General features: G+C 41.5%; 3 protein-coding genes and 1 pseudogene across 4 annotated transcripts; 2 read left to right on the top strand and 2 right to left on the bottom strand.

Annotated features, from left to right (window-relative positions):
• Positions 1 to 15,726: 15,726 nt before the first annotated feature.
• Positions 15,727 to 17,511, top strand: LOC111950551 (large ribosomal subunit protein eL42). Its single transcript, XM_023968189.2, has 5 exons — positions 15,727 to 15,832; positions 16,161 to 16,266; positions 16,853 to 16,920; positions 17,115 to 17,237; positions 17,442 to 17,511. The coding sequence occupies exons 1-5, from the start codon at positions 15,830 to 15,832 to the stop codon at positions 17,460 to 17,462; spliced, it is 321 nt and encodes a 106-aa protein (XP_023823957.1). The 5' UTR covers positions 15,727 to 15,829; the 3' UTR covers positions 17,463 to 17,511.
• A 1,044-nt stretch (positions 17,512 to 18,555) lies between these two features.
• LOC111950552 (glycine receptor subunit alpha-2) lies at positions 18,556 to 44,434 on the bottom strand. The gene is made up of 10 exons (XM_070434524.1): positions 44,393 to 44,434; positions 43,378 to 43,549; positions 42,407 to 42,474; positions 42,090 to 42,313; positions 41,800 to 41,882; positions 41,463 to 41,600; positions 40,745 to 40,959; positions 39,867 to 40,025; positions 20,934 to 21,044; positions 18,556 to 19,454 (listed from the first exon to the last, which is right to left on the bottom strand). The coding sequence occupies exons 1-10, from the start codon at positions 44,432 to 44,434 to the stop codon at positions 19,185 to 19,187; spliced, it is 1,482 nt and encodes a 493-aa protein (XP_070290625.1). The 3' UTR covers positions 18,556 to 19,184.
• An 8,921-nt stretch (positions 44,435 to 53,355) lies between these two features.
• Positions 53,356 to 57,574, bottom strand: LOC111950850 (non-POU domain-containing octamer-binding protein). 2 transcript variants are annotated; one of them, XM_023968760.2, is made up of 10 exons: positions 57,472 to 57,574; positions 56,654 to 56,780; positions 56,368 to 56,561; positions 55,761 to 56,062; positions 55,557 to 55,652; positions 55,197 to 55,393; positions 54,774 to 54,961; positions 54,505 to 54,535; positions 53,944 to 54,044; positions 53,356 to 53,745 (listed from the first exon to the last, which is right to left on the bottom strand). In XM_023968760.2, exons 2-10 carry the CDS (start codon positions 56,778 to 56,780, stop codon positions 53,638 to 53,640), a joined length of 1,344 nt encoding a protein of 447 aa, XP_023824528.1. In that variant the 5' UTR covers positions 57,472 to 57,574; the 3' UTR covers positions 53,356 to 53,637. The 2 variants fall into 2 exon arrangements, with proteins under 2 accessions (XP_023824528.1, XP_023824529.1); XM_023968761.2 differs by having other exon boundaries at positions 53,554 to 53,742.
• A 689-nt stretch (positions 57,575 to 58,263) lies between these two features.
• On the top strand, positions 58,264 to 62,903 carry LOC111950188 (melatonin receptor type 1C-like; annotated as a pseudogene).
• The last annotated feature ends 9,186 nt before the right edge of the window (positions 62,904 to 72,089 follow it).

The raw sequence follows: 72,089 nt of genomic DNA, 5'->3' as shown, positions 1-72,089 counted from the left end.
TTGACGTTCTTATCCAGAGCGACTTACAGTAGCAATTAGGGTTAAGTGCCTTGCTCAAGCACACATCAACAGATTTTTCACCTAGTCGCCTCAGGGATTCAAACCAGCAACCTTTCAGTTACTGTCCCAACGCTCTTAACCGCTAGGCTACCTGGCTCCCCTACTTCTGAGTATTTTATATATTGCATTACACTGGGCTGACTCTGTACTGGCACCCCCCTGTATATATTGTTATTTTTTACTGCTCCTCTTTAATTACTTGTTACCTTTATCTCTTATTCTTATCTGTGTTTTTTTGAAACTGCACTGTCGGTTAGGGGCTCGTAAGTAAGCATTTCACTGTAAGGTGAACCTGTTGTATTCGGCGCATGTGACTAATAAAATGTGATCTGATTTGAACTACACTCCATTGTATTTTGTAACAAGATACTTTCGAAAGCTGTACTTTAGTATTTTCAAAATACAAAATAATTTTCAAAACCATTTCATTATAACGGTTCACAATTTTGTGGCTGTCACGACTTCCGCCGAAGTTGGTTCCTCCCCTTGTTCGGGCGGCGGTTGGCGTCACCGGTCTTCTAGCCATCGCCGATCCACCTGTAATTTTCCATTTGTTTTGTCTTGTTTTCCCCCCACACCTGGTTTACATTCCCTCATTACTTGTTGTGTATTTAACCCTCTGTTCCCCCCATGTCTGTGTGTGAAATTGTTTGTTGTAAAGTGCTTGTGCACTCTGACTGGTTCGCAACGTGTTATTTTTGTACCCATATTTTGTTGTTCTGGGTGCCGTTGGTTTTGCATATTAAACTGCTCCGGTTATTACCCAGTTCTGCTCTCCTGCGCCTGACTTCCCTGCAGCCAGTCACGCACCCCTTACAGTGGCCTCCTTTCACCCTGCATTGGTATTAAAAGTCTGATGGCACTATGGTGTGATAAGAGCATCTACTAAATGGGTATGTAAAAATTAACAATTGCAAAGCATGCTGAGTATTTCTCTGATGAGCTCTGCCCCAAAACAAGGTCAATGACAATACCCAGTGTGCTTTGCAGTTGTTAATTTTCACATACACATTTACATTTTGGTCATTTAGCAGATGCTCTTATCCAGAGTGACAGTGCATTCAATTAATGTAGATAAACAACAACATACAGTGGGGCAAAAAAGTATTTAGTCAGCACCAATTGTGCAAGTTCTCCAACTTAAAAAGATGAGAGAGGCCTGTAATTTTCATCATAGGTCCACTTCAACTATGACAGACAAAATGAGAAAAGAAAATCCAGAAAATCACATTGTAGGATTTTTAATGAATTTATTTGCAAATTATGGTGGAAAATAAGTATTTGGTCACCTACAAACAAGCAAGATTTCTGGCTCTCGTAGACCCGTAACTTCTCTTTAAGAGGCTCCTCTGTCCTCCACTCGTTACCTGTATTAATGGCACTGTTTGAACTTGTTATCAGTATAAAAAGACACCTGTCCACAACCTCAAACAGTCACACTCCAAACTCCACTATGGCCAAGACCAAAGAGCTGTCAAAGGACACCAGAAACAAAATTGTAGACCTGCACCAGGCTGGGAAGACTGAATCTGCAATAGGTAAGCAGCTTGGTTTGAAGAAATCAACGTGGGAGCAATTATTAGGAAATGGAAGAACATACAAGACCACTGATAATCTCCCTCGATCTGGGGCTCCACGCAAGATCTCACCCCGTGGGGTCAAAATGATCACAAGACCTAGTGAATGACCTGCAGAGAGCTGGGACCAAAGTAACAAAGCCTACCATCAGTAACACACTACGCCGCCAGGGACTCAAATCCTGCAGTGCCAGACGTGTCCCCTGCTAAGCCAGTCATGTCCAGGCCCGTCTGAAGTTTGCTAGAGAGCATTTGGATGATCCAGAAGAAGATTGGGAGAATGTCATATTGGTCAGATGAAACCAAAATAGAACTTTTTGGTAAAAACTCAACTTGTCGTGTTTGGAGACAAAGAATGCTGAGTTGCATCCAAAGAACACCATACCTACTGTGAAGCATGGGGGTGGAACATCATGCTTGGGGCTGTTTTTCTGCAAAGGGACGAGGACGACTGATCCGTGTAAAGGAAATGGGCCATGTATCGTGAGATTTTGAGTGAAAACCTCCTTCCATCAGCAAGGGCATGAAGATGAAACGTGGCTGGGTCTTTCAGATGACAATGATCCCAACACCACTGCCCGGGCAACGAAGGAGTGGCTTCGTAAGAAGCATTTCAAGGTCCTGGAGTGGCCTAGCCAGTCTCCAGACTCAACCCCATAGAAAATCTTTGGAGGGAGTTGAAAGTCCGTGTTGCCCAGCAACAGCCCCAAAACATCACTGCTCTAGAGGAGATCTGCATGGAGGAATGGGCCAAAATACCAGCAACAGGTGTGAAAACCTTGTGAAGACTTACAGAAAACGTTTGACCTCTGTCATTGCCAACAAAGGTATATATACAAAAGTATTGAGATAAACTTTTGTTATTGACCAAATACTTATTTTCCACCATAATTTGCAAATAAATTCATAAAAAATCCTACAATGTGATTTTCTGGATTTTTTTCTCATTTTGTCTGTCATAGTTGAAGTGGACCTATGATGAAAATTACAGGCCTCTCTCATCTTTTTAAGTGGGAGAACTTGCACAATTGGTGGCTGACTAAATACTTTTTTGCCCCACTGTATCACAGTCAAAGCAAGTAAGAAGTTTTTGAGAATGTTGTTGATGTTCAGCCGGCTACTTGCAAATGTATTTTCGTATTTTAAAATACATGTATTTTAATTAAATACAATACTTTGGTCTTTAGGGTATTTTGTAGTTGTATTTTGCCATTTATGCTCGTCCTTGTCTGTGTTCTATTTCATGTCTAAGGAGAGGATGTTCTGTTCTGGCAGGTGTCTGGTCCTGGTGGATGTGCTGACCAGCAACACCTCAGTGCCCTGCTTCAGGAGCTCATCCAGGTCCCACGGCAGCTAGGAGAGGTGGCCGCCTTCGGAGGGAGAAACGTGGAGCCCAGCGTGGCCAGCTGCTTTCGCATGGTGAGCTAGAATTTACGTTGGTCAAAATAAGCATTAGCTATTACTGTTAAGTATAGCCCAAGGTTTTCCCCATGTTAGTCGCTGTTATAGTACAATATTACAAGAGGAAGTGTAGAAATAAAATCCAATCTGTGTTAAAAACTCTCATTGGATTATCTCCAATCTTTATGTAATGTTATTGATTTTCAAAATGGATTTGAACATTCTTTATGCACTTGTAAGGTGTACTTTAATCCATTATGTGAGCAGCAGACTAATGTCAAGAGAGGATTTGAGGCTATTTATACATCTTTGAGAGTAGCTCTGAGACCATGATGGAGAGATGCAGATGCCTAAACACTGAGTTCTATTAAACTGAGCATCTAATTTATGATGACAGTTATGCTAACTCAAACCCTATAATGTCAAACATTCATGATGAATACGGTGAGACATCAATGCCTTGTTTCTGATAGACTCTTATAGATTAGTCAGTCATATGTCTGCTGCCTCAGTCTCATCTTGACGTGTCTGAGATTAGTGTACACTAAATTGTTTGAAGGGGTCATGGCATTTTAATGGGCTGTGTTATCCGAAAGGGCTAATCACCACAGGCTCTCTCTCTGACCTTGTGCTGTCTGTCAGTTTGCTTGTGTGGGCTTTACAGGGGCACGTATGTGTACATTAGGCGTATTGTGTACGTTGTGTATTTGTACATGCACACACGTTTTGCATGTCTGTTTGTGTAGTAAATATGTGATTTGTTCTCTGAAAGATACCCAGCAGTCTCTTACTCCAGGAGCATTGGGATGCTACTATAGTAGACAGGCTTTATCAGGCTCCACAGCTGGATTAGAACACACCACTGGAACCCAAATGGGAATAGCAACTTAATTATGTCATTTCTCTCATGTAGACCCTTAAGAAATTAAACATGGAGTGCCTTTCAAACCCCTTTAATGAGAATTGTGTCCAGTAATGAACATTAGTGACTCATGAGAATTTTCTTTAACATTTCTCATCATCAATTTCATGACTTATTTCTGGAAATAAATGACTGAGACTAGAGTAATTTACTACAGCTCTACTAAGTCAGTCTCTGAAGGGAATGCCAGAGAGCATATGCCCTGCCTCTGGATCTCTGGTGGTCTCATGGTCCTCCTCTCCTCTCTTCCCCACCATGTGGCTATAGGCTCCTGGGAAAACCTCCATCCAGCTGTCCCACTTCCTGGAGTGGATGAGCCTGGAGCTCCAGTCCGTGTTGTGGCTGTCTGTGCTGCAGCGAGTGGTCCAGGCAGAGAACGCCTAACACCAGGCCAAGTGCTCCATCTGGAAACAGTTTCCCATCAAGAGCTTTAGATGAGCCACATGGCCTCCACAGGTGAACGCTATTTCAACCATATAGGGAATGTCAAAGCTGCTTCCTGTCCTGGCGTACTACCAAGGGCAAGGCTTTAATTTACCCCATCATTGAGTACTACAGTACACCCCAGTAAAAAGCGTAAATCATAGTCCACAGACGCTGAGATACGATAGTCTCGTGTCCCATCTGAGACCACCAAAGTGGGGGATGTACATCCACACAATTCCTAGCCAACGCGTCTATGGTACGTGTCCTCTTCATTTGAATGTGTTGACAGTTGGTGAAATTGCTTGAGCTGTGCTGAGAATTCGAAAAGTATGAAAGACAACGGTCCAATGTTGTAGAACACTGCTGTGCGTACGCATACACATTTTGGACTCTGATAAACCCATAAGACTAATTTCATTATGCCATTAGTATTTTTTATGTCACTCTCAGCTAGAGGTCGACCGATTAATCGGAATGGCCGATTAATTAGGGCCGATTTCAAGTTTTCATAACAATCAGAAATCGGTATTTTTGGGTGCGGATTTGCCGTTTGTTTGTTTAAAAAAAAGAAKGTTTTTTGTTAGTTTTTTTCTCCAATTTTTTTAAATTTTTAAACATTTTTTTATACCTTTATTTAATTAGGCAACTCAGTTAAGAACATATTCTTATTTTCAAGGACGGCCTAGGAACGGTGGGTTAACTGCCTCGTTCAGGGGCAGAACGACAGATTTTCACCTTGTCAGCTCGGGGGATCCATTCTTGCAACCTTACAGTTAACTAGTCCAACGCAATAACGACCTGCCTCTCTCTCGTTGCACTCCACAAGGAGACTGCCTGTTACGCAAATGCAGTAAGCCAAGGTAAGTTGCTAGCTAGCATTAAACTTATCTTATAAAAAACAATCAATCATAATCACTAGTTAACTACACATGGTTGATGATATTACTAGATATTATCTAGCGTGTCCTGCGTTGCATATAATCTGACTGAGCATACAAGTATCTAAGTATCTGACTGAGCGGTGGTAGGCAGAAACAGGCGTGTAAACATTCATTCAAACAGCACTTTCGTGCGTTTTGCCAGGAGCTCTTTGTTGTGCTTCAAGCATTGCGCTGTTTATGACTTCAAGCCTATCAACTCCCGAGATGAGGCTGGTGTAACCGAAGTGAAATGGCTAGATAGTTAGCACGCGCTAATAGCGTTTCAAACGTCACTCGCTCTGAGCCTTCTAGTAGTTGTTCCCCTTGCTCTGCATGGGTAACGCTGCTTCGATGGTGGCTGTAGTCGTTGTGTTGCTGGTTCGAGCCCAGGGAGGAGCGAGTTGAGGGACAGAAGCTATACTGTTACACTGGAAATACTAAAGTGCCTATAAGAACATCTAATAGTCAAAGGTTAATGAAATACAAATGGTATAGAGGGAAATAGTCCTATAATTCCTATAACTACAACCTAAAACTTCTTACCTGGGAATATTGAAGACTCATGTTAAAAGGAACCACCAGCTTTCATATGTTCTCATGTTCTGAGCAAGGAACTGAAACGTTAGCTTTCTTACATAGCACATATTGCACTTTTACTTTCCTCTCCAACACTTTGTTTTTGCATTATTTAAACCAAATTGAACATGTTTCAGTATTTACTTGAGGCTAAATTGATTTTATTGATGTATTATATTAAGTTAAAATAAGTGTTCATTCAGTATTGTTGTAATTGTCATTATTACAAATACATTTTAAAAATCGGCCGATTAATCGGTATCGACTTTTTTGGTCCTCCAATAATCGGTATCGGCGTTGAAAAATCATAATCGGTCGACCTCTACTCTCAGCCCATCCCAGCCACTCTCAGCCCATCCCACCTATCACCATAGACCACCCTCGTTTGATTTCCATGTGTCATATATTTTTCAATTGTGTTGTTTTACATACATTGAACCTTTCTAATCGTATATTTCTTATTTTTATTTAACATTTATTTAACTAGGCAAGTCAGTTAAGAACAAATTTTTATTTACAATGACGGCCTACCAAAAGGCAAAAGGCCTCCTACGGGGGATGAGATTAAAAATAAAATCTATATAGGACAAAACACACATCACGACAAGAGAGAGCATAGCATGGCAGCAACACATGACAACACAACATGGCAGCAGCACAACATGGTAGCCCCACAAAACATGGTATAAACATTATTGGGCACAGACAACAGCATAAAGGACAAGAAGGTAGAAACAACAATACATCACGCAAAGCAGCCACAACTGTCAGTAAGAGTGTCCATGATTGATTCTTTGAATGAGGAGATTAAGATAAAACTGTCCCGTTTGAGTGTTTGTTGCAGCTCGTTCCAGTCGCTAGCTGCAGCAAACTGAAAAGACGATCGACTCAGGGATGTGTGTGCTTTAGTATCCACAGATTGTAAGCTAAAGATGAAAACCTTTTTTTTGCAATAAAATGCAAATTAATTATTTAAAAATCATACAATGTGATTTTCTGGATTTTTGTTTTAGATTCCGTCTCTCACAGTTGAAGTGTACCTATGATAAAAAATTACAGAGCTCTACATGCTTTGTAAGTAGGAAAACCTGCAAAATCGGCAGTGTATCAAATACTTGTTCTCCCCACTGTATGTGACATAACTCCACCGTTTCTATTCATAATATCATTAATAAATATAATAGTTTTAAAATAAAAAATCCATAAAGAATGTTGTTTTATTAAGCAGTATATTTGAGTTTAACCATAACATTTGCTGTAATATTTGTTCTATCTTTTCTGGAGGATAAAACAGAAATTGTAACCAGCTTTGTATGGCTTGTTTAAGATGATACTTTAAACAAAATGTAATTTTCAATTAGTCGGAAATTAGAAGTTGTAATCTGTATAAAGACAAAAAGGCAATTTTTGAACAAATCTACTGGAGAACCATTTTAGGTTTAAGTATAATGTATGTATGTATGAGTGAAGCTTTTAGTGAGAGGTTTAAAGCTTTAATATTTAATCATTTTAGCCCCCCAAACTCTTATTCATTATATAAATAGGCACGTTTAATTTGTCTGGCTTAGCATTCCAAATAAAAAGAAATATTTTTTGCTCATATGATTAAAAAAAATTGTCATCTGGTGTAGGCAGTGCCATTAGTAAGTAAGTAAACTGTGATAGGACCAAAGAGTTAATCATTGTGATTTTTCCATAAATAGACAAGTATTTACCTCTCCACGGTTGCAGAATCTTATCAATTTTTGCAAACTTTCTATTGAAATTGATTGTGATAAGTTGATTTATATTTTTTGAGATGTGAATACCAAGTATGTCTACTGCACCATCCGCCCATTTTATTGGTAGACTACAAGGTAGTGTAAACACGGTCTTTTAATGATCCAATACGTAATATGGTACACTTGTCATAATTAGGTTTTAGTCCAGAAGCTAGAAAAGTAATCAAGATCTTCAATGAGACTGTGCAGGGATCCAGATTGTGGACTTAAGAAAAAACTATAGTCATCAGCATACATTGACACTTTTGTTTTTATTCCCTGGATTTCTAACCCCTTGATGTTCTTGTTGGATCTAATTTTAATAGCTAGCGTTTCAATGGCCATAATAAATAGATTTGGAGACAACGGACAGCCTTGTTTTACTCCTCTTAAAAGCTCAACACTTTCTGAGAAGTAACCATTATTTACTATTTTACATCTGGGGTTGCTGTACATAACTTTAACCCATTGTAATTGAGATTCACTTAAATTAAAGTAATTCAGGCATTTATATATAAATTATAGTCGTACTTTATGAAACACCTTTTCAAAATCTGCTTTGAAGACCYGGCCTGGTATATTTGATGTTTCATAATGTTCAATTGTTTCAAGTAATTGTTGTATATTATCTCCAATATTTCGTCCATGTAAAAAAAACTGTCTGATCAAGATGAACAATATCTGGTAAAACCTTTTTTATTCTATGTGCTATGCATTTCGCCAGGAAGTTCGCATCACAACATTGAAGTGTAAGAGGCATCCAGTTTTTTAAATGGACTGGCTTTTTATACTTACCACCTGGGTTCTGTTTTAGTAGTAATGAAATCAGACCTGGTAGGGTACTTGAAAGTCTACAAGTTCAAATGTACAGCCTGTCTTGGGGGCAGGGAGTGAGGATAATTAGTCCTAAAGCCTGGGAGGTCTTATGTGATGGAACATCCAGAGACTGTCAGCACAGATTGACACTCCTTATTTTGATAGACATCTCTGTGCTTCTGTCAGGTCCAGCTCGTCCCCAAGGATTCCCCTCTCAGACACACACTCCAGAATTGAGCACTATACCTGTAGGTATGAGTCAAGAAATAATTTTATAGCATCACCCGCCTGCTGCTGCCCACTAGTTGAGTAGGCTTGTGACACAGTTGTAACACAGCTGTGAATAAGGCTCAGAGAAGTGAGCCAGCCCTACCAGACAGCACAGGAGAGCACGCTGAAAATCAGCAGGGTCCGCAGAACTTCATAACCCAGTTTTTATCAGGCAATGACTCCTGCAGACTATGCTTTGAACCAACTGGGTTAACATCAGCAGACTGTGCATAGTGAACACTACTTGCATGCAAAGGGTAGCCCCGGCACCGTTATGTTTACTTCAACAGAGCAAGTCTTAGATCAGCCACGCATCTGTCAGTTTCTTTACTTAAATGTCAGGGGGGAAAGTTATCTGTAGTAGGCTAACACCTTCATTTTAATTTGTACATTATACATGCATGCAGTCTTTGTCATTATATTCTTCCCTCAGCAGCACTGCCCACAATGTGCCTTTTCTATGAAATAATCTTCTCCACACAGATGAACATGATGCCACTAATGAGTATGGTGGAGTGGCGTGACTCCTTTGTTTGGGTTTAATCATATTAAAACATTTGGTCGGGCGTGTCCTCGTTCTCTGCCAGATCATGTTTATAAAATGTAAGCAATGAGTGAAGAAAGCACAAATGTAACTCTGACAAAGAAAGTGTTTATAGAAAAGCACATAAACCTGACTTAGCAGCAACAGCTAGGGTTTCCCTTTTGTAATGTTAAGACTGCTGGATTTGCACTTCTTGGAATTCCCTCCCATGACACATTCATTTTACAGTGAACTATGTTTTTACTCTCTGCTTCTGTTCAAGACTCGTTGAGATTACTCGTTGAGATTGAGAACCAGAACTGCTCCTTCTTCACTGAGAGCCTGTGAGTTTATCATATAAAGCTCTTACGATACGACAAGATGAGACTGTGTTAGAAAACATTACATTAGCTTCACTCAGGTTTCCTCACGTCCGCATTGTTCATTCTGTCCTTCCCTCTGTTCTGGTTGAGGATCAGTATCTTGACCGCCTGGATCAGGACTCCCTGGCATCCTATGACCATTACCTGGGTTATACAGGCTGTGAGACCGAGGATGAGCTGCAGAAAACACTGGCCATGCTGTAGAATGAGAACAGGTGAGAGGTCACGAACCCTCATGTCCTTTTCATCTTATGAGTACCAGAGTCAGTCCAATCACACCCAAATAAAAATATTTCTGGCATCAGGGCCCAGTTTTTCAATGGTTATCTATCTGGATTTTGCCTATCGGATAGGATTAAATGCATAGAAACAGAATGATTAGAACAGACAAATCATTGACTTTAATGGGGACTCCCGTTCTAATCATTCTATTTTTATGCATTTAATCCTATCCAATAGGCGGAATTCAGATAGATAACTTTTGATAAACCGGGCCCAGAGAATCTAATCATAATGGGTTTACCTCGGATCTAAGAAAGAAAACAAGTAGGCGGCCAGTACGATGCAGAAAACTTTAGTGAACTATTTACAAATAATATATACATAAAGTAGGAGCCAATCAGCCTATAGTTTACATCAGGACGCACAACTGCAACGTGTTTCGAGTACTACAAGAGTCTTCTTCAGGCAGTGTTTTACCTTAGATCTGCCATATCAGAGCACAGTTGTAGACATAAAACACAAAGTTCCTCGGGAAAAAAGTGTAATTCCCCCCCAAGGTACTGCAGGGGGAGTACTGACATCTAGAGTGGCAGCATGCTGAGGCCAGGCCTGACCACATCTGAGGGTGGGCTCCGTGGAGCAGTAGGACTACCAGAACCAGGCCTTGCTGGCTGGGGCCAGGGACCTGAGGTACCATCAGGGCAGGCTGGAAACCTGCATGCAGATCCTGGAGTACCCCAACAAGGAGCTAGAGTCCCAGCTCTACCGGCTCAGGGAGATTCTACAACAGGGAGTCCCAGTCAGAGGATAGCAGACAGGGGGATGCCTTGAATGCAGTCCTATCCACATGAAGGTGCATCCTTTTATTTCCTCATGATATTAGTATATGTTTAGAGAGAGAGGATTCCAAGGGCAATGCATCAACTGGAACCCCATCATCGGTGTTACAAAGAGACCAGCTGGGGAGCCAGCTAAGCACAGGAGCCAGCAACACAGAACCCCCAGGTAACATAGTATGCTAGTTTGATATGAGGATTAACTGTCAAAAGGCATTAGGGGCCTGTCTAAAAGGGAGCCCTCATGCCTTTGTTTTCCCTCTGTGTAAGCATGACCGGCCTCACCCTGCTCCATCACCTTCAACAGGCCATAGAGCAACTGAAGAACGTCTTTCCCTTACACGGAACCCAAACCGGCTGCGCGCGTGCGCCATCGTGCATACATTTATTTTGTCCCCCCACACCAAACACACACCAAACACGACCATGACACGCAGGTTAAAATATCAAAACAAACTCTGAACCAATTATATTAATTTGGGGACAGGTCGAAAAGTATTAAACATTTATGGCAATTTAGCTAGTTAGCTTGCACTTGCTAGCTAATTTGTCCTATTTAGCTAGCTTGCTGTTGCTAGCTAATTTGTCCTGGGATATAAACATTGAGTTGTTATTTTACCTGAAATGCACAAGGTCCTCTACTCTGCCAATTAATCCACACATAAAATGGTCAACTGAATTGTTTCTAGTCATCTCTCTTCCTTCTAGGCTTTTTCTTCTCTTGACTTTATATTGCGATTGGCAATTTTCATAAATTAGGTGCATTACCGCCACTGACCTCGTTCGTCTTTCAGTCACCTACGTGGGTATAACCAATGAGGAGATGGCACGTGGGTACCTGCTTCTATAAACTAATGAGGAGATGGGAGGCAGGACTTGCAGCGCGATCTGCGTCAGAAATAGAACTGATTTCTATTTTAGCCCTTGGCAACGCAGGCGCTCGTTGGCGCGCACAAGCAGTGTGGGTGCAATAATTGAATAACATAGATTTCTACATTTATTTTGCATCACACGCGACGCAAGTGGTGCGGTCAGCCTGTTAGAGACCAGAGAGAACTGAGTTCCCTTTCAGTCAACTTCCGTACAACATACTATGGGGAGTCGCTCTCTCGTGACTTCGGTTGAAGCATCTACAATCTCGCCAGACAAGGCCAATGAAATCCGCACCTCGCTGGAAGCCCCGCCTTCCATAGGTTATAAGCGTGAGGCTTGGATTCATTCCTTCAATTATTCTACATTTCACCTCTCATGGGCTGTAACCAGGGTTTGAGTTTTAGTGAGGTCCAGAAGGGGGCTCCCAGGAAATTTTCTGAAAGTTGAAGCTCACTTTATGCATTTCTATAAAATAAAAAAACTTTAAAATGCTATTTGGAGAACAGCAAAAACAAGCAAAAATGACCCCAGCCATTATCACCTTGGCTGCTGTAGGTTAATTCACCTCAGTCGCTCTACAAGCACATAGCCTATTAGCTATACAATTCTAATGTTATATCCCTGAAAGGGGGGAAATATGATTATTCACACTGACAAGTAGAAGTCAAGTCTGGGCGGCAGGTGGCCTGTGGTTAGAGTGTTGGACTAGTAACTGGAAGGTTGCAAGATTGAATCCCTGAGCTGACAAGGTAAAAATCGGTCGTTCTGCCCCTGAACACTGTTCCTAGGATGTCATTGAAAATAAGAATTTGTTCTTAACTGACTTGCCTAGTAAAATAAATTTTAAAAAGTGACTAAACGAAAACATATTACATTTTTAGAACAGTATTGCTTGCATTTTAATGTAGGCCTACATGGGAGATGTTCATATTGAAAGATCTTATTTTAGTAAATTCCTAACTTGTTTGATAAGATTATTACAGATTTTCTCAGGGTACCCCAAATTTGTGAACGACATTAATAACCTCTCTGCTTACTTTCTCTCACTCTGTCTCCTCTTCTTCCTCCTGCATGCATTGCAGCCTGCCTCAGCCTCACCACTGAGCGCCACATCACTGTTTGTCTCAGTAGCGTACACTGTAAAGCAAAGTTATTATGAGAATTTAGAAGCATATTTTTTGCTCCTGCTGAGGTAGGCTCGGTTTAACGTTAACTTCTTACTTAATCCTTCTAGCTGGCGAAGTAATACTAGCCAGAGCCCTTCAACGTTACTGCAATACGTCTCTACCGGCAGCTAGCCACCTGACTGACTGACATGACATATCTATAAGCTACTATTTACCAGTTCTGCACTCATTCTCTGAGTCTGGTTTTTGTTTGTTTGGTGGTTGTATGTAGACACGTCAGGAGTCGCGGGACGGTTTGAAGATGGCATTTTTCCAGTATCTCGCAAACACACTGTCTGCAGCATCTCTAGTTACCAACTTGAGCGGACTCCAAGATGGGGTAGTTCGTTTCACATCTCAGGCTTTCGGTTTGTCCCACGAGAGGGTGGAGTTAGCTGTTTGAGCGAGTGGTGAATGTGGTGCTATAAAGGCAAATCCAAGTGTCAAATCTGGGCGACGCAGGAGAAAATAACGAAAAAAACACTTTATGATTCCCACTCGTTTGCAGAGGCAGGCGCTAATATAATTCAGTCAGATCAAGAATATAAGGGTTCGGAGCTTTGATCAACGCTAGGAGCAATGTTTAGATGTTGACCCGTAATTGATTTTCTTTAGTGTGTACAAACGATATATATATTATTATTTTTTAAATGCAAAAGTGTGAAAAGATTACCGAGGTCCGGTAAGTGTCCTATGTAATTACGGCCATGTCACCTCGGTTTGAACATGAACCATTCACGCTACTAAAACAAACAATTGGAACACGAGACTGTCTTACGTTGTGCCAACTAAACTGTTACTTAGTGGTAGTAGAGTGGGCTCACCTCCTGGACGTTGTGTTCTGAAGTGTACTATAGAATACTACAGTACTAACTGTAGAATTATTGAAATTACATGACCCTCCCCTGGACTAGATTTAGTAAATACTAAACCCTCCCCTTGAAATCTCATTAGGAATCACATCAGCTCTCATCATTGCATTTCTATCTGTAACATTCTTAATTTATTGCTGAAACATGGCCCAGGTGGTAGTGTTGCTTCTGATACACAACAGAGTTCCAAAAACAGAACAGTCACTCAGGACCAGTGTTGGGTGTAATATATTACTTACATGAGTAACGGAGTAATATAAGTTCCTGTCTTTAAATATTGTAATATTAGTTACTTTTTCAAGTAACCCGTTTATTACTTTGAAGCATATCTCTACCGCCATGTTATATACAGTATACATGTTTAATGCCTTGTCTCATGGTAACGGAATTCATGCTGTAGGCTAACTTGTTTCCAATAGGCTATAGTAAAGCCAAAAATCAAACCAAGATGGCAGCTGTGTTACCCTGCTAAATCTTTTCCTTGTGGAAATGCTCCCATTTATTTTTTGTTAATCGAGGAGATCAGTCAAATACAAACTCTGGAAAGGCAGCATTGATCTCTTCGTCCGGAAACACCACATCAAACTTGAAAAAACATCTGGAGGTTGTGCACTAAGCTGGTAGCCAAAGTTCTAGAAATTAGTGAAATAAGAGAAATCTACACTGAGTGTACAAAACATTAGAAACACCTTCCTAATATTGACTTGCACCCCTTTTTGCCCTCAGAACAGCCTCAATTTGTCGGGGCATGGACTCTTCAAGGTGTCGAAAGCATTCAACAGGGATGCTGGCCACTGTTGACTCCAATGCTTCCCACTGTTCTGTCAAGTTGTCTGGATGTCCTTTGGGTGGTGGACCATTCTTGATACACACAGATAACTACTAAGCGTGAAAAACCCAATTCTTGACACACTCAAACCGGTGCGCCTTCCACCTACTACCATACCCCATTCAAAAGCACCCTCTGAATGGCACACATACACAATCCATGTCTCAATGCCTGTCACCTCCCCCTTCATCTCCACTGATTGAAGTGTATTTAACAGGTGTCATCAATAAGGGAACATAGCTTTCACCTGGATTCACATGGTCAGTCTATGTCATGGAAAGAGCAGGTGTTCCTAATGTTTTGTACACTCAGTGTATTGGTCCGGACAATCTATATACCACAAATTATTAAGATCTGATTATTTGAACGTGTATTCACTTCACTTGATTTGTGAAATGTGTATTTAAAAAAAAATGTACCTTGTGTCCAGAGACTAAATATAGTAAAATATAGAAACAGCTGTAGGTCAAACAACAATGAGTTGAATCATATTTGGCACAGGTCAAATAACAATACTATATGCTTTTAAACAAATACATTCTGAAAAGTATTTTAAAATACATATGCTGAAGTCATTTTAATGATTTTTAAAAAATGGTCTCAAAGTCCCAACTTTGATTGTCATTATCTATCATACTTCCACTGTCAATCTTAAAATTTCAATGTGGCCTGTGTAGACACTTGTACTATGTTGACACCAAATTTCATGCAATAACACCAGACATAATTTGTTCAGTGGTGCATTTTGATATTGTATTAAATACCGTACCCTGGCATGAATGGGTTAATACACATTGAAATGAATAAACAGGCTAATGATGAGAATCATGACCCTGTTTTACAAAATCAGTCTAACGTTACTGGATGGAAATCTGATGTGTTGTTTTATGGTATCAGGCCAGTCTGTCTATGTTCTATGTTGACGTAATATTTCATGATGTTGATATTTTTTGCATTTTCAATAATTAATAAATTCATAATTCAATGTTTCTAACATAATTATTTTCCACAATAGTAAATTTCCACATGCAGTTATTCATGTCAATATGACATATTCTAGTCTCTCAGTACTGGTTTCAGTAAATGAAAGTCAGATTTCATTGTCACAATGTAGGCTTACAAGTAATTTCTTCATTCTTACATCTGTGGACTGAGAACAGCCATACAAATCACTTACCTGTAACAAAGATGGTTTAGTATGGTTTTAGAAACTCTGTGCCAGTACTTTCCATGAAATGATTTTCTCTTCTGCTAGGCGGACTTAATCCACAGGACGGCACTATTGTATTGCACAGATCTCTTCTGTGCAGCTCACACACGCATTTCCGGTTTCATCTACATGCGGTCTCCTGACTTATTTTTCTTCCTTTGACCTCCTGCATCAAGAGTGTGCAGTCATGGTACGTTTTCGCTACCAATTGCTAATTTGTAACCCACAACTATTTAAAATATGTATTTAAGCTAGTTTATATTGTATGTAGGAGATAATGTGTTTGCAACTATTGTTCTCCCTCCCGTTTCATACGAGCCAGTTGGTTGTGGCCCTAGAGCGTATTAACAGGAATTAGCTAGCGAACGTTAGCTAAGCAAACACTTCCAATGCAATGTGGTTAAACTAACGTTACTGAAATTGCTAGAACGCAACGGGGCAAATGTTACATCGAAGAGAAGCCTTAACTATGGTATCTTTGGTACAGTCATTTACTTATTTTTGTATCACTTATCTAGGTAAACGTACCGAAGACCCGCAGGACTTACTGCAAGAAATGTAAGAAACATCAAACTCACAAAGTTACCCAGTACAAGAAGGGGAAGGATTCTCTGTATGCACAGGGTAAGTTTGCTATAGAGTCTAACCACAAATAGAGCAACGAGACAGATATTTCACCGGATGTATAAATGTGAATCATCCGAATTTTGTTTCCACTCACTAACAAATATGGTACTGAGAGGAAGCCCAGTGGGAGGAGATGGATTTTGGCTGACATTCTGAAATTCTCATCCATGAAACATTTGACTTCAATAGTTATCTGTTCCCACAACTATAATCTGTTATAAACAGAGTCGACTACATTTTGTGGACTTTACCTTTTGCCAAAGTAAAAAAAAAAAAAATGTTATTTAGAAGTGCAAAGGTAAATTGAGTTATTGCACATGCACCTCAGGGCAGGCAGTCCCTAACGGATATATGCAGATACATGCTAGAAACGGCCAGTAGGATCTCGCTAGCACGTGCTTGGCTCTGCCCTCCTTGCATGATATGACTAATTTGTTCCCATTGGAAACGACAGGCTGTGGTCTATCTTGGTTTAGTTATAAAAAATCTTTGGTCTAAAGTTACTTCTCTTTCTTGTCTGCTTGAACATGTATTATGTGTGGTATCTACCTTGGCATGCATTTATCAGGTAACTGTCTTTCAGGCAAAAGGAGATATGACAGAAAGCAATCTGGTTATGGTGGCCAGACCAAGCCTATTTTCAGGAAGAAGGTATGGAAGAATCATAATGGGAAAAGATTTATAAATTCACATTGTCTTCCCCTCCTACCGATGGGACATGTTTGTTTGCAAATTGCCACTGTCTTCGGTTTTAGTTTCCATGTCAATACTCAGTCTACTAGTCAAAACACATCATTTCCATCTTTTTATGTTACTTGCTCAAACCCTTGTGATTTCTCCTGCAGGCTAAAACTACAAAGAAGATCGTTTTGAGGCTGGAGTGTGTGGAGCCCAACTGTCGGCAAAAGAGAATGGTGCCCATCAAGAGATGCAAACACTTTGAACTGGGAGGAGACAAGAAGAGAAAGGTAAGCATACTGGTTCTCCTCGGTTTTGAGAGCCAGCAACCTTGGCTTCTACTCGAAGCTTAATGGCAAACCAGAGCATTGTTTGGAAATAAGGCAGTAGGCAGACGGTGGTGTTAATGAAATTGAGTTAATGGGTGGTGATTTGAATCTCTTTGCAGCAATCTGAAATACCAATTTCTTATGTCTTTTTTCTCAATCTTTCAGGGCCAGGTCATCCAGTTTTGAGCTCTCTTTTCTTGGGTCACTTATCAATAAAATATGTACTCTAACTGTACTTGAACTTGTACTGTATTTACTGTCAGTTAATAAACCTTTATGCGTTGAAACATTGGAACCAATCAGATAAGGGATCTCGAGTTGTCTGGCACATGTAGTTACACATTAAAGGTGCAATATGCAGAAATTACGCTACCATTTCCTAGTTGCTAAAATTCGAATAGTTTGCCTAATTTCATTTTGACAAATCAAGCAGTAATTGTGTAGAGAATCATTGTACCATAACTGAAATATGTTTTCCATAACCTAAAATAATGTATTTTCAGCTGTTTGAAGCTGGTATAGAAAACTGAAAATAAGACGCAAAATGAAACTTAAGATCGGGAGGCATAGAAATAGCACACATAAAACTGATCTACTGCTTCTTAGACCTGCTTTCAATGAGAATGAGTGACTGATCTATAACTCACATTTCTGTGAAATTTGGTCAGGCTGCCCAAAAAGATACATTGTAGCAATATATGTGTCTAGTGAAGCTTGGTGATGATACCTTCGCCCGAATTGACTTTCAATGGTGTGAAGCTTGGTGATGATACCTTCGCCCGAATTGACTTTCAATGGTGTGAAGCAAATTGCTACATAGTTATCTTGCTAGGGGGCAGAATGTTTCTAGTTGTTAAATACTTGTGAAGGAAAACAAACTAGATAATGCCTATCTATTATTCAGTGTTTCTAATGGAATAGTTGTGGATTTTACACTGACTCGGGAAGATGTACGCTTCATCCTGAACTTTCATTCCCCTCTTATGTATGTTTTCATTCACTGACTTGTAAAAAAAATCCTCAATGGAAGCAAGCTTAGAAACATTGAGACATCTGCATGAATTTGTAGTGGTGACAACAGCCATGGTTTTATATTTAAACAAATTATTCATTTTTACGCTAGCCATTGACATTTAAAAAAACATTCAAGACAAGGTGCATAAAGAAAAGGCTGACAATTAACGAAGGACATCGCCTAACGAGACAATTCAAAATGTCCAGCATTCACTTCTGTTGATTCATGTACCAATAGTACTGTCCCATTACATAGTATTCCATATTAGGTTGAAATCATTTGTATTTATTAACAATTTGCCAGAAACGAGTACAAAATACAATTCCGGGGAGGAGGGGATTCCAACATTTCCATGCAGTCCTGCCTCAATATCTGGGCTTGTGCTTGCTCCATGAGGGTGACATTAAGTGTCCATAGTACAAGGACTACAATATTTGTGCTAATTAGTGCATTCCACTGGAATTGTAAAAAATTGAAAGTTAAAGGGGCAATATGCGTTTGGACTTAATTTATATCTACACATTTGATTCTTAAAGCACTAGCCTAAAAACATTCTTAAGTTTCATGGAGGGTCATTAATTGCATCCAGAGCGGTCTGCACATTTGAGTGGTTATATTTCTCCAGCCCAATCCCATGGTTGTTTACCAAATCAGTGGTGGGGTGAAACTTTGTTATTTTATAAACTGCAGATTGCCCCCTTAAGGATGACACTTGGACTGCATCAGGTTTGCTAACTTTAGTGAAAAAATGAATGGAACTGGACATGCAGTCAATTATTTTTCCATTGGCACAGCGAATGGATTTGACATTGTCTGTAAAAGTGTTCTGTGGAAGACTAGGTTCAACTCCGTATTGGTTTTTAGTGCTGTAATTCAGTCCTCATGTTGGTTTGTCACAGAGTAGCTCGGATGGCTTCATTCCGCAGCACTTTGTAGGTGAGCCAATAGAAAACATTGAAGCAGAGGAAACTCAGAGGGAACACAGCCCTAGATATGGTGTCGATCCTTTTTGCCCGATCTACAAACTGCCTGCGGATGTCATACAGTGGGAACCCATGAGGTAAGGCCTGAAAGATTGGGGCATCCATCTCTGGTGGTGCATCGCCTGCTACTCCATAACTATGGAGAAAATAGGCCTGGCTCTGCTCCACCAGCTCCTGCTCCTAAGAAAGAACAAAAGGAAAAGGGCCAAATGTCTGTCACCCTCAGTCATAACCTGCAATATTTTCTCCACATTACTTGCTGCATACTGGATTATGATTCAAGTCTTGCAAAGTCAACAAGGCCTTTGTAAGAATTGGATTTTGTGATAAATACATTACGAGGTTAAATAGACAACCTTAACACTAAATGAGATCTACAGTGCCTTCAGAAAGTATTCACAACCCTTGACTTTTTCCACATTTAAAGTGTGATAGAAAAAAATATTTAATTGCAATTTGTCAACAATCTACACAATACTCAAATTTTATTTTTTTATTAATGGAAAATAAAATGTCTTAGATAAATATTCAACCTCACCGAGTCAATACATGTTAGAATAACTTGTGGCAGCGAATACAGCTGTGACCTTTTCTAGGTAAGTCTAAGGGCTTTGCTCACTGGGATTGTACAATTTTTCAATACTTCAAGCTCTGTCAAGTTAGTTGTTGATCATTGCTAGACAGCCACTTAATTCTTGCCATAGATTTTCAAACCTAAACTTTATAAACTAGGCTAGTCAGAACCAGTCAACATTCAAGGATTTTTCCTGTGCTTCTCTATTCCATTTATTTGTATAAAAATAACTCCCTAGTCCTTGCTAAAGAAAAGTATAACCATAACATAATGCAGCCACCACGTTTGAAAATATGAAGAGTGGTACTCAGTGTTGTTGGTGTTGCCCCAAACACAATTCTTGCTATTCAGAACAAAAAGTACATTTTCAGTTTTACTTTAGTGCCTACTGTACAGGCTTTCTTTTCACTCTATGTTAGTATTGTGGAGTAACTACAATGTTGTTGACCCAACCATTAAACTGTCTTAAAATCACCATTGGCCTTATGATGAAATCCCCGAAGGAAGGGCGCATGTATCTCTGTAGTGACTGGGTGTATTGATACACAGCATCCAAAGTGTAATTAATGCTCAAAGGGATATTCAATGTCTGCTTTTTTCTTTACCCATCTACCAAAAAGTGCCCTTTTTGCAAACCATTGAAAAACCTCCCTGGTCTTTGTGGTTGACTCTGTGCTTGAAATGCATTGCTTGACTGCAGGACCTTACAGATAAGTGTTTTTGTGGGGTACAGAGATGGGGTAGTCATTGAGCCCATGCAACTTGTGACTTAAGCACATTTGTACTCCTGAATGTATTTAGGCTAGCCACAAGGGTTGAATACTTATTGACTCAAGACATTAATCTTTTCATTTATTAATTTGTAAACATATCTAAAAACAATTCCACTTTGATATTATGGGGTATTGTGTGTAGATCAGTGACACAATCTCAATTTAAACTCAGGCTGTAACACAATGTGGAAAAAGTCAACAGGTGTCAATACTTTCTGAAGGCACTATCATTTTGTTTTTCTAAGTGAACAAACAGTGGAATACCCCATTAAACTAAACTCCAGCCAGCATGAGAAATGTAGGGTTTTTTACCCTGGCACAGACGCTGCACTGCTGAGGGCCAGGCAGGGTCCCCTGGGAGGAGTTGTTGCCTGGCAAGTTGTTACCTTTCACTTGGCTGCTCTCCCCACTTCCACTTCTCTGCTAATAAACCCAGAGCAACATGGAGGTCTAGCAGGCATACATGAATACTGTGATTCAATCTAAACAACATGCAGTGACACATTACTGATTTACATTCATTTTTCAAATGTTGTACATTTAATAAAGTCCGACATACCAACTGAGTGTGTAAAGATCTCAAAATAACAGGAGAACTATGAGAAACAGTAGGCTACCTGGTCCCTGGAACTGATATAGATGCAAGTGTCAGGGAAAGATAGAGAATTTTAGTAATGCTTCATTTTAAGGCGTCCTTATTACAGTGTAATTACACTAAGTATTGTAGTTAATTGTAATAACATGTAACTGGTGGTAATTGCGGTCTGTAATTACAGAGGTGTAACAACAAATGCTTGTTACAAATGGGCAAGTTTCTACTAAATTCACCTATTTAGTGTTTCGTTTCTTCCCTGCTGCATCGCATTTAGTGATAACTGTCACAAGGACTATAATCTTTTGTGCACTGGGTGTCCGCTGAGGTGATCCTAACTGACCTAAGACAGGGAATTTTACTAGGATTTAATGTCAGGAATTGTGAAAAACTGAGTTTAAATGTATTTGGCTAATGTTAATGTAAACTTCCGACTTCAACTGTATATATAAATACAACTTGTGTACATTACCCATTATGACAACCTGAACCTCCTTGCCATCCAAGTGAGAGGATAAATCCATAAGTACAATGTAATGTGATACAATGTGATACAGGATTTAGCTGTTTACAATAAAGTGTATTTTGAGGTGAACTTACATAGTACATTACCCATTCTGACAACCTGGTCCTCATTTTAAGGCTTCCGGAAGCGCCATCCAAGTGGGAGGATAAGCACACTAGTACACCAGAATGCATGTAATATCTGTAAGACCAATGCAAATACTAGGTGCTACACAGGAATTAGGTAGTTAAAATTTAGAGTATGTTGGGTACTTGTAATTAATGTGTACTTATATTGTATGTTACCCATCCTGACCCTCATTTTTAAGCTTCTGGAAACCCCATCCAAGTGAGAAAATAAACACAAGTACACCACAGAGTACATGTAATATCTGCAAAAGTACAATGTAATAACTTGGTGTTACACAGGATTTAGCTAGTTAAAATTAAGGGTATCTTGATGAGTACTTGTAATAATTGTGTACCTACAAAGTACGTTACTCATTCTGACAATCTAGTCGTGAGAAAATAAACACACTAATAGACCACAGACTACATATCTGGAATGATTACATGGTTGTTGATAGTTCTTACACGGGATGTAGCTATTTAAAGTGATGTGTAACTATACCTATGAGCAATTTCTATATAATTACTTATTACCAAGTGAAAATACCTACAAAAGAGCTTCTACTTCTACAGCTTTATTGCAAAATACCCTTACAATTTTTTTTTAACCTTTTGTGAAGGAATTTTGCAGGAATCCTGTAGGATTGACAAAATCCTGCAGTAGTATGACTTGTCCTGCAGAAATGTTGAAAATTCTGCACAAACATGACAATTCCTGCAAGAATCCTGCAGGACCGAAACCTGCAGGATATGGCAATTCCCACAGGACCAAGTAAATCCCAGCACGAATCCTGCCGAACCGCCCTTACAAAAAAAAGATTGCAGTCAGAGTGCAGTATAACTGCAATATGTTGCAAATACTGCGTAAAGTTTTTTTTACTGCAGTAATTTTACAGTGTAACTGCAGTTACAGTGCAGTATAACTTCAGTTACGGTGCAGTATAACTGCAGTTATTCTGCAATTACTGCGTCCAAAATACCATAGTTGACTGCAGGTACTGCAGCTTCAAAACTGCTATCTTTTTTTGTAAGGGTGAATCCTGCAGGATTTTGATATTCCTGCAGTGTTCATGGCGGCGCACAATTGGCCTAGGGTCATCCTGGTTCGGGGAGGGTGGCGCACAATTGGCCCAGCGTCGTCCGGGTTAGGGGAGGATTTGGCTGGGGTAGGCTGTCATTGTAAGATAAGAATTTGTTCTTAACTGACTTGCCTAGTTAAATATTCGGTAAGGCCARATCAGATAGTCAAACTACTGGAGGAGATAAAGTGTGTGTGTGGTGGTGAGCGCACATCATTTTGTATATAGCTAGCTAGTTTTTGATTACCCAAAAATGTGTTTTAAACTTTCCTTTGCAATCAACAAGAAGAAGATGCACGGTCATGTGACATCTTGGTCACCATAGCAACAGTTGAGGAAATGGCTGCCAGGCAGTTTAGCTAGCTAGTTCAAGTACTGCTAATATAACTTTACTTTTTTAACAGGTAAAGAGTTAGAGAAACATACTAAAACTAGAGGTCGACCGATTAATCGGAATGGCCGATTAATTAGGGCCGATTTCAAGTTTTCATAACAATCGGAAATTGATATTTTTGGACACCGATTTGGCCGATTTTTTTTATTTTTATTTATTCAACTAGGCAAGTCAGTTAAGAACACGTTCTTATTTTCAATGACGGCCTAGGAACGGTTAGTTAACTGCCTTGTTCAGGGATCAGAACGACAGATTTTTACCATGTCAGCTCGGGGATTCGTTTTTGCAACCTTCCGGTTACTAGTCCAACGCTCTAACCACCTGCCTTACATTGCACTCCACGAGGAGCCTGCATGGCAGGCTGACTACCTGTTACAAGAGGGCAGCAAGAAGCCAAGGTAAGTTGCTAGCTAGCATTAAACTTATCTCACAAAAAAACAATCAACCTTAACATAATCACTAGTTAACTACACATAGTTGATGATAATACTAGTTTATCTAGTGTGTCCTGCGTTGCATATAATCGATGCGGTGCCTGTTCATTTCTTATCGAATCACAGCCTACTTCGCCAAACGGGTGATGATTTAGCACTGTCGTTGCACAAAACCTAACCATAAACATCAATGCCTTTCTTTAAAATCAATACACAAGTATATATTTTTAAACCGGCATATTTAGTTAATATTGCCTGCTAACATTAATTTCTTATAATTAGGGAAATTGTGTCACTTCTCTTGCGTTCCGTGCAAGCAGTCAGGGTATATGCAGCAGTTTGGGCCGCCTGGCTCATTGCGAATTGTGTTTAGTCCATTTATTCCTAACAAAGACCGTAATTAATTTGCCAGAATTGTACATAATTATGACATAACATTGAAGGTTGTACAATGTAACAGCAATATTTAGACATAGGGATGCCACCCGTTAGATAAAATACGTAACGGTTCCGTATTTCACTGAAAGAATAAACGTTTTGTTTTCGAAATGATAGTTTCCGGATTCGGCCATATCAATGACCAAAGGCTCGTATTTCTGTGTGTTATTAAGTTATAATTAAGTCTATGATTTGATATTTGATAGAGCAGTCTGACTGAGCGATGGTAGAGAGCAGTAGGCTCGTAAGCATTCATTCAAACAGCACTTTCGTGTGTTTGACAGCAGCTCTTCGCTGTGCTTCAAGCATTGAGCTGTTTATGACTTCAAGCCTATCAACTCCCGAGATTAGGCTGGTGTAACCGATGTGAAATGGCTAGCTAGTTTACCGAGGTGCGCGCTAATAGCGTTTCAATCGGTGACGTCACTTGCTCTGAGACTTGGAGTAGTTGTTCCCCTTGCTCTGCAAGGCCTGCGGCCTTTGTGGAGCGATGGCTAACAATACTTCGAGGGTGGCTGTTGTCGATGTGTTCCTAGTTCGAGCCCAGGTAGGGGCGAGGAGAGGGACGGAAGCTATACTGTTACACTGGCAATACTAAAGTGCCTATAAGAACATCCAATAGTCAAAGGTATATGAAATACAAATGGTATAATAGAGAGAAATAGTCCTATAATTCCTATAACTACAACCTAAAACTTCTTACCTGGGAATATTGAAGACTCATGTTAAAAGGAACCACCTACTTTCATATGTTCTCATGTTCTGAGCAAGGAACTTAAACGTTAGCTTTTTTACATGGCACGTATTGAACTTTTACTTTCTTCTCCAACACTTTGTTTTTGCATTATTTAAACCAAATTGAACATGTTTCATTATTTATTTGAGGCTAAATTGATTTTATTGATGTATTATATTAAGGTAAAAGAAAAGTGTTCATTCAGTATTGTTGTAATTGTCATTATTACAAATAAATAATCGGTATCGGCGTTGAAAAATCATAAATCGGTCGACCTCTAACTAAAACTGCAACAAATGTCTATATAAACATGTTAGGGGGTCGCATAGTTATTTTTTTATGTTGTTTGCAGAATATTTTATGAGTAAATTAGCTATCTTAGCTAGCATGTGCTCTACATGGCACTGACAAAACAAAACATTTAACTTTTGCTATCATGGAAAGTGACAAATGAGGTTTGATATCACCCCCCCTGCTCTGTCTCTTTAGTACTGTTGTCACAAGTTAGGCTATAATGTTTATTTGCTTATTGGCTTGTACTTGACGACGGTAACAAAGTCACAAGACTGAACATGACGTAAATAAGGAAGTGATTGAATTGGGGGTTAAAAACATTGTTTATAACAATGTTCCAAATTGCATACTTGCGTTTTCCCGTTCTTTCAAGGGTGATCTTCCAAGAACACCTGAGAGAGTATACCGTCTAGTATAGGAGAACACAGAGCGCTTAAAATCTGTTACATTTGAAACGTACTTCGACATGACCTCTAACCTAAATAGGAAACTGCATCATCATGCAGCCGACACCAACAAAGCTAGCTTTTATGCTAGCTAGCTACATCTGTTTACATTGTAGCAACTAGTGCTAGCAATTCAGTGAACAACTATCCCAGAATGGAAATATTTAACATGAATAACAAGTAACAGAATCGATTTTCTCTGTACCTGTTAGTGAATTAAGCTGACACCAAACAGAATCATTTTAGGTTGGGTCCTCCTCTCACAAATTGCTTGGTCTGCTGCTACATAAAAAAAAAAAAATGTTTTGTGCTGCTACATCATTGTGGACGTATGACAGATAATCTTTCAAATCAAATCAAACTTTATTAGTCACATGCGCCGAATAGACCTTACCGTGAAATGCTTACTTACAAGCCATTAACCAAAAGTGCAGTTCAAGAAAGAGTTAAGAAAATATTTACCAAATAAACTAAAGTAAAAAATAATAAAAAAGTAACAACAAAATAATAACGAGGCTAAATACAGGGGGTACCGGTACCGAGTCAATGTGCGGGGGTACAGGTTAGTCAAGGTAATTTGTACATGTAGGTAGCGGTGAAGTGAAACATCAAGTAGCAGCAATGTACAAAACAAATGGAGGGGGGTGGGGGGTCAATGTAAATAATCTGGTGGTCATTTGATTAATTGTTCAGCAGTCTAATGCCTTGGGGGTAGAAACTGTTAAGGAGCCTTTTGGTCCTAGACTTGGCTCTCCGGTACCGCTTGTCGTGCGGTAGCAGAGAACACAGTCTGTGACTTCGGTGACTGGAGATTGACAATTTTTTGGGCCTTCCTCTGACTCCGCCTAGTATATAGGTCCTGGATGGCAGGAAGCTTGGCCTTAGTGATGTACTGGGCCGGACGCACTACCCTCTGTAGCACCTTACGGTCAGATGTCGAGCAGTTGTCATACCAGGCAGTGATGCAACCGGCCAGGATGCTCTCGATGGTGCAGCTGTATAACTTTTTGAGGATCTGGGGACCCATGCCAAACCTTTTCAGTCTCCTGAGGGGGAAAAGGTTTTGTCGTACCCTCTTCACAACTGTCTTGGTGTGTTTGGACCCTGATACCCTAACTCTCAACCTGCTCCACTACAGCCCCTTCAATGTTAATTGGGGCCTGTTCGGCCGTACTTTTGTTGTAGTCCACGATCAGCTCCTTTGTCTTGCTCACATTGAGGGAGAGGTTGTTGTCCTGGCACCACACTGCCAGGTCTCTGACCTCCTCCCTATAGGCTGTCTCTTCGTTGTCGGTGATCAGTCCTACCACTGTTGTGTCGTCAGCAAACTTAATGATGGTGTTGGAGTCATGCATGGTCACGTGGGTGAACAGGGAGTACAGGAGGGGACTAAGCACACACCCCTGTGGGGCCACAGTGTTGAGGATCAGCGTAGCAGACGTGTTGTTGCCTACGCATTACTACCACACTGACGAGTCTAATCATGTAGGTATTAGACTCGGTCAGGGAGAGGTTGAAAATGTCAGTGAAGACACTTGCCAGTTGGTCTGCGCATGCTTTGAGTACACGTCCTGGTAATCGATCTGGCTCCATGGCTTTGTGAATTTCTTATAAGCGTCCGGATTAGCGTCCCACTCCTTGAAAGCGGCAGCTCTAGCCTTTAGCTCGATGCAGATGTTGCCTGGAATCCATGGCTTCTGGTTGGGATATGTATGTACGGTCACTGTGGGGACAACGTCGTCAATGCACTTATTTATGAAGCCGATGACTGAGGTGGTATACTACTCAATGCCATTTGATGAATCATGGAACACATTCCAGTCTGTGCTAGAAAAACAGTCCTGTAGCGTAGCATCCGTGTCATCTGACCACTTCCGTATTGAGCGAGTCACTGGTACTTCCTGCTTTAGTTTTTGCTTGTAGGCAGGAATCAGAAGAATATAATTATGGTCAGATTTGCCAAATGGAGGGCGGGGGAGAGCGTTGTATGCATCTCTGTGTTAGGTATGCGTAACTGGCTGTAAGGGAGTCAGGTGCAGGAGAGCAGAATTTGGGGAGCAAACGAAGCCTTTTATTTAGGCGAACAAAACACACGGCACAAAGAACACTAAACACAATATGGGTTGACATAAGCCAGCGCAACCAGTCTAACGTGCGCAAACACAAAACAATAAACAATTCCACACACAGACATGGGGGGAACAGAGGGTTAAATACATGACAAGTAATGAGGGAAATGTAAACCAGGTATGTGGGAAAACAAGACAAAACAAATGGAAAATGAAAGGTGGATCGGCGATGGCTAGAAGACCGGTGACGTCGACCGCCGAAACACCGCCCGAACAAGGAGAGGAACCGACTTCGGCGGAAGTCGTGACACTCTGTATGTGGAGTAGAGGTGGTCTAGAGTTTTTTTCCCCTCTGGTTGCATATGTGACATGCTGTTAGAGATGAGGTAAAACGGATTTAAGTTTGCCTGCATTAAAGTCCCCAGGCCACTAGGAGCACCGCTTCTGGATGAGCATTTTCTTGTTTGCTTATGGCCTTATACAGCTGGTTGAGTGCAGCCTTAGTGCCAGCATCGGTTTGTGGTCATAAATAGACTGCTACGAATAATATAGATGAGATCTCTTTTGGTCGATAATGTGGTCTACATTGTACATTCATACATTGTACAGAGGCAGAAGCAAAAAATAAATTATTGTAAAATAAATTATTTTGCTTACGTTTAAGAATGATAAATAGCCAGGATAGTGGTGTTTCGCTGTGAAGCTAAAATTACATTGCATTAGGACCACTGGTGTTTTATTTCCAATGAGCAGGTTTGCATTGTGATAAATTCATACAACTATAACACCCATGCATATTATTAAATGATGCTGATGTTCACGATTAGCTTGGTTTTATATTCACCTTATGCATTGATAACTAAATGATAGGCGACATGATGCAATACAACTAGATTAGAAGGCCTAGACCAGGGGTACTAAAGTACTATTTGAGGTCCAGTCAAACACATTTCCTTGGTGGAAAAGGTCCGGATGGATAATGTAATTTATCGGCGTTGTAACAAACCCCCACCTCGCAACCCATGCGACCCCAAAATGTTCACACCCCTCTTGTTGGCAGTGAGAAAAGGTTGCAGTTTTAAAGTGAATTTCCAGCAATTCTACACATTTAGCACGGGGCAGATTTTGATGGCTGTTTTAAAGTTCATTTCCTGCAATTATATGCATTTTCCATGTCTTGTGTGTGTTTATAGTATACCAGGGGTCGAAGCCCGACCGAGTAAAATAAATAATAAAATAAAAAACTATTTTGGGGGTGTATCAATCTGCGGTACGTATTGACCCCGTTCTGTGTCCGGATCCGTTCCGCCAGATGAGTATGGAGGGCCTAGACTATTTCATCCTAATGTAAGCTAAATGTATTGGATACAAAACAAACACTGGCAATGTCCACTTTAATTATATGCATGCATATCAAACAGGAATAATATTAAATTAACACACCATTGTAATATTATTACTCTCTCCCTACAGGGGATTAGACAGATGAACTGCAGCCCAAATTCCCAAGCCTCAAACCAGAACAGTAGGGAGACATCAATACTTGTCACTTTCTGACCCTAGTTCTTGTGTTATTTCTTTGTTTTAGTGTGGTCAGGGCGTGAGTTGGGTGGGTTATCTATGTTTTGTGTTTCTATGTTGGGTTTCTCGTTTGGCCTGATATGGTTCTCAATCAGAGGCAGGTGTTAGTCATTGTCTCTGATTGGGAACCATATTTAAGTAGCTTGTTTTCTGTTGTGTTTTGTGGGTGGTTGTCTTCCGTGTCTGTGTGTTCCACACGGAACTGTTTCGGTTTTCGTTCGTTCAGTTTATTGTTTTGTAATTCAGTGTTCAATTTGTTCTATTAAAGTTTCATCATGAACACTTACCACGCTGCGCTTTGATCCTCCTCTCTTTCTCCCAAAGAAGATCGTTACAGAACCACCCACCACAACCGGACCAAGCAGCGTGGTAACGGGCAGCAACAGCAGCGGCCGAAATCTGGAGAGGAATGGACATGGGAGGATATTCTAGACGGCAAGGGATGTTACACATGGGAGGAGATTCTGGCTAGTAGGGATCGCCTGCCATGGGAACAGGTGGAGGCAGCCAGGAGAGCGGAGGTAGTAGCAAAAGGGAACCGGCGTTACGAGGGAACACGGCTGGCAAGGAAGCCCGAGAGGCAGCCCCAAAAATGTATTGGGGGGGGAACACGGGGAGTGTGGCTAAGCAAGGTAGGAGACCTGAGCCAACTCCCCATGCTTACCGTGGAGAGCGAGCGTACGGGCAGACACCGTGTTATGCGGAAGAGCGCACGGTGTCTCCAGTACGTGTGCATAGCCCGGTGCGGTACATAGCAGCGCCTCGTATCGGCCGGGCTAGAGTGGGCATCGAGCCAGGTGCCATGAAGCCGGCTCTACGCATCTGGTCTCCAGTGCGTCCCCTCAGGCCGGTGTACATGGCACCAGCCCTACGCATGGTGTCCCCGGCTACAGGGAGCATTCAACCAGGTAGGGTTGGGCAGGCTCGGTGCTCGAGACCTGTTGTGCGCCTCCACGGTCCGGTCTATCCGGTGCCTTCTCCAAGAACCAGCCCTCCTGTGGCAGCCCCACGCACCAGCCCTCCTGTGGCAGCCCCACGCACCAGCCCTCCGGTGGCGGCACCACGTACCAGGCCTCCAGTTCCAGCACCCCGCACTCGCCCTGAGGTGCGTGTCCCCAGCCCGGTACCACCAGTTCCGTTTTCTGTTGTGTTTTGTGGGTGGTTGTCTTCCGTGTCTGTGTGTTCCACACGGAACTGTTTTCGTTCGTTCAGTTTATTGTTTTGTAATTCAGTGTTCAGTTTGTTCTATTAAAGTTTCATCATGAACACTTAGCACGCTGTGCTTTGGTCCTCCTCTCTTTCTCCCAAAGAAGATCGTTACAATACTTGTAACGTGAGGGAAGGACAGCGACGACACCAGGGTTCGCGGCCACGACGCAAGCCCAAAAGACAGCCCAAATTTTTTTTTTGGGGGGGGGGGGAAGGCACACGGGGTGGTCGGCGACGCTGAGGGGTGAGTCAGAGACCGAGGAGGAATATTGGGACAGATTGAGCGAGGAGTGGTTGGCGAAAGTTGAGGAGAGTGATGAGAGAGAGCTGTTGGTTTGGCCGGAGAGGCAAGACAGTCGCCCTGAGGAGCGTATTAGCTGTCCGATGCCACCTGTGCCAGCTCTCCGCACTCGCTTTGAGGAGAGTGTCATCGTTCCGGTACAATGTGTGCCGGTTCTACGCACCGTGTCTCCAGTGCGCCTCCACAGCCCGGTACGTCCTGTGCTAGCTCCCCGCACTTGCCGTGCGAAGGTTGTCATCTGTCCAGGACATGTTGTGCCAGCTTTACGCTCCAGATCTCCAGTGCGCCTCCACGGCCCAGTAAGTCCTGTGCCGGTTCTACGCACCGTGTCTCCCGTGCGCCTTCACAGCCCAGTACGTCCTGTGCCAGCCCCTCGCACTTGCCGGGCGAGGTGTGTCATCGAACCGGTACCATTGATGCCGGCTATATGCACCAGGTCTCCAGTACGTCTCCACAGCCCGATACGTCCTGTGCCTGCTCCTCGCACTTTCCCTGAAGTGCGTGTCCCCAGTCCAGTACGTCCTGTGCCTCCTCCCTGCACTCGCCCTGAAGTGCGTGTCACTAGTCCGGTGCCACCTGTACCGGCCCCACGCATCAGGCCTCCAGTGCGCCTCCCCAGTCCAGTACGTCCTGTGCCTGCTCCTCGCACTCGCCCTGAGGTGCGTGTCACCAGCGCCGGCCCCACGCACCAGGCTTCCTGCAACGATCCCCAGTCCGGAGCTTCCGGCGACAGTTCCCAGTCTAGAGCTTCTGGCGACAGTTCCCTGTCCAGAGCTTCCGGCGACGTTTCACAGTCCAGAACCTCCAACGACGGTCCTCGGTCTGGAACCTCCTGAGACGGTCCACGGTCCGGAACCTCCTGAGACGGTCCACGGTCCGGAACCCCCTGAGACGGTCAACGGTCCGGAACCCCCTGAGACGGTCAACGGTCCGGAACCTCCTGAGACGGTCAATGGTCCGGAACCTCCTGAGACGGTCAATGGTCCGGAACCTCCTGAGACGGTCAATGGTTCGGAACCTCTTCTGCACAGTTTGTCAGACCTGGGCGCTGACAGTTAATCTCCAAAATAGGTCCAGTTGCCAGGACCACAAATACAAATTCCATCTAGACACCATTGCCCTAGAGCACACAACAAACTATAACTAAACATCACCACCACAGGTAACTTCCACAAAGCTGTGAATGATTTGAGAGAAAAGGCAAGAAGGGCCTTCTACGCAATCAAAAGGAACATAAAATTTGACATCACAATTATGATATCTCAATCAGTTATAGAACCCATTGCCCTTTATGGTTGTGAGGTCTGGGGTCCGCTCACCAACCAAGAATTCACAAAATGGTACAAACACCAAATAATGCATGCAGAGCAGAATTAGGACGATACTCCGCAAAATCCAGAAAATAGAAGCCGTTAGAGTCTACAACCACRTAAAAGGAAACGATTCCCAAACCTTCCATAACAAAGCCATCACTTACAGAGAGATTAACCTAAAGAAGAGTCCCCTAAGCAAGCTAGTCCTGGGGCTCTGTTCACAATCACAAACAGACCCCACAGAGCTCCAGGACAGCAACACAATTAGACCTAACCAAATCATGAGAAACAAAGATTATTACTTGACACATTGGAAAGAATTAACAAAAAAAGAGCGCAAACTAGAATGCTATTTGGCCCTGAACAAAGAGTACACAGTGGCAGAATACCTGACCACTGTGACTAACCCAATATTAAGGAAAGCTTTGACTATGTACAGACTCAGTGAGCATGTCTTTGCTATTGAGAGAGGCCGGCAGTAGGCAGACCTGGCTCTGAAGAGAAGACAGGCTATGTGCACTCTGTCCACAAAATGAGGTGGAAACTGAGCTGCACTAACCTCCTGCCAAATGCATGACCATATTAGAGACACATATTTCCCCTCAGATTACACAGACCCACAAAGAATTCAAAAATAAATCACATTTTGACAAACTCCCATATCTATTAGGTGAAATACCAGTGTGCCATCAGAGCAGCAAGATTTGTGTCCTGTTGCCACAAGAAAGGGCAACCAGTGAAGAACAAACACCAATGTAAATACAACCCATATTTATGTTTATTTATTTTCCCTTTTGCACATTGTTACAACACTGTACATAGCCATAATAAGACATTTCAAATATCTCTATTCCTTTGAAACTTGTGAGTGTTATGTTTACTGTTAATTTTTTGTTTATTTCACTTTTGTTTATTATCTATTTTACTTGCTTTGGCAATGTAAACACATGTTTCCCATGCCAATAAAGCCCTTTGAATTGAATTAAATTGAGTAAGTGAGTGGTGGGGAGGGCGTTGAGAATGAGCACTGCAAGCAGGCAGCTGAGCCACATGAGTGAGAGGAGACAGAGCAGCATATGTGCATGTCGTTTTACCAGTTGTAGGTAGGCTATTTAGATTGTCATTATGGAGACACCTATTTCCAACCCTTTTTCCACAAAACTAAATGTACATACCACCTCAACCAGCCTGACTAACCGGTGTCTATGTAGCCTCGCTACTTTTGTAGCCTCGCTACTGTATATAGCCTATAGTCTTTTTACTTTTGTTAGATTTCTTTACTTACCTATTGTTCACCTAATACCTTTTTTTGCACTATTGGTTAGAGCATGTAAGTAAGCATTTCACTGTAAGGTCTACACCTGTTGTATTCGGCGCACGTGACAAATAAACTTTGACTTGATTTGGCCGTTGGTTGAGGCCAATCCACCACTGCTTTCACCTTTCCAGGATCCATCTGAATATTGCCCTCAGCAATGGCATATCCCAGAAAGGTGATTGCAGAGCGGTGGAACTCACACTTCTCGGCTTTCACGAACAGTTGATTGTACAGGAGGCGCTGAAGGACCTGTCTGACATGAAGAACATGTTCTTGTGCAGATCGGGGGGAAAAAAACAGGATGTCGTCAAGGTACACGAACACAAACCGGTTTAGCATGTCCCGAAGCACATCATTGACCAAAGCCTAGAAAACATGACCTGGTACTCATAATGTCCACTGGCTGTGTTGAAGGCTGTCTTCTACTCATCCCCCTCGCGTATCCAAACCAGGTGGTAGGCATTTCGAAGGTCCAACTTGGAAAATATGGTGGCCCCCTGGAGAGGTTCAAACGCCGAGGAGAGGAGAGGTAAGGGGGGTAACGATTCTTGACAGTAATGTCATTAAGTCCCCGGAAGTCAATGCACGGATGCAGGGTCTTGTCCTTCTCCACAAAGAAAAACCCTGCGCCGACAGGAGATGCAGACAGACGGCCCCAGTGGCCAGAGACGCCTCTATGTACTCTTCCATAGCTTTGGTCTCTGGTCTGGACAGAGAATACAATTGATTCCGAGGTGGTTAGTGCCTGGGAGAAGAGCAATGGCACAATCATAAGGACGAGGTCATGGTATTCTGTGGGGATAGCAGAGACATCCACAGTCTTGCTAACATCCAGAGGAAGACGACTTGAGGAAGGCTGTGCTGCTTGAAGGCAGTGGGAATGGCAAAATGGGCTCCAACCCAGGATGGAGCTTGTGGTCCAGTCAATCATCGGATTGTGCTTTTAAAGCCAGGAAAATCCCAAAACATGGGGAGATGCAATGAGGAGGAACTGTATTGTCTCACTGTGTTTACCAGAAACCCGTAATTGAACAGGCACAGTACAGACAACAGTTATTATTCATCCTTCGTGAACATTCCCCAATTGATTACCTAGCTCTTCCCAACTGCATAGGCTCAGGAGTATCCAACTCACCCGTCGTAGATTCCCGAGAGTGCTCGGTTGGCTTCGAATCCTCTCTGAAGAGCTACCTTCGGAAACTTCCGGATTCCCTTGGAGGTGAACGTGCCAAAGCGGGTGCACGAGTGTGCCCGAGACCAGACCTCCTCTCACTCTTGCATTCCCTTAGGCATCCATCAATTTGAATGGTAAGGGCGATGAGGGAGTCCAGATCCATCGGCAATTCCCGAGCAGCTAGCTCATCCTTCACCTCAGATAATCCGTGCAAAAAAGTATCAAAAAGAGACTGCGGATTCCAGGCACTCTCGGCAGCCAACCTGTGAAAATCAGTCCGCATAGTCTGCCACACTACGTGAGTTGACGTAAATCAAGCAGTTTACTGGCCGCCTTTCTCCCAGAAACCGGAGACTCAAATACCTTTCTCACGTCTGCCAGGAATTCCTCCAGATGACCACAAATGGCAGATTGTTGCTCCCAAACTGCCGTAGCCCAAGAGAGCACCCATCCCGGCATTAGCGTAATAATATACGCTATCTTCGATCTGTCTGAAGGAAACGAAGATGGCTGTAGCTCAAAAATAAGCGTGCACTGAGAAAGAAAACCCCGGCAGGATTCCCTGAATATTGCTCCGGGGGAGGTAAGCGGGTTTCTCGGGGAGCCGGGATAGGCTGTACAAACTCACCAGAGATAGGGGGATTTTCTTTCTCCAGAGGTGGCAGGTAGCCTCTGAGCTAACTCCCTGTTTTGCTCCATAATAGCCTTTAACCCATGGTCATGGCGTTTCGTCAAGGACCTGAGCCCTTCCAAAAGGCCCTGTACCAGCTCCTCATGTCTCCTAATGGTGGCTTCCTGCAGGGAGACAGCGTGGCGGAGCTGGTCCAAGTCTGCTGGGTCTGTCATGGCCAGTTCGTACTATCAAGGCACAAGGCGAGACCCAGATGCAGACACAGGAGGCAGATGGTTAGAGTCTTACAATGTTTAATAATTCAAAGGGGTAGGCAAGAGAATGGTCATGGACAGGCAAAAAGGTCAAAACCAGATCACAGTCCAGGAGGTACAGAGTGGCAGAGAGGTTTGTGGTCAAGGCAAGCAGAATGGTCAGGCAGGCGGGTACGGAGTCCATAAATAGGCAAGGGTCAAAACCAGGAGGACTAGAAAAAGGAGAATAGCAAAAAGGAGTACAGGGAAAACACGCTGGTTGACTTGACTAAACATACAAGACAAACTGGCACAGAGCGACAGGAAACACAGGGATAAATACATTGGGGAAAATAAGCGACACCTGGAGGGGGTGGAGACAATCACAGGAACAAGTGAAACAGATCAGGGCGTGACACCTGGAGCTGTCAAACGGATTTAATCAGTGGTGGAAAAAGTACCCGTGAAATTCACCCAGTGAAATACTACCTGAGTAAAAATCTAAAAGTATTTGGTTTTAAATATACTTAATTTTTAAAAGTAAATGTAATTGCTAAAATATACTTAAGTATCAAAAGTAAAAGTATAAATCATTTCAAATTCTTTATATTAAGAAAACCAGACGGCACCATTTTCTTGTTTTTATTTATTTATGGATAGTCACGGGCTATTGCCATCACTCAGACATAATTTACAAATGAAGCATGCGTGTTTAGTGAGTCCGCCAGATCAGAGGCTGTAGGGATGACCAAGGATGTTCTATTGATAAGTGCAGGATTTTGACAAATTTCCTGTCCTGCTGAGCATTTAAAATGTAACGAGTACTTTTGGGTGTCAGTGAAAATGGATGGAGTAAAAAGTACATACTTCACTACATTCCTAGTAAAAGTTGTCAAAAATATAAATAGTAAAGTACAGATACTCTGCAAAAAACGACTTAAGTAGTACTATTACTTAAGTACTTTACACCACTTGATTTAATAAATAGGCTATTTTATAACTTCAGTTTATTGTTGTTGTAGGCTTGTGTTATTATGCAATTATTAATGCCAATGTTTAGTAAATTAAATTGAAAGTTATTAATTGTGATCATGGTTACAGTTCTATCACAATTTTTTATATAATTTTTAATAGAATGCATTAGATTGAAGTCAGTCAGATTAGGCTACAGGTAAAGAAAACACTGGCTGTTGTTGACAAGCATAGGCCTAGTCAGTTCATATCCATATAATTAAAATTTGATTCAGTGATTGAAATGATGACCCCATTCCAAAAGGCTATTGGGCAATGGAAGCACTTCTTACGTCAATCTCCTCACTATTCATGTTGAATAAATTAGTCTGTCAATTTGAACTAAGCAAGCTGCTAAATCATTCATCTTACCTACATCTTGCCTAGGCTACTGTAGGCTATCTGACATAAGATGTAGGCCTATCAGGCGTTATAGGCTACCTGCATCTAGCTAGCCAAACCATAGAAAAGTTGAATTACAATCATAAACCCAGATTTTAGTCAGTAGGCCTAGCCTATGCCTATGGAAATGACAAGTCAATCTAGCAAATAGGCCATTTATAACGGTTTGTAGTCATAACATCTGGCACATAATAAGGGCACAATTGCTAGAAAATAGCCTAACATTTTGTAATGACTTTCCTCTTCTTCTGACGAGGAGTAAGAGATATCGGACCAATGTGCAGCGTGGTAAGTGTCCATTTTAATATATAAAACTGAACTCTACAAAAATACAAAATAACAAAGTGAATGAACAAACGAAAAATCGAAACAGTCCCGTATGGTACAGACACGGGAAACAACCACCCACCAAACACAATAGAAAACTGGCTACCTAAATATGGCTCCCAATCAGAGACAACGACTGACACCTGCCTCTGATTGAGAACCATACTAGGCTAAACACATAGAAATATAACTAGTGTCTCCCGGGTGGCGCAGTGGTCTAGGGCACTGCATCGCAGTGCTAGCTGTGCCACCAGAGTCTCTGGGTTCGCGCCCAGGCTGGGCTGGGTTCGCGCCCAGGCTCTGTCGCAGCCGGCCGCAACCGGGAGATCCGTGGGGCGACGCACAATTGGCATAGCGTCGTCCGGGTTAGGGAGGGTTTGGCCGGTAGGGAGGGTTTGGCCGGTAGGGATATCCTTGTCTCAGTATGTAAAACAAATGTAATAAAATGTATGCACTCTACTGTAAGTTGCTCTGGATAAGAGCGTCTGCTCTTGGCCAGTAGGGATATCCTTGTCTCAGTATGTAAAAATGTAATAAAATGTATGCACTCTACTGTAAGTCGCTCTGGATAAGAGCGTCTGCTAAATGACTAAAATGTAAATGTAATAACAACAGAACAAAACATAGAAAAACAACATAGAATGCCCACCCCAACTCATGCCCTGACCAACTAAAATAAAGACATAAAAAAGGAACTAAGGTCAGAACGTGACACATTAGTTTTTTGAAGTTTAATAAGGGCAAATTATATTTTCTCTTGCAACATATTCAAATTCCTTTATTAGCCACATTATAGCTTACTAGACTGATTATTTTGATGGAAAACCTTCTTTGGTCGTTAGAAGTTAAGTCGATATCCCTTCTTATTTCACTCGATAACGTTATTGAAAAAGGGTTTATTGGCTAAATGTGTCAACTTCTCTCTTGCTGTGAAAAAACCCCATCTTGGCTAGCTTTCAGGGCGTTTTGAGTAGTCATTGGGCTAGAAATGTTAACTAGACCGGGTAACTATGGGGCAGAACATACGAGGTTGGCTTAGATTATTGACATGTAAACTATATTTAATTTCCAATGTTTATTAAAAACATAAAAACATTTGCACAATGAGCACTTGTTGTCTCTCAAATACTTTGTTACAGTTGTTTGTTAGCTAGCTAGCAAATGTTTTGCCATATTAGCATTGACATGAAATCAGTCAAAACACCTCAAAACAAGACATGTTATAAAGAACAAGATGAAACCAGCCTCTTACGATTCACCACATGGCCATTTCTTGCCATTATTGCTAGCAATCTGGCCACCCAGAATCACAATAGCTGACTTCTGCCCAATGGAAGCTCGCACATCGTTTTCATGACGTTGTCAGCTAACCCGTCTATTGGCTTACAATTTGTCAAGCACAAATGACTATCTCACAATTTTAACTATAGTTTGTTTATGAGTCTAAAAATATTTAATTGATGGTTAAAGTAATTGATCCATTGTCAAATGCACCGTTAAAGGATTTAACAATTTAAAGTATTTTATTGAGGTGAACCGTTTGTGAACCTGTTTTTGCCATTGGGCCTGGGCATCAGACTCCAGATCTTTATTGCAGAGTTATGTCAATGAGGTGGTCGGTTTTCAATTGGCTTACACTTATCATGTGGTTTGTGCAGGCTGAAATATGGTGCGTTTGGATGCTATCGGAAACTTTAAGATTTGTAACGAGCATTCGTTGTTACACCCCTGTAATTACAGACTGCAATTACCACCAGTTACAGTTGTTATTACAGTGTAACTATGAATTATTACAATTAATGACAATACTTGTTACAATGTAACTATTACACTATAATAAGGACTACTTAAAATGAAGTGTTACCAGAATTGTCATAATATTGTGGGCAGGCTAGCTCTGGAGCGACACACAAACTACTACCACAATTCAGTTAAATAATTCCTGACAATATTTTTTTTTGATCATTCTCTTTTGCGTTACTTGTTTATTTTCATATTTGTCTCATTATTTTGAGATGCAAAGGGAAACGGCAAGCTAAGCTGTTGTGCAGAGCACTTATAGCCAGAAGAAGAAAGAAAAGGACTTGAATTTAGCACAGGCCAGTGGATCTGTGGATCTCCCAGCATGAGATACGACAGCCAGCTGAACTGTGTAGCTGCTGCATAACTGGGCTTAGATGGAATAGCAGGCGACAGCAGCCTGAGGGGGTGGGCTGCACAGGGGCTTGTACCAATGATTTATACACTAGATGACTGATAGGGGGGCACTGAGTTGAAGCCACCATGCCGCCATCTTGGCACTCCCCCACCATTGTAAAAAAAACATTTTGGAAGCTATAGAAACAAATGTCTACATTTGTTTTTGCCAAATGTATTCTATTACAGACACCTTAATGCATACTGTTTTGTAATAATAATCTTACTGACACTACAACATTTAAATACTTAAATACATACATTACATCCTTGAAACATTTAATTGAAATACTGCACAATTCCATTCATTCCTATGGAGGATTGCTTTTACTGGGGAGTGCAAATATGGCTACCCAGTGGCGTCAAAGCCTCTCAATGGCCAATATATAGCATCAGCAATGCAATGTTTATATACATCATTGTACTGTACTCACAGTTCTCTGCCGCTGTTGTTCTTTGATCCTTTTCCTCAGTCTGAAGAACTCTTTGTGTTGCCGTGAAACAAAGTTTACTGCTGCATACTCCAGCAGTGCAGCGAACACAAAAAGAAGACACACAGCCATCCAGATATCAATGGCCTTCACATAAGACACCTACACAACCCACAAAATAAATTAATAATGGTTAGAATCACAACTTTTACATGCAGGTAAACAACACGGTGATGGTGCTCTTAGCACAGGAACGTTCCCACCACTGAAATAATGTGGGGGCCTCCCGATAGGCTCAGTGGTCTAAGGCATTGCATCGCAGTGCTAGCTGTGCCACTAGAGATCCTGGGTTCGAGTCCAGGCTCTGTCACTGCCGGCCGCGACCGGGAGACCCATGGGGCAGCGCACAATTGGCCCAGTATTATCCGGGTTAGGGGAGGGTTTGGCCGGCAGGGATGTCCTTGTTCCATCGTGCACTAGCGACTCCTGTAGCGGGCTGGGCGCAGTGCACGCTGACATGGTCGCCAGGTGTACGGTGTTTCCTCCGACACATTGGTGCGGCTGGCTTCCGGGTTAAGTGGGCATTGTGTCAAGAAGCAGTGCGGCTTGGCTGGGTTGTGTTTCGGAGGACGCACGGCTCTCGACCTTCGCCTCTCCCGAGTCTGTACGGGAGTTGCAGCGATGAGACAAGACTGTAACTACCAATTGGATACCACGAAAAAGGGGTAAAAAATAAAATAAATAATGTGTGATAATTGGGTAATAAGTATAGAACTGGTAGTTTCTGAGTTAAAACATATTTTTAAATAAATGTTTATTGACTATATGTTGGTTGTCCAAACAGAACACCTGAGCAGAATACAATATAATTTCTCTCTGACCTTAGGCAGGGATGCCCTGGACCCAGAGCTTTGGGTTGTCATGGTGAGCACTGTGGTGATACCAAGGCCCACTCTAGCCGGGGCGGCGTCCATGTTGATCCAGAAGGAGACCCAGGAGAGGATAACGGTTAGCAGGCTGGGGATGTACATCTGGATCAGGTAGTAGCCCATCTGTCTCTCCAGGTGGAACTTTACCTCGATGCAGGCAAATTTACCTGCCAGCATGCCAGATGGTTGGAGATGACATTTTTTATTTTATTTTTATTTCACCTTTATTTAACCAGGTAGGCCAGTTGAGAACAAGTTCTCATTTACAACTGCGACCTGCGACACTGTCATAAATCCTCTTAATGATTGGACCCTTTAAAAAAATGTTTTTGCCTAAAATGACATACCCATATCTAACTGCCTGTAGCTCAGGACCTGAAGCAAGGATATGCATATTCTTGATACCATTTGAAAGCAAACACTTTGAAGTTTGTGGAAATGTGAAATATATGTAGGAGAATATAACACATTAGACCCCCCCCCATCTTTGAAATGCAAGTGAAAGGCCAAAATGTATGTCTATGTCCTGGGAAATGTTCTTGTTACTTACAACCTCATGCTAATCACATTAGCCTACGTTAGCTCAAACGTCCCGCGCGGGGACACCGATCCTGTAGAGGTTTTAAGCAAAGTGTGGCAATAGCATACCATTTGGGAGTCCAGAATCTACCTGTGTTGTAGTGCTTGGTGCAGTAGCCCAAGTCTTTCTCCTCTTTCAACACAAACTGAGGAAGCATCAGGTCATCAGCCACCTGGACAGGACCAATGTCCAGCCACTGGAAACACAGGTCATTCATGGTGTAGCCAACTAGAGCACAGAGGAGAAGAAGGGAGAACATGGGTTTCTTTTATTCATGGTATAGCCAGCGACAGAGGGAGTTTATTTATAAAGTTGTCAACAGCAAAAGCCTGTCTAGTCAAGTGTAGAGAATGGGGAAAAAGAGGCATCAGGGAGTGAAACTAGCCAAGTGCAAAGAATAGATAAAAAGAGGGAAAAGAAAACTCACAGCTTTCCAGCTGCATAGAGCACGTCTGAATGTCCATGGGGAAATTCATCAGATCCATGGGGCAGGACAGGATCAGAGTTAATCTGGCTCACAGAACCAGGAGCACATAGTGAGAAGATGAATCGAAGACAGGTATGGGGAGCTTTGTACAATCTAACATTACCTGTGGCTTCAAATTGAGTGTAGAAAGTCAAAGATGTGAACTTTTGCTAATTATTGTTACTGATCACGTTATAACATTTTATTATCTATCATTATGAGGAGACTACTGTTTTAGAGACACTGGTCACCTGATACTGTAGAGGACATTCCCATCTTGAAATATCCGCAGCAGTTTGTTGTCTGTGGTGACTTCGTGAAAGTTTGCCCCCTTTTCATTGGCAAAGAAAAGGTCAGGTTTCCAGATGGAGTCCAACATGGAAGGATCCAGGTCCAGAGAGTCATCAGGGTACTCCTTATAGGCCAGTCGCGGGTCGTTCCATTGTTGACGTAGAAACACATTGAGACGATAATCCTATGGTAGTTATTGTATAAAAGAGACTATTAAATGGAGCGAACGGCCACTGTTTGGATGAAAGGTGGATGACGATAGTGAAAAGACCCTCACCATTGTGGTTTCTGTGATGGATCCAAAGCTGTTGATGAAGAGGTTAATGGTGACGTTCACAGGAGGACCTGAAAAATCGTCCATAAGAAACTCAGCCATTCATATGTGATATATCTGTAATATAAATATAAATGCCATGTTTCACTTTATGCTGCTTTCTGAAACAGGCAGTGTTCTTAGCTTCAGGTGTACAGTAAAATGCATTACTTATACATGTTCATTCATACATGTTTATTATCTCACTGAAAAGATGCAGCATCTGTGGCAAACACAAACTGATCAGAAAACATTTTCAGGTCTACCGTATCTAAATTGCAATGACATGAGGATTGTATTGTCTACCATTGCATAATGGAATAACAGCTCTCTTACATGCATATTGGGGCAAGTTGTCTTGTATTAGATTGAGTTATCACAAACAGACAGAATAAAATGGTGTTGTCATTTCCAATACACTCCCATTAGTATATTGCATCTCTCAACTACTGACATCCTACATTTTTCATAATATAATTTCCTAAGAGGGTATAATTTATTAATTCTACTTGAGTTACATTAGTGTATTTATAGACATCAGCAGGGAGTTACCCTGCAAGGCATGTACTGGCATATTTCAGTGATGTGGAGCAAGCATGAAATATATATGACGAGATGTGACCCCTGAGAAATGAAGAGGAAGTATGTCAGAGGGAATCTGCTGGCTTCGCTGGCTGTGAAGAAACAAAATGAACTAGGCCTGTGGGTGAACATGCATTCAAAATGACACTTCTAACCAAAAACAAACACTCTGAGTTATTCTGGGTTCAAGTACCACAATAAATAGAAAGTGGAAATCTTTCTGATTTATGTCACATTGTGTCTTAGATTTATTCTGTAAAACTACTGTACTATACCCACATGTTTAGGGTGTACTATACTGTAATGTTTATTACTGTACTGCGTAATCTACTGTACTATGTATTGCAATATACCTTTGAAGTTGGGTCTAATGCGGGCGTCATACCCAGATGTCCTTCCCATAAGTTTATCCAGGAAGTCAGATGGGGAAGGGGCCTTCCCTACCCTGCTAGGTAGCTTAATCTCCTTACAGGACCCAGGCCTGCCAAAGGGGAGGAGGAAACCGTGAGAGGAAAAGCAGGAGTGCTATTATCTGGAACTGATGGGCAACTACTGCTTCAGATGATGGCCATGATAAAGGGATTTTATTCATACAGGTGAAGGTGAGAAGTTACACTCTGTATCTCAAGTGATTTTCTGCTAAAATATTTCTCAGAAAATATAAGGAAATAAGATATGCTCTTTGTATTTGCCATCTTTTTGTAATGAACCACATGCACTAAAGTAAAGTCGTTTTTGGTAATACAATTGTAATATTCATATAATTACAATTAAAAGGATGGTACTTCAGTGGGAGTGATCAGTTATATATTATATTGAAATTAGAAACACGCAGGTCATGTAGCTTGCCCCTTTATGTAGACTGTTGTATATCTCATCCAATGGACAAAATCCTATCTTCACTGTGTCTTTCCCAACATTCCAAATCGTCTCTTTCCGTCTCGCAGCAGTTTACAAATCCTAGTTATTGCTCATTTCTTTTACAAAATGCAATGTAAAACATGTTTAGCTCATCACCTCAATAAAATATATATATGTTACATGTGTTCCTTAGGCACATTTAAATAACATGAACCTTTCAAATAACTATATTTCTCTGTAGGTAATTAGCCTGATTTTCATATAATTGGCAAAACATTGTAAATTCCCTATGGTTCAACAACTTCTCTCACTTCAAAAGTAGCTGATCTATATTTCTTCATTTGATTACACATTATAAATGTACACTGAAACAACATATTTAGTTTTTTTTTGTCTCCTCCCCAATTTTACTCAAAACAGCCAGAGGCATAGGCTATAATTAAACAATAATAAGTACCTAAAGGCTTAGTAAGCCTAAGGGCAAGACAATAATTAGATGTGTCTTACCTGCCTTGTAGAAAGCAGACAGACGAGACCCATACCATCCATGGGACTAGTGAAAGCATTCTCTGCTTACAGCAATACACATCAAATAAAGGACAATTTTATTAAGTATTCAGAGGCATATAACTCAGTGAAGAGTCTGTGAACCTATGCAGAGAACCATGGTATTGCTCCGCTACCCAGACAAATCCTTATGGAGCTCTCTGAACCTCCCGCTCTCTGCAGGTGTAACATCCAAGACGATGCTTGTCTATAACTCAAGGTCTGGGGAAGTTTTGCTATATGAGAATTTGTGTGGAAGACCACAAGCTTTATCTCTTTCATAGCCACATGCATGCTGCAGGAATTACGTCAGGAATATTTAAAGAGACAGCAGCATTTTAGACTCTCTTTTCAGTGCACTTTTGGGCCCAAAATACCTTGAGATTTTATCTTATGATGGCTTTAGACTTTGAGCACAGTTTGGATCCACGCTCTTGTGATGGCATTTTATGTGGAATAAATCCTTTTTTCCCCCCACAAGTAAAAACACATTCATAACAGAGAACGTGGACATACATTCCCCAAATATATATTTATAGATACTTCCATTATTAAAATAGTAATTCATTTCAATAATTATTTATTATTTAAATATGAATTGGTAAAAAGGATTTTGATTTTGAAGTATAGCATGAGAAGAGGGGCACTCAAGGCAGTCAAATGCAAGAGTCAAATAAAAATGGGCAAAAGGGGAAGATATTTTGCATATTTCTTTCTTATGAGAAATGTTAGTTGTCTCAACTAGTTAATTAAACTCTCCCTCGAAGGGTTACATTTTCTGTTCACAGGTTAATCACTTCAGTATCTTTGAACACCTAGATAAATTACAACACCTATATGTAGTAACCCCCCCCCCCAAAAAAAAATATATATATATATAAAAAATAAAGACACTTCCCTTTTACCACCAGTACAAACATTGCTGATAAATACTTTGAGGGAAAATGTACATGATATGATTGTGTAGTTGTCTCACCTAGCTACAGTGTCTCTGGATAAGAGAGTCTGCTAAATTACTAAAATATAAATGTAACTCAGATTTATAGTAAAAGTCAGACATAAGGCGGCAATACATTTCACACAGTTTTAAAAAATAGTAATTATGCCTACGACTACCTTAGCAACAGGGATGTTAGCTGCACATGTTGTCATAAGACCTTTCCCTCACATCTGTAAGACCTTTCCCACCTTCCCACAGGAAGGTGTTTAAGAGCCAAAGTGTCAGTGGATGGGGAAAAATCATTACAATCATGCAGTAAGTTTTCTGCACGTAAAACAATTTCCAGTTCCATAGTGGTTAAGTAGGCCGGCCTTAATTTTAATGTGGCAGCCTTCTTTAGAGCATAACGTATTCTACAGAGCATACTGCAGACCTACTTTACCAGTGAGTGGTTCTGTATGCTATAACCCGCACAGGTCAGGTACTCTCTGAGCAGGACTGCCTGTTCCCAGCGACTCCAAGGAGAGCCATGGCACTTTTACCAAGCCAGGAACAGTCTGTAGGAGCAGTGCAGGCAGGTTAGTAGTGATGGTTGAAATTTGGGAATGGCTCTTTTGATTAACTAAACTGTGTTTCAACATGGTGAAACCTTGCATAATAGATTCCAAATTTGAGCTTGTGTAATTTAATTACCAACATTTCAACGATGCGAAACCGTGATGTCTTAATAAAGTACATTTCCAAGAAAACTTGTATCAAAGTGCTAGACTATAGTGCTAACATTCCATATCAGAACCAGTTCCCCTAACTGAGAGGTCATATCTTTGGACATAATAATGCAAATCGTAGGATAATTCAAAATATTTTTATTGCAGCCTTTAACATTATGAACTGCTCTGATCACACTGAAAAATAACCTCCACGTACCAGTATATTGTTAGTACTTTGTACACCGTCACCTGTATTCCCGGGATGAACAATTTCACCTTGATCACAAAATGCAACATTTAAACTATAGATTGATTAGACAGGGTGAATATTACTATTCACTATCTTGAATAGAAAAGAAAAAAAACAGATGCATGTGATATAAATTACCAACATTGAAAATATTCCAGCGACATGAAATGTACAGAGTAGATGTGTCAGAGAGTCTCCCTTTTCTTTTCAAATGTATCATCATATTAGGGTCTGCCAAAGCCTGGCGATGACTGTGAAAGTTCAAAGCCTTCATGAGTAGTGACAGCGTACATCTCCCAGCATAGGCTCAGCCTCCCCAGAGGAGAGAAGACTCAGTCGTCGTGGATGTTGAAGAGCTTAGCCACTTCATTCAGATCGGCATGTTCCTCTCCATCTTTGATGATCTGCAAAGACATGAATGCAAAGCAAATCAGTCTATATTTAACTCTGTTTTCAACTTCACTTTGGTGACACTAAGTGTTAGAACAAGAAAATATTTGTGACGGTTCTCACTTTCCTTGCGACGGGCATTCTGTTGAACACGTTCCACAGGATAATGCCTACCACCACTTTGTGCCTACCACCACTTTGTCTCGCAGATAGAAGTTCACTCCTTTCCCGTAGTCGTCCTTCTGCTGGGGTATTGGAGGGGGTGCACAGGTGGAAGAGGCTACAGGGCTACTGGTCATCCCCTCAGTCTCTCTCAACGGATTCCAGTTATTACAGCAATCAGAGGAAAGACGCTCAGTCTATGTCTTCAAATCAATTGTTTTGGGGGGATATTAAATATTTATTCTTGATTTGTAAAGTACACAGGGGTCCTTCTGTAGAATCAGATGTTGACTGAAAATCAGTATATTGTGGAAGGTCATACCTGACTTCTCTGTGGCAGCTTTGGGGGTGTTCTTAGCAGTGGCTTTGGCAAACACTCCAACACTTGGAAGGTTACTCTCTACTATCCCAATGGACTCATAGCCTACATCAGGCCCCAGGTCACTACTGTGGGACGCAATAGGACATGAGATACATAGTCAGGGTTCAGAGGTCAACGGAGAGGGAATCATTGGCTGAATCCCAAATTATTCCCTTCCCTCGCCCCTCCATTTGTGCGTTCACATGCGCCTCTGGCATATGCACAAGTATCCCAAAGCTGAGGCATTGAAAATTAACCAACCATGCTGTTATTATTTATTTTTTGCATTGTTCGTAATTTGTTTTGTACATAATGTTGCTGCTACCGTCTCTTATGACCGAAAAGAGCTTCTGGACATCAGAACTGCGATTACTCACCTCAGATTAGACAAATAGTTTTTCTTCAATGAGTCGGACGGGAGCGATATACTACTGACACCTGACCAGGTCCAGATCCCCGTCATTCGCTGGAGAAGGACACTGAGATTTTGCGGAAAAAGATCAGGGTGCCTTGTGATGATCAGGCAACAAGTGACTAATCTGCCTTTGCCTTCCCTCCTGCTAGCTAAAGTTCAATCGCTGGAAAACAAATGGGACGAACTCAAAGCACGTATATCCTACCAACGGGACATTAAAAACTGTAATATCTTATGTTTCACCGAGTCGTGGCTGAACAACGACATTAAGAACATGCAGCTGGAGGGTTATACAATCTATCGGCAGGATAGAACAGCAGGCTCTGGTAAAACACGGGGTGGGGTCTATGCATATATGTAAACAACAGCTGGTGCACGATGTCTAAGGAAGTCTCGAGGTTTAGCTCGCCTGAGGTAGAGTATCTCATGATAAGCTGTACTATTTACCAAGAGAGTTTTCATCTATATTCTAAGTAGCTGTTTATTTACCACCACAAACCGATGCTGGCACTAAGACTGCACTCAATGAGTTGTATAACGCCATAAACAAACAGTAAAATGCTCATCCAGAGGCGGCGCTCCTAGTGGCCGGGGACTTTAATGCAGGGAAACTTAAATCCGTTTTTACCTCATTTCTACCAGCATGTTAAATGTGTAACCAGAGGGGAAAAAAACTCTAAACCACCTTTACTCCACACACAGAGATGTGTACAAAGCTCTCCCTCACCCTCCATTTAGCAAATCTGATCATTATTCTGTCCTCCTGATTCCTGCTTACAAGCTAAAAACGAAAGCAGAAAGCACCAGTAACTCGGTCAATAAAAAAGTGGTCAGATGAAACAGATGCTAAGCTAGAGGACTGTTTTGCTAGCACAGACTGGAATATGTTGCGGGATTCTTCCAATGGCATTGAGGAGTACACCACATCAGTTACTGGCTTCATCAATAAGTGCGATGACGTATGTACGTGACTGTACGTACATACCCCAACCAGAAGCCATGGATTACAGGCAACATCCGCACTGAGCTAAAGGGTAGAGCTGACGCTTTCAAGGAACAGGACTCTAACCCAGAAGCTTATAAGAAATCCCGCTATGTCCTCCGACGAACCATCAAACAGGCAAAGCGTCAATGCAGGACTAAGATTGAATTGTACTACACCTGCTCCGACCTGGTCAGATGTGGCAGGGTTTGCAAACTATTACAAACTACAAAGGGAAGCACAGGTGCTTCCAGGTGCTCGTGTCACTGGTAGGCCCAGTGACACGAGCCTACCAGACAAGCTACAGCAATTTACTTCTTTGCTCGCGTCGAGGCAACTAACACTGCATGAGAGCATCAGCTATTCCAGACGACTGTGTGATCACGCTCTCCGTAGCCGATGTGAGTAAGTCCTTTAAACAGGTCAACATTCAGAAGGCCGCAGGGCTAGACAGACTCCGAGCATGCGCTGACCAACTGGCAAGTGTCTTCACTGACATTTTCAACCTGTCCCTGACTGAGTCTGTAATACCAACATGTTTCAAGCAGACCACCATAGTCCCTGTGCCCAAGAACACTAAGGTAACCTGCCTAAATGACTACCGACCCGTAGCACTCACGTCGGTAGCCATGAAGTGCTTTGAAAGGCTAGTCATGGATCACATCAACACCATTAGCCCAGAAACCCTAGACCCACTCCAATTTGCCTACTGCCCCAACAGAGCCACAGATGATGCAATCTCTATTGCACTCAATACTGCCCTTTCCCACCTGGACAACAGGAACACCTATGTGAGAATGCTATTCATTGACCACAGCTCAGTGTTCAACACCATAGTGCCCTCAAAGCTCATCACTAAGCTAAGGACCCTGGGACTAAACTCCTCCCTCTGCAACTGGATCCTGTACTTCCTGACGGGCCGCCCCAAGGTGGTAAGGGTAGGTAACAACACATCCGCCTCGCAGATCCTCCTGTTGTACTCCCTGTTCACTCAAGACTGCATGGCCAGGCATGACTCCAACACCATCATCAAGTTTGCCGATGACACAACAATGGTAGGCCTGATCAACGACAACGATGAGACAGCCTATAGGGAGGAGGTCAGTGACCTGGCCGTGTGGTGCCAGGACAACAACCTGATCAAGACAAAGGAGATGATTGTGGACTACAGGAAAAGGAAGACCAAGCACGCCCCCATTCTCATTGACGGGGCTGTAGGGGAGCAGGTCGAGAGCTTCAAGTTCTTTGGTGTCCACATCACTAACAAACTAACATGGTCCAAACACACTAAGACAGTTGTGAAGAGGGCAAAACAAAGCCTATTCCCCTCAGGAGACTGAAAAGATTTGGCATGGTTCCTCAGATCCTCAAAAGGTTCTACAGCTGCACCATCGAGAGCATCTTGACCGGTTCCATCACTGCCTCGTATGGCAACTGCTCGGCCTCCGACCACAAGGCACTACAGAGGGTAGTGCGTATGGCCCAGGACATCACTGGAGCCAAGCTTCCTGCCATCCAGGACCTCTATACCAGGCGGTGTCAGAGGTAGCCCCTAAAAATTGTCAGACTACAGCCACCCTAGTCATAGACTGTTCTCTCTGCTACCGCACTTCAAGCGGTGCCGGAGCACCATGTCTATGTCCAAAAGGCTTCTTAACAGCTTCTATCCCCAAGCCATAAGACTCCTGAACAGCTGATCAAAGGGCTACCCAGACCCCTCTTTTACACTGCTGCTACTCTCTGTTTAATATCTATGCATAGTTACTTTAACTCTACCTACATGTCCACTACTGTTCAAAAGTTTAGGGTCACTAAGAAATGTCCTTGTTTTTGAAAGAAAAGCACATTTTTTGTGAAGAGGATGCTGGCCTTCTAGGCAGAGCTCCTCTGTCCAGTGTGTGTTATTTTGCCCATCCTAATCTTTTATTTTTATTGACCAGTCTGAGATATGTTTTTTTCTTTGCAACTCTGCCTAGAATGCCAGCATCCCGGAGTCGCCGCTCCACTGTTGACGTTGAGACTGGTGTTTTGCGGGTACTATTTAATGTAACTGCCAGTTGACGACTTGTGAGGCGTCTGTTTCTCAAACTAAACACTCTAATGTACTTGTCCTCTTGCTCAGTTGTGCACCGGGGTCTCCCACTCCTCTTTCTATTCTGGTTTGAGCCAGTTTGCGCTGTTCTGTGAAGGGAGTAGTACACAGCGTTGTACAAGATCTTCAGTTTCTTGGCAATTTCTCGCATGGAATAGCCTTCCTTTCTCAGAACAAGAATAGACTGACGAGTTTCAATAGAAAGTTCTTTGTTTCTGTCCATTTTGAACCTGTAATCAAACCCAGAAATGCTGATGCTCCAGATACTCAACTAGTCTAAAGAAGGCCAGTTTTATTGCTTCTTTAATCAGCACAAGAGTTTTCAGCTGTGCTAACATAATTGCAAAAGGGTTTTCTAACGATCAATTAGCCTTTTAAAATGATAAACTTGGATTAGCTAACACAACGTGCCATTGGAACACAGGAGTGATGGTTGCTGATAATGGGCCTCTGTACGCCTATGTAGATATTCCATAGAAAATGTGCAGTTTCCAGCTACAATAGTTATTTACAACATTAACAATGTCTACACTGTATTTCTGATCAGTTTTGATATTATTATAATGGACAATTTATTTTTTCCGTTCCAAAACAAAGACATTTCTAAGTGACCTCAAACTTTTAATGGTAGTGTACATATTACCTCAACTAACTGGTGCCCCCGCACATTGACTCTGTACCGGTACCCCCTGTATATAGCCTTGCTATTGTTATTTTCAGCTGCTGTTAAATTATTTGTTACTTTTATTTTCAATTTTTTACTTAACACTTATTTTTCTTAAAACTGCAATGTTGGTTAAGGGCTTGTAAGCACTTCACTGTAAGGTCTACTACACCTGTTGTATTCGGCGCATGTGACAAATAAAATCTGATTTGATTTGAAATGGGTGAGAAAAAATCTATTGAATCCATTTTGAATTCAGGCTGTAACATCAAAATGTGGAATAAGTCAAGGGGTATGAATACTTTCGTAAGGCTAAACTTCACATCAGTTGCATGTTCTACCTCTTTCCCTTTAGGTACGTTGGACATTTTATCTACTACATCAAAATGTCTTTGATTGGTAGTGGTCAAAACCTATTTCCTGCACATGGAATGGACAGAATAAGGTACAGTTTCATTCCACCTTCAAATATGCAAATTAAAATGTAGGTTATAGGTTTTGGGTTAAATGTGATTATTTGAGTATATCCCCCTTTCATCTGTTAATACAATCTCTTTCAGATATTTTCCTGCACGCTGATTTTAATTCAGCAGCATCTTAGAGATCCTAGTATTATCCCCTGGTGCTTTTGAAGTGACACTTGGTGAGCTAGTCTTGTTGTCCTTGAAGTGTCTTACTTTAAATGTATTGTTTCGATGGTAACACTTTAAGTTCTCTCAAATCTAGTGAATATTGGTGTACCATTTATTCAATTTTCTCTAAAGATACACCAGTGTGGTCCAAGCTTGAATCAGGATACATCCCTACTTCTAAGACCTTTCTGAGATCCTGGATGGTAAATTTGGAGTTGAAACATACAAAGTCTTACAAAACTACACATCAAGCTAACCAGCTACTCCTGAGAAATATGGGACTGTCTCGTGGCTAAATGAAGGTCTGCACTAAAAACAGCATAATCTGGGTCCAGGCCTGATGTCCAGTCACGTTACATTCTTGCTGACTCAGGAAATACAGAATACCTCAAAGCTCGCATTGTTTCGCTTAATGGCCAACTATTAAAGAGAAATCTAACAGACCTGAAAAATGTCAAAACATTTACGCTATTGTTTTGATCTGCAAAAAAATAGTAAGAGCAAGTTGTCAATGTGGCTGGAACGGCGCAAATGGAATGGCATCAAATACATGGAAACCTTGCTTGATGTATTTGATACCGTTCCACTAATTCTGCTCCAGCCATTATCACGAGCCCGTCCTCCCCAATTAAGGTGCCACCAACCTCCTGTGGTAGACTGGCAAAAAAAACAGTTGATGTTTGTTGGACAAACACTTGAGTTCAATGTTTAAATGGCTATAGAGTTAAAAGCCCTATTTTACTGTACACCAGTATATTAGACAAGAGGAACAATGTTATTTTATAAGACAAATATACCTTTATACTATTTCTATTCCATATCATTTTCACTGAGAAGCATAGCAGTGTTTTGAAGTATACTGAACATAAATATGAACGCAACAATTTCAAAGATCTTACCGAGTTACAGTTCATAGAAGGAAATCAGGATTTCACATGATTGGGCAGAGGCGCAGCCATGGGTAGGCCTGGGAGGGCATAGGCCCACCCACTGGGGAGCCAGGCCCAGCCAATACTGTTGTGTATTGATATTCTAGTTTTGTTCCTTTAGGGCACCTGTAACCCCCCCTTGCTTACCTACGTTGAAATGCTTGGAATGTTCTTCCTGTGAAACGCATTAAACAATGCCCATGTTCATTTCTACTCATGTCCTGTCCTTATATTCGTTGTTTAAGCAATACATTGTGCCACACAACAAATACAAATGAGTTTTCCCCCGCAAAAGGGCTTTATTACAGACCAAAATACTCCTGACTCCTTCGCTGAACCAGCCTTTTGAAGGAAAGGATTACATTTTAAKGCACAAATAAAACACATGAAAAAGTACCAAGGAATTACAATTTTATTTAAAACTGTTCAGAAAGGCTTATTGAGAGAGAATGAGTGACACATTTACTATTGCTATATAAAACATTGCTTTGAGGAATAAAAAAAAAAAGTCTATACAGAATCAGTACATCTGAAATACGAAAATGCCAACTCGTGATGCTATTTTAAAACAAAAACATTCTGAATATTTCCCATGCAATTTTCACAGTACATAACATACCATGTATGAATTTTTAAATATAGTACAGTTTCAAAAGTTTAAAAAATGTAATTGACCATTTTAGAATCTGCGACGCTTGTTGGCACCAAAGTCCGCAGGGCCTTGGCCAGGGACTCTTGGGAACACAGGCTGGCCTCCTACGGGCATGTTGTTGTTTCCTGCCCCCTGCTGGGAGAAAACAGAAAAGACACGCAAGATGAGTGATAATGACAAATGAGAGTCTCTTGCAGCTATATATTTACAAGATTAACACAGAGGTGAAATGATCAAATACATATTTGGTTACCCTATCCCTGTTGGCACAATAAATGTGTTGATCTTGGTATGTAAATATATCGTTTGTTATTCTAAAATGTCTAACATTACCATTAAAGGGGGGTTCTCGGCAGGTATGTTGGCAGCTCCAGGGATGGGCACGCTGGGGTTTCCTTCACCACCACCCATCGAGTTTCTGTTAATTCCTTGACCTACACCAAACCAAAAAACAGACTGCACATCAGCAAACCAATACAATACAGTGGGTTCAGGAATGATTGGATCCCTTGATTAAAATTAGCAAAAAAATACTAAAATAAATAAAAATACTGAGCTATATTGTATGCTAAAAATAAAATACTAAATATATATTTTATCCTAATGCAATTGCTCAGCGAAAGAGGTTGCTTAACAAGTAATTTTTTTAAATTCTAAAAAAAGATGGAGTTCAAGAGAACACATTGGGAGGGATCTAAGACATTAGTATAAAATAGAATTCTTCATATTTTATACATTTTCTGTATTTTTCAATATAATTATTTTACACTGTCTTTTTTACTCATCTTTATCAAGGGTTCCAATAATTCCAGACCCCACTGTATATACTAGATAACATGGTGACCATCACCCTTGACAGCTCAGTGAAGATCTGAAAGCTAATGTAAACCTTACCTTGCATGTGCATCCGCATCTCCTGCTCCCGCTAGGAAAAATGATAACACATTAAAAAATGCATTCTTTAATCAGATAGATTAAACAATAGACAGCTTAGAAACAGCAAACAAAATATAGTTTTAGTCCTTTTTCCAATTGTTTAACCACAAACACAATTGCAAAGGTGCTTAGACACATTTAGGCAACTTCCATTTGTGTATAGAGGAATAATGATAGATATTTTTTTATCAGAGTATTTAAACCAGTGTCAAATAGCAATGACTCACATTTCCAGGGAAGTTCCCCTTGAAGCCCTCCTGCTGCCGCCTCATCATCTCCTCACTGTGCATCCTCATCTCCTCCTCCCTCCTGCGATGCTCCTCTTCTTGACGGAGCTCCATCTGCTTCCTCTTCTGCATCTCCTGGTTATGGAGCTCCTCCATTCTCCTCAGCTCCTCTTGACGCCTCAGCAGGTCTGTAAAGAGATGAACACCCCATTTGTTAGTAACCTAGTCAAAAGACCTACACCATATGAATCAATTACCAATAGGATTGGATTCTAGTGGTGTATGAGATTGACATCCGGGCTACATCTGGTGGTAGGACACGTCAAGAAATGCATACATTTCTCCATAAGACACCCTGTTTTGTGTTTATTAGTGTCCTTAACCTTGGATTGATAAGGTAGAGTGGACCCAGACCACACATACCTTGTCTCATCAAGATAACCTGGTGCTCATGTCTAGCTGCCTCCATCTCTTGCTCCAGCTTCTCCTGAGCCTCCTTGATGTTCCTGTCCACCTGCTCATACTGTTGCTTCTCCATCTCCATCAGGGCCTTCCAGCGCATGGCATACTCATACTCAAATGTCCCTGGCTGAGCAAATCTCGGTGGCTGCTCCCGCTCCCTGGCAGAGAGATTTTACACAAGAAAACCAGATCAATATGCAACACTTTATTGTCATGGATTGTACCTCTTTTCAGCAGCATGGTGCAAGATTGTTCTATGCACAGTTCTGACCAATGTATTTGGAGAAAGTATGCCAAACCCCAAAAACTATGATTACTCACTTGTGAAACACTTGGTTTTTGTTTACAATCCTCTCTGGCAGTCCCTCATCCTCATCAAACTGCTCCATTGGCTCAACTGTCACTGGCCTGGGGAATCTGAAAAGCGTAAAACAATCAGCATTACCTCTCCCATTTTGAAAACATCACAACAAAATGCATTTGAAACATTACATGTTTTCATTTTATTTCCAGCATAATACTTACGCAGTCAATAGAAAGGCTCCATCTGCACACCTATCCAGAGCCTTCCTTGCTGCAGGCTTGGCTGTGTATTCCACAATCCCTTTTCCTGTGGGTCTCCCTCTATCATCTACTATGACTATGGCCCTTTCAATCTGGCCAAAGACAGAGAAAGCTTCTTCCAGGAGCTCATTGGAAATGAACTGTGGCAAATTCCTCACAGTTAGAGCAGCACCATGTGTTGCAAATCGCACGCGCAACTGTCTGCCCCTGAATGAGGTGTCATCAAGCTCGGCTTTAGCAATCTCAGCCACTGTTTTTGTCTCCTGTTGGTATTAAAGTATAAAATAAGAACATTTACAAAGTAGTCACACGTGAATGCTTTCCCATTCATTTAAGATTGAGGAATATAACTTCTATCCCTTGAACATGCTACTGTGACAGAGTGGAAATTCAGCCCAAACCGGGGCGCAAACTTACAACCCTCCCCACTGTAACAAAAACTCAAGAGGCACTGTCAATATAACTGACCCAGAAAGCTAAGGCAATTCTGAATCGGGGGTGACGGTACTTCTACATCTCAGGAAGGCAGTAGTGATGCACTTGGTCATCCGCTACACTAACTACTTACCAGTCTAATGAATCCAAACCCCCGGTCCTTGTTGATGAAAATCTCAGCTGCCTTGCCATACTTGGAAAACAACTTCTCCACCTCTGCCTCTGTAACACCAGTTGGTAAATTTCCCACAAACAGACGGCTACGCTGAGTGTAAGTCTTCTCTCCAGGTTTCCTGAAGTTTTGTAGATCTATGGTTATCCCTGCATCTAAAGAGAAGCAAAATATTAGAATCATCTAATACTGGATGCTTTCATTTCCTTCCAATACAGAGCTCAGGAGTCAATGAAACCTATCTTACTTGGGCTCTCCTGCTCATCTGCATGCTGTCCATTGCTGTTGACTCCAGGATGTTTCTGGTTTTCAAACTGGTGTCTAGATGGGCCATGATACTGCTGTTCTCCACGGGGGCCCTGGTTTCCTTGCATCTAATTAAAAGGACAGTCATTAACAGAGTCACTACATTGATTTTTATTGCTAATACCATCGGGCAAAAAAAAATGCATGAGGATACAAGAGATGTCAAAGCCAGAGGAAGACTATAGCTAACGTTAAGCTGGCTAGCAACGTGTTTCGTTATAACGTTAGCTATAACAGATCATTTCAGTCTAAAACACATTTTGGCTAACGTTTAACAAGTAAATCTTATATGGTAACGAGTGGCGTTGAGAGCTACCATTGGCTAGGTAACAAAATGTAATATACAGTAGCTAAATCAACTACCTAGCCAACGTTAGTTACTGTAGAGTAACGTTACCAAAATGTGAAAGCCACCGTCTTTGTTTGCTAGCTAGCTTAGCAAGCTAACTAGTTCAAGACGGGCAGTTGCAGCTAGCAAACCAATATCGATTGTTGAACAATCTGTTAGTTAGCTAACGAATTAAAACATGTCCGTTAACTGTTAGCTACTTATGTGAAGCTGGCTAGTAATTTCGCTACTTACCTAAGCTACCAATCCTCACCACTAAACTAACCATCCTCACCACTAAGCTAACATAGCTAACTAGCACAACCGTTTTGTTCCTAGCAAATGTATGTAACATATTGCTAGTTAGCTAATATAAGCAACTTCTCAGATGAAAGCAAAAATGTTGCATATTCAACTTTTACGTTTCATACCTTTACAAAATAAATGTTTGGGGATTCCAACACACGTAGAAGGGAAAATCGCTCTTTACAAAGAACAGATAATGGATTTCACAAACAACCTCTTGATTCCACTTGAGGAAGCAGATTGGCTGACTGGGAGAAGGCGGATGTAGTGTAGACATGCAGTGATTGGAAGAATTCCCGTCAATTATATAGAGAATAGTAAATCTAACAATCTAATTGGTACATATTCTATTTTGACCATTCCTTGATTTTGTCAGAGATCTGAAAATAATGACTATTGAAATTAGATGAATTGAACGGTTTTGGAACCTCTGGCCTCTGAACACTGGCAATTTGACTGGTAAACTCTTGGGTACAATCGCAATGGCTGCCTGGTATTATGATGCAATAATTTCCATGCAATGTAGAATGTTCCTTCAGATAATGTTAACTCATGTGGTTCATGCAATTTAATGTACTTTTTGCAACGTCAGCCGTTGAATCAACAAATCACAGCACATTTTGATGGGTACACTTCCTGCTTATACTTATTTTACTTCCTGCTTTGCTACATAGTACCACAGTATGAGTCATAATACCCATAAAACCTAGCAGTCAAACAAGGAAATGGTTTCAATCGTTTTTCGACCATTCATTTTTCCCATAGGAAACACTTAAAATAAGGGGTGTGTTCCGTGTGGGCTTACCCTGGCGTGATGTTTTGATAACTGTGCAAAGCTCTCTTGGACAAGGTCACTTTTATCAATATAGTCGCCTGCAATTACCCCCTGAAATGAAACGCTAATTAGCCGCTAATATGGCTATCATACAGAACTACACATCTTGTCGCAAGCTTTGACATCATCCCTTAAGGCACATTTCTCCATGCAGTAACCTAGCAAGTAAATATTATAACCTTTATTGTTTGAAATTGTGTATTTCTTGTGTGTATGCTTGTTTAACATTTTTTAAATTACCTAGCTAGCTACCTTTAGCATTTTTTAGTTACTAGAATTACCCTCTGGCCTTTGTAGTAAACTAGCTAACCTTAGGTCTCTCCGTTGATCTGAAGCCAGCTGCCAGGATGGTTCGGTGCTATGTACCGGATTGTAACCACTACTCCGATAAGCACACATGCATTTTATTGTTTTCCGACCTCTGTAATCGAGAGGCGTTGTTGGAGCTGTGTGATAAGGTAAACCCTGTTTGCTAGTTGCGAACAAGCTGTTTTGGTTAGATAAAAAAAAGATCTATGGTTAGCTAGGTGTTTATGAAAATTAGCGAGATAACCACTGACTGTAGTTACGTGTACACCGCACGTTGCCTTCCTTACAAGTAAAAAGAAAACCAGCATAGGCTAGCATAATGACTGTTGTGAACTTTTTATTGGCAAGTATTTAGTGAACTAGCCAGCTAGTTAAAGTTAGTTCACAGTTTGGTAGTAATACTTTTTCACGTGGTGACATGCTAGCTAGCATTAGCCCACCAGGGAAAGGATATTTAGCTAACGTTAGCTAGTTAACGTTAATTCCCCATTTGTGTAGTCAGATTTGCTAGCTAACGTTACGACGGCAAGGATAATTGGTTAGCTAGCATGTCACCTCTTAGAAAAGTCTGACTACATGAACTGTTTATTTACATTTACCCCTTTTTCTCCCCAATTTTGTGATATCCAATTGGTAAGTATAGTCCTATCGCTGCAACTCCCCTACGGACTTGGGAGAGGTAAAGGTCGAGAGCCATGCATCCTCCGAAACACGAACATGCCAAGCCGCACTGCTTCTTGACACATTGCTCGCTTAACCCGGAAGCCAGCCGCACCAATGTGTCGGAGGAAACACCGCGCAGCTGGCGACCGAAGTCAGCTTGCAGGCGCCCGGCCCACCACAAGGAGTCGCTATAGCGCAATGGGACAAGGAAATCCCGGGCCCGGCCAAACCCTCCCCTAACCCGGACGACGCTGGGCCGATTGTGTGCTGCCTCATGGGTCTCCCGGTTACGGCCGGCTGTGACACAGCCTGGGATCAAACCCGGGTCTGTAGTGACACCTCAAGCACTGCTTTGCAGTGCCTTAGATTGCTGTGCCACTCGGGAACTAATGTTAACTAGCTAGCTAGCTAAATATCGCCTGGTGAGCTAGCTAGTTAGACACCTTGGTTAGATAGTGAGCTAAAATTGGCTAGCTAGCTCACAAAGTACTTGTGGCCTCAATGTTTTCCCCATACAGAACACAAACTCATCAAATGATACAATGTTGTGTAAAACATTGAATTTGTAGATGCATCAAAACGGACTTTATATCCCCTTTTCCTCGTTCTTTAGACATGAGGCGTGACATGCGGAACATCGGGCTCACCCCAAGAGAAAGCAGTGCATGATAAAGGCCACCCTCAGCAAAGAGATCTGTTGGAAGTGATGGGGGAAAGACATAATTTAAACATCATGGATATAAATTCCAACTGTGCCCATGATAAAATGCAATGTGAATTGTGTTGTACTACTGAATGAAACTGAGCAGATGCACTCAGACCAGCCTTTGCGATTTAATTTACGTTAACTACATTACTTTAGCTGGCTGCTTTTGAGCAAAACTTGTATAATATAACCTATTCTGGGAGCCTAGTGTGTGTATGAACTTTGTGGAAGTTTTGAACCATTGGCTTCCCTGAAACAGGTACTGACAGGAGGTGCGACGAGAACTCTGACCCGGAGCCTGCCCAAAAAACTGATTGGAATAAAACCTCAAAGTAAGAACAAAAACTGTGTGAAAAAACGATAAGATATTTAGATGTTCACTGATGCAAAGACAGCTTTGGGAGCATGTAATAATGTAATGTGGTCCTTGAAAAWCTCCTCTAATCCAGCAAAATGAGTCTGCCAGAGGTCGTCATGCTGGATGCCCATTTGGGGATCTGATGGTATTTCTGATTGTCTTAACTTACCATCACTAATGAGCTGTGAAGCTTCTCAAAGTAATTTTTTCTTCACCTCAAACATGCAAGTAAACAAAGTCTGTTTTTACATCCATTGAGAATGACATCTTCCCAGCTCTCTCCCTGTCGATAACCATTCAGAGTGAAAGGGCAAAAAATGTCATGCTCTTCCAGTGGAATCTTCAGAAAATTGGCCTATCCAATTGACTTCTTATCCCTTGTGCAAATGGCTTACAGCTGTGTCTGTCCTGAGCTCACTGGTGTAGGAAACTCTCAGGGTTCAGAATATGCAAGCTTTGGCTAGACCAAGTTGATTGTTGATACAATGTTTCAAGTTCCTTGCAGACAGGCCATGAATAGCAAATGTGATTTAATTTTATTAGGATATTTTCTACCTGCAGGCTGCAATGTTTTTATATGTTGGCTATTTTTGTAGGCTATTTTTTACACAGTTGGCAATGGCAATATAAATGACTTTTAGATTTGTATCTAGATTTGTATAATTTTCAAAGATCTCACATTTTTATTAATCACATGACAATGATTTTGAGAAGACTTTATAAATTGCCACTCCAAATGGAAAAGGTTGCCGACCCCTGGTGTAGCCTATTACCGGCAACTTCGGGAGCGTAACAAAGCCCAGCAGCAGCTGGAGGAGGAGGTTTGGGAACAGGTTTTTTCTTCTTCTGGTTAGGCTATCTTGATTTCTGGCTCCTTCGAGTCATTTGTGTGTGTCTTCATTATTTAATGACAGCGTGCTTAAAGCATCAGACAAGCTCAGTCGCCTACATATAGTTGATTTTATTAAAACACAGAGGGTGTGTGTATGTATGGAAAATTACACGTTTTAAAACTTCAACCAGTCGATTGGTTGAAAGACCAGACTACTCTTGGTCGATCAATATTTTTTTGGGTCGGGGACAGCCCTAGATAAATCTTTGAAATTGTTGCATGTTGCATTTATATTTTTGTTCACCATTCTTTGTAACAAGTCAGATTTGTCTGTCGATGACAAAAATACACTGATCTACAATCCAAATTGGATGATGTTTACATAAAGAAGGTGAATAGCACCTACATAAAATCAAGGGCAAAGTGGATAAGATTATCAAGTCAAGACAATTCTATTATTGTAAGTGTGTGTTTCTCTGGCTGGACATTGGTCATCGGAGGGAGAGAGAGATACAGACGCTACTCCTGTCAGGAGGAATCATGCTCCATAAATCAAACTGATGACATAGAGTCCACAGCAGGAAATTATTTTGCTTCAATTGGCTCAGTACATTTTGTCCCATTGGTTTAGACATTTTTAAGATTAGGTTATTGATTTGCTGCTCAAGTTTACCTGAACAAATACTACTATATTAGTATGCACCTAGTCTTGTGAAACCGGACGACTGTGTCTGAAGTCAAATGTATTTGTCACATGCGCTGAATAACACACGTGTCTCTAAATATTACGCAGTAACTGTCTGGCCATGATATTAGTATGCACTGGAACAGCCAGATATATTTAATACGGCTGCATGTTTGTATTCACTAAGTTGGACCACTAAAATTATTGTTTTGTCTCTTGTAGGAAACATCTTTGGTGAGCATGTCGGTGGAAGACATGGTGGCAGTGTACCCCTACCCCCTGGCTCTCCTGTACATCTCCCACAATGACTGGATCGTTGGGGACATGCACTGCCAGCTCAGTGGCTTTATCATAGGCCTCAGTATCATTGGCTCCGTCTTTAACATCTTGGCCATTTCCATCAACCGGTACATCTGCCACAGCCTGCACTATGACCACATGTTGTGCACCAGGAACACCTGCTGTTACCTGGGCCTCACCTAGCTGCTCACTGCCATGGCCACAGTGCTCAACTTCTTAGTGGGCTCTCTGCAGTATGACCCACGCCTCTTCTCCTGCACCTTCGCCCAGACTGTCAGCTCCTACTAGACCAGCTCTGGTGCTGATCCACTTCCTGGTGCCCCTCTCGGTGGTCTGTTACTACTACCTGAGGATCTGGGTGTTTATCATCCAGGTGAAAGAGGGTGAAACCAGATGACAAGCAGAAACTAAAGTAATTTCTTGACTATGTTTGTGGTGTTCCTAATGTTTGGTGGGCTGGGGACCACTAAACATTATTGGCCTGGCACTGGCCATTAACTCGGGAATGGTGGCAGCAAAAATCTCAGATTGGCTCTTTGTCACCAGGTACTTTATGGCCTATTTCAACAGCTGTCTCAATGCTGTCATCTACGGGTTACTCAATCAGAACTTTAGTAAGGAAAACATACACATCCTCTTACTGCTGTGTACCCCTCAAACAATTTTTTATGTAAGGCTACAGGTGTTGGACTGAGGGATTTAAAAGAACAAATAAACCATCCAGTGGCGAGCCGTCATTCAAGCCCCACATTTTTAGCAAAAATGGCCTGTTTTGCATGTTATTTTAGCATTAATATGTGTCTCATATCCATTTACAAACAAGGTAGAAATAATATATCATTGAGTTATTAAAGCCGCATACAAACATGGTCTCTTTTTTTCTTTTCTTGAGTAAGGCAGCTCCAAAATGCAGGTGTTTCAGCCTAGCTCAGTGCTTTCTGTGGTGGGGCAAGCCAACAGAAAATACGGAGCGTTGTGCTGTGATTGGCTCAGTGTTCTGTCACTCATGGGGACTTTACGTCACTGCCAAGTGGAAGAGGAGACCTTAAATTCTAGCCCTTCAAGTGTTACATTAGAAGTGCTCATCCAAGAACACTCAAGGTCATTGGCCACAGATAAAATTACATCAAATCACATTATATGTACAGTAACTTTGATTGGACTATTCATGTCAGCATCATACTTTCACAATCTTAGCAAGCAGTCATCATCATGAATCAAGTCGACAATATACTGGCAAATCCTTTTTAATCCTTGTCATATGACGAGAAATAATGAAGAGAAATTATAGATAAAACGTATCGGCGCTCATTGGCCATTACACAACAAGTTGTAAATCGCAAATTCAACAAGTGGTTTGGAAGAAATCAGTGACAGTGGCTGTGTGGTCCCAAATCTGGTATTAAGGGGGTATTAAAACTTTTCCAAGTTTAAAATGATAAACATTCAACATGATTTGTGCCACGCTCAAAACAACTGTTTTGAACGTTTTGAATGGTCATCCAACTCGGAACTGTAAATCCGGGCTCCAGTTGTTTTGAAAGCACCATAAATCCAGAGAATGCCAGACTTTGATGACAAAATTTGCCCACGAAGACCCGTCGTGCCACCTCCTGTTCAAGTGATCACAACACAACAAGGTGAGTCCAAAAATGTATTATATGCTGCTGCATAAATTATTCAATGTGCCAGGGAGATATGTATACTGTAGCTAAGAAAGTAATACTAAGTGTATATTGTGAAGTAAGATGTTAGTGGCCCATGTGCCTCACCCTAATAATTTGGTCTATTTACCCCTCTTAATTGCACCTACTGTTCTGACTTGGTGGTGCACATGTAGCCTATAACCTGTTTGAGAGAAATGTAAACATTGAATATTGTAAGAGCTTTCATTGTCTGCTTATACTGTATGCATCCTACGGTTCCTTTATTTATCCTACGGTTCTGACTTGGTGTACAGGGAGAATACTGTAAGAACAGCCCATGTTCTGAATTCTGTCCCTGTACATTTCAAAAGTGCTAAACAAATAGTTATATTGACTAACGTTACGTCCGTCCTAGCTTGCTCATTAATGTCTTAATCGAAATTACGGATTGCCTCTTATCCGCTTGTCATCCCCTTATGCCATAGTTTGTACATCTCAATTGTCACTAGAAACCACATTTGTTTAAGCAAGTGAGCCATGTTTTTTTAAAGGCAGTAAATGAGGCTGAACTGTTTCACTGCCAGACAAGGCTCCGCTGATAGCCAGGTGTAGCAGTGGTAAGATGTTGGGACTGCTGTTGGGAAAGCTTTATGTAGGCCTTAACAGTTTGTGGGTACCGTTTGTCATCGTTATAGTGCAATTAATGTATTATTTAGTGTTGTTTTATGGCTTTGCTGGAATGCCTCCCACTTTATTTATTTTTCCCCCACCATGATTGACATGCTAAAATGGCCACTGAAACCATCACACATAGTGTCAAACAGCAAACAGGCAAGGGTGAAGGAGAATAGCTAATTACTGTTCACTTCTTCCTTAAAAATAATATGAAAGGCACAAGATAAATGTTATGCTTTCATAGGCTATAACATGTTTTTGATCAAATTTGTTCAGTGTTCAAATGTTTTTTTTTGCGTAACCAGTATATCATGCTTTGTGTCATATTTTTGAGCCTACAAAGAAGTTTGTATTGTACAATTCTGCTACATTAGATATTTAAAGAAGTTGTCCTTTATAAGTTGTACAGAGATTACTTCATAGAGCATATGCAGTTGAAGTCAGAAGTTTACATACACTTAGTTTGGAGTCATTAAAACTCATTTTTCAACCACTCCACAAAGTTCTTGTTAACAAAATATAGTTTTGGCAAGTCGGTTAGGACATCTACTTTGTGCATGACACAAGTCATTTTTCCAACAATGGTTTACAGACAGATAATTTCACTTATAATTCCCTGTATCACAATTCCAGTGGGTCAGATGTTTACATACACTAAGTTGACTGTGCCTTTAAACAGCTTGGAAAATTCCAGAAAATGATGTCATGGCTTTAGAAGCTTCTGATAGGCTAATTGATATCATTTGAGTCAATTGGAGGTGTACCTGTGGATGTATTMCAAGGCCTACCTTCAAACTCAGTGCCTCTTTGCTTGACATCATGGGAAAATCAAAAGAAATCATGAAAGACCTCAGAAAAAAATTGTAGACCTCCACAAGTCTGGTTCATCCTTGGGAGCAATTTCCAAACGCCTGAAGGTACCACGTTCATCTGTACAAACAATAGTACGCAAGTATAAACACCATGGGACAACCCAGCCATCATACCGCTCAGGAAGGAGACACATTCTGTCTCCTAGAGATGAACGTACTTTGGTGCAAAAAGTGCAGATCAATCCCAGAACAACAGCAAAGGACCTTGTGAAGATGCTAGAGGAAACAGGTACAAAAGTATCTATATCCACAGTAAAACGAGTCCTACAGTGGGGCAAAAAAGTATTTAGTCAGCCACCAATTGTGCAAGTTCTCCCACTTAAAAAGATGAGAGGCCTGTAATTTTCATCATAGGTACACTTCAACTATGACAGACAAAATGAGAAAAGAAAATCCAGAAAATCACATTGTAGGATGTTTTATGAATTTATTTGCAAATTATGGTGGAAAATAAGTATTTGGTCAATAACAAAAGTTTATCTCAATACTTTGTTCTATACCCTTTGTTGGCAATGACAGAGGTCAAACGTTTTCTGTAAGTCTTCACAAGGTTTTCACACACTGTTGCTGGTATTTTGGCCCATTCCTCCATGCAGATCTCCTCTAGAGCAGTGATGTTTTGGGGCTGTTGCACGGACTTTCAACTCCCTCCAAAGATTTTCTATGGGGTTGAGATCTGGAGACTGGCTAGGCCACTCCAGGACCTTGAAATGCTTCTTACGAAGCCACTCCTTCATTACCCGGGCGGTGTGTTTGGGATCATTGTCATGCTGAAAGACCCAGCCACGTTTCATCTTCAATGCCCTTGCTGATGGAAGGAGGTTTTCACTCAAAATCTCACAATACATGGACCCATTCATTCTTTCCTTTACACGGATCAGGCGTCCTGGTCCCTTTGCAGAAGAACAGCCCCAAAGCATGATGTTTCCACCCCCATGCTTCACAGTAGGTATGGTGTTCTTTGGATGCAACTCAGCATTCTTTGTCCTCCAAACACGACGAGTTGAGTTTTTACCAAAAAGTTCTATTTTGGTTTCATCTGACCATATGACATTCTCCCAATCTTCTTCTGGATCATCCAAATGCTCTCTAGCAAACTTCAGACGGGCCTAGACATGTACTGGCTTAAGRAGGGGGACACYTCTGGCACTGCAGGATTTGAGTCCCTGGCGGCGTAGTGTGTTACTGATGGTAGGCTTTGTTACTTCGGTCCCAGCTCTCTGCAGGTCATTCACTAGGTCCCCCCGTGTGGTTCTGGGACTTTTGCTCACCGTTCTTGTGATAATTTTGACCCCAAGGGTGAGATCTTGCGTGGAGCCCCAGATCGAGGGAGATTATCAGTGGTCTTGTATGTCTTCCATTTCCTAATAATTGCTCCCACAGTTGATTTCTTCAAACCAAGCTGCTTACCTATTGCAGATTCAGTCTTCCCAGCCTGGTGCAGGTCTACAATTTTGGCCATAGTGGAGTTTGGAGTGTGACTGTTTGAGGTTGTGGACAGGTGTCTTTTATACTGATAACAAGTTCAAACAGGTGCCATTAATACAGGTAACGAGTGGAGGACAGAGGAGCCTCTTAAAGAAGAAGTTACAGGTCTGTGAGAGCCAGAAATCTTGCTTGTTTGTAGGTGACCAAATACTTATTTTCCACCATAATTTGCAAATAAATTCATTAAAAATCCTACAATGTGATTTTCTGGATTTTTTTTCTCATTTTGTCTGTCATAGTTGAAGTGTACCTATGATGAAAATTACAGGCCTCTCTCATCTTTTTAAGTGGGAGAACTTGCACAATTGGTGGCTGACTAAATACTTTTTTGCCCCACTGTATCTCAACATAACCTGAAAGGCCGCTCAGCAAGGAAGAGGCCACTGCTCCAAAACAGCCATAAAAAAGCCAGACTACGGTTTGCAACTGCACATGGGGACAAAGATCGTACTTTTTGGAGAAATATCCTCTGGTCTGATGAAACAAAAATAGAACTGTTTGGCCATAATTACCATCGTTATGTTTGGAGGAAAAAGGGGGTGGCTTGCAAGCCGAAGAACACCATCCTAACCGTGAAGCATGGGGGTAGCAGCATCATGTTGTGGGGGTGCTTTGCTGCAGGAGGGACTGGTGCACTTCACAAAATAGATGGCATCATGACCCCAAGCAGACCCCAAGCATACTTCCAAAGTTGTGGCAAAATGGCTTAAGGACAACAAAGTCAAGGTATTCGAGTGGCCATCACAAAGCCCTGACCTCAATTCTACAGAACATTTGTGGGCAGAACTGAAAAAGCGTGTGCGAGCAAGGAGGCCTACAAACCTGACTCAGTTACAGCAGCTCAGGAGGAATGGGCCAAAATTCACCCAACTTATTGTGGGAAGCTTGTGGAAGGCCACCCGACACGTTTGACCCAAGTTAAACAATTTAAAGGCAATGCTACCAAAATCTAATTGACCCACTGGGAATGTGATGAAAGAAATAAAAGCTGAAATAAATAATTCTCTCTACTCTTATTCTGACATTTCACATTCTTAAAATAAAGTGGTGATCCTAACTGACCTAAGACAGGGACTTTTACTAGGATTAAATGTCAGTAATTGTGAAAAACGGAGTTTAAATGTATTTGGCTAAGGTGTATGTAAACCTCCGACTTCAACTGTATATGAAGCAAAACAAGTGCCAAAAGAGTTTAAAGCAAGACACTGCTGCATCATACAGGTAATGAGATTGAAACAGTTGACCTCATCAGTGATATTGTCCCTCATCAGTTCCAGCTAAAATTTCTAACCTGTAATTTTCTATTTTAAGTTAGCTAAAATCAAATAAAACTTTATTTGTCACATGCACCGAATACAAGTGTAGACCTTACCGTGAAATGCTTACTTACAAGCCCTTAACTAACAGTGCAGTTCAAAAAGAGTTAAGAAAATATTTAGCAAAAAATACTAAAGTAAAAAATAATAAAAAGTAACACAATAACGAGGCTATACACATGGGGTACCGGTACCGAGTCAGTGTGCGGGGGTACAGGTTAGTTGAGGTAATTTATACATGTAGTTATCGATGAAGTGACTATGCATAGATAATAAACAGTGAGTAGCAGCAATGTACAAAACAAATGGGGGGGGGGGTCAATGTAATAGTCCGGTGGCCATTTGATTAATTGTTCAGCAGTCTWATGGCTTGGGGGTAGAAGCTGTAAAGGAGCCTTTTGATCCTACTCTTGGCGCTCCGGCACCGCTTGCCGTGCGGTAGCAGAGACAACAGTCTATGACTTGGGTGACTGGAGTCTCTGACAATTTTATGGGCTTTCCTCGGACACCCCCTATTATATAGGTCCTGGATTGCAGGAAACTTGGCCCCAGTGATGTACTTTGCCGTTCGCACTACCCTCTGTAGCTCCTTACAGTCAGATGCTGAGCAGTTGCCATACCAGGCGGTGATGCAACCGGTCAGGATGCCCTCGATGGTGCAGATGTATAACTTTTTGAGGATCTGGGGACCCATGCCAAATCTTTTCAGTCTCCTGAGGGGGAAAAAGATTTGTCGTGCTCTCTTCAAGACTGTCTTGGTGTGTTTGGACCATGATAGTTCGTTGGTGATGTGGACACCAATGAACTTGAAACACTCGACCCGCTCCACTACAGCCCGGTTGATGATAATGGGGGCCTGTTCAGCCCGCCTTTTCCTGTAGTCCACAATTAGCTCCTTTGTCTTGCTCACATTGAGGGAGAGGTTGTTGTCCTGGCACCACACTGCCAGTTCTCTGACCTCCTCCCTATAGGCTGTCTCATCGTTGTTGGTGATCAGGCCTACAACTATTGTCGTAAGCAAACTTAATGATGATGTTGGAGTCATGTTTGGCCATGCAGTCGTGGGTGAACAGGGAGTACAGGAGGGCACTAAGTGCACACCCCTGAGGGGCCCCAGTGTTGAGGATCAGTGTGGCAGACGTGTTGTTGCCTACCCTTACCACCTGGGGGTGGCCCGTCAGGAAGTCCAAGATCCAGTTGCAGAGGGAGGTGATTAGTCCCAGGGTCCTTAGCTTAGTGATGAGCTTCGTGGGCACAATGGTGTTGAACGCTGAGCTGTAGTCAATGAACAGCATTCTCACATAGGTGTTCCTTTTGTCCAGGTGGGAAAGCAGTGTGGAGTGCGATTGAGATTGCGTCATCTGTGGATTTGTTGGGGCGGTATGCGAATTGGAGTGGGTCTAGGGTATCCGGGAGAATGCCGTTAATGTGAGCCATGACCAGCCTTTCAAAGCACTTCATGGCTACCGACGTGAGTGCTACGGGCGGTAATCATTTAGGCAGTTTACCTTCACTTCCTTGGGCACAGGGACTATGGTGGTCTGCTTGAAACATGTAGGTATTACAGACACGGTCAGGGAGAGGTTGAACATATCAGTGAAGACACTTGCCAGTTGTTCCACGCATGCTTTAAGTACACGTCCTGGTAATCCATCTGACCCTGCGGTTTTGTGAATGTTGACCTGTTTAAAGCTCTTACTCACATCAGCTACCGAGAGCTTTATCACACAGTCATCCAGAACATCTCATCTTATTCCAGTGCTGAATGAAGGAAAAATCCATATTATGCATAATAGCCTTAATACAAGGGGCGTTGTGACATTGCTGCAAAGACACCTTGGGATTGATGATTCACAGTACAGAACATTATGAAACTAATTGCAATTCATCTCACGTAGCTATAAAATGAGGGGTGTACAACAAATAAACAGTATTCATTCAGAAGTTGTTGAAATGTTAACTGTGGGACTAGTCTCATCTATTTGGATTTCACAAGCCAGTTGACAGACACAACACATTTCTGGTGATGTCATCTGAGTTTAATCACTCATTACACCCTCTCAAGGGGAACTAGAACTGTATTAAAGAAAATAAATATTCTAATCCTGCCATGTGCATATTGTTATGACCTCTGCTTGCCGCTTGTCTTTCATCCTATACTATCGTTGTGAGAGTGGTGTAGGGTAGAGGTCTTCATGGGTCCAAGAAGTTGGACCCAAATAGAACCGAAGACAATCAGACCCGCACCTGTTAATAAAAAATAAAAACTGGGGACCTGGACCCAAGAACAATCAGACCCGAACCCGAATGGACCTGAGAACAACCCAACTTAGACCCAACTCTGACGGGTCCTGGTATGTAGACCAGACCTGATTGGACCAAGTGACAAAAAATTATGTTTATTATCAAGTTGCTCTTCTGGTTAACGAATGTCTTTATATGTTGGCTAGGCCTTTGATAAGTCAATAAATTCACCTTATTAGCGTAAAATGAATATGCTATAAACTATGCAGAGCCTGGTTGGGTCCATTCGGGTTCACTCGGGTCTATCAACTGTAGTTACATAAAACCGAGACCCGACAGCAATCAAACAGTATCCAACCCGGACACGAGGGACAAGTTAGAATTTTGGACCCGGACCCCGCTCAGTATATCAGGTTCGGTTGGACCCGTGAAGACCTTTACCACAGAGTTTCTAAATCCAGAGGCACCATGTTTGTTAATACTGTACAGTATTACTGTGACTTTTCAAGCATCAGGTCATCATGTGAGTGCATCTATAGGCTAGAGATAGTCAGAAACAAAGTTATCAGTATTTGATAGGACAACAATGTTGGTGAATAAAATTATCCTATTTTAGAAACATAGACATGGTTAAAAGAACACTGATTGGCACTGCACAAATAAAAAAATATGCCATGTCAACACAATTGACTTTATCCTGTGTGCCAGTCTATTTCTGCTCTCTTAATTGAACTCCTGATGAAATTGTCATGACAAAAACATGACAAGGAGTGGAATGATACTAAATCAGATTGACTGGTACCCAGGCTACATTGACTTGGTCAACTCTTGGTTTCTATAGACTGTTTGGCTGACAACTTCACGAAAATAATGTATGTGCAATGTGGCCGGAAGGCATGTGTTGTTATGATTCTGAAAGGTCAGATGGCTATCAACAATGACAAGAAGCCGCCATGTGGGGAATCGTAGGTGGCTCCTTTTCAGCTTGTTGTATCTTGTTATTGATACCATGTCTTGTTTTGAGGTGTTTTGACTGATGTCATGTCTATGTTGATGTTACAGGTCCCATGTGGCGGGGACTAAAATGCAGATAATGTTGTGTTTCTGTTAAACAGAAGAAATAAAAGGGAGACAGGAGGAAACGGCTAAAGTTGTAACAGGCATATTCCTCTAGTGTTTATTCACTTTTCGTTTGATAAAGCACTCAATCATGTTTTCTTTACTAGTTAAAGTTCAAAAAGGTCATATGTACAAATTACTTTTCCAATATTCTAAAACAAATTCACATGAGAAACCACAATGAAATACATTGAACTTGTTTTCCCTTTAGAAACTCATGAGACCTTATAAAGTATTGTAAGTGCAGCAATATAATACAGCCTCTGTATTTAAAGTAGTCCTACTAATACATTGACTTGAATTTCAAAATATACCTTTGCAGTATTTATCATAACCTCAGATAAAAGTTCATAAACATGCACTGTTTTAATAAAAATGAATAAAGGTATAAATTAAGTAGAAAAGAAACCACAATATTATATTAGAGGAGATATAAACCAAACGTTCAAACCCGAATATTAGCAGGCGCCATTTTGTCTAGTATTATTCTATTAACTAGCCTAGCTTAACCCATTCATCTCTATGGTGAGATCGCTTTGAAAAAAGATTGCAGTCTGAGTGCAGTACAAATGCAGTATGTGGCAAATACTGAATTCCAATTATAATTGTTTTACTGCAGTAATTATGCAATTCAACTACAGTTAGAGTGCAGTTATTCTGCAATTACTGCGTCCAAAATACCACAGTCGACTGCA

Source organism: Salvelinus sp. IW2-2015, linkage group LG23 (assembly GCF_002910315.2).
Source record: "Salvelinus sp. IW2-2015 linkage group LG23, ASM291031v2, whole genome shotgun sequence".
NCBI lineage: Eukaryota > Metazoa > Chordata > Actinopteri > Salmoniformes > Salmonidae > Salvelinus > Salvelinus sp. IW2-2015.
This window is presented reverse-complemented; position numbering and strand designations above follow the sequence as displayed.

What these genes read in the sequence shown, in the direction of transcription:
- LOC111950551 (XM_023968189.2), top strand. An exon ending in GGATTCTCTGTATGCACAGG is followed by an intron (nt 16,267 to 16,852) that starts GTAAGTTTGCTA and finishes ACTGTCTTTCAG; the next exon opens with GCAAAAGGAGATATGACAGA. An exon ending in AGCCTATTTTCAGGAAGAAG is followed by an intron (nt 16,921 to 17,114) that starts GTATGGAAGAAT and finishes TTTCTCCTGCAG; the next exon opens with GCTAAAACTACAAAGAAGAT.
- LOC111950552 (XM_070434524.1), bottom strand. Translation starts at nt 44,434, where the DNA reads ATGGATGGTATGGGTCTCGTCTGTCTGCTTTCTACAAGGCAG. An exon ending in CCATCACAGAAACCACAATG is followed by an intron (nt 42,314 to 42,406) that starts GTGAGGGTCTTT and finishes TAACTACCATAG; the next exon opens with GATTATCGTCTCAATGTGTT. An exon ending in AATGTCCTCTACAGTATCAG is followed by an intron (nt 41,883 to 42,089) that starts GTGACCAGTGTC and finishes TCTGTGAGCCAG; the next exon opens with ATTAACTCTGATCCTGTCCT.
- LOC111950850 (XM_023968760.2), bottom strand. Translation starts at nt 56,780, where the DNA reads ATGCAAGGAAACCAGGGCCCCCGTGGAGAACAGCAGTATCATGGCCCA. An exon ending in GGTTTGGATTCATTAGACTG is followed by an intron (nt 56,063 to 56,367) that starts GTAAGTAGTTAG and finishes TAATACCAACAG; the next exon opens with GAGACAAAAACAGTGGCTGA. An exon ending in GGAGCCTTTCTATTGACTGC is followed by an intron (nt 55,653 to 55,760) that starts GTAAGTATTATG and finishes TACGCTTTTCAG; the next exon opens with ATTCCCCAGGCCAGTGACAG.